This window comes from Trichoplax adhaerens, genomic scaffold (genome assembly GCF_000150275.1).
Source record: "Trichoplax adhaerens TRIADscaffold_2 genomic scaffold, whole genome shotgun sequence".
In the NCBI taxonomy this organism is placed as follows: Eukaryota; Metazoa; Placozoa; class Uniplacotomia; order Trichoplacea; family Trichoplacidae; genus Trichoplax; species Trichoplax adhaerens.
In genome coordinates, this window is record NW_002060944.1 from 8,048,368 (window position 1) to 8,116,104 (window position 67,737).

Below are 67,737 nucleotides of genomic sequence, written 5' to 3' on the forward strand. Positions count from 1 at the left end.
AGTACTATAATATCGTTTATCTCACCACTTCTAAAACTAGATTCGATGAGAAGGGACATATCAGAACGTATGAATTTGCTATAGTTGATTTATCTGAAGATAAATCATAAGGGAGATCAGCTCATATTAATATATGAAACTCAGAACATTCTTTACTACGATGATAACTGTATAGTCTTAGCGGCTATTAAAAAATTACATAGGCAGAACTAATTGCAGATATACTTGCAAATCTATCTTTATCCAAAAGTGTAAAAGAAGTCATATTTAAAAAATGGGATACAAAGTTTTCAAATCATCGCAGATCTTGCAATTCAATTCAATGTCAGCAGATTCCTCTAGGAAGATATAAACGTGAGAAAATACCAATTTGCTTTCAATGAATAATCTAGCGAGAACATTGCGTTTACAAGGGAATGTAAAAAGTGGATCAATCGCAAACGGATTGTATTTCAGGTAAATTCAGAAATTGGATTTCAAATTTATTACTATAAAGCACCTTATACATGGCAAGACAAATATAGAAATCGCTTCATTGATCTCAAGTTATCGCTTTTGTTAGCTCTAGAGAATTTTTTAAAATTTCAACTTTAAAAAATTCTGTCGCGATATATTACCACAATTTTTCATCTCTTTCTGTGGTGCCGGTGCATTATATTCAGAATGTGTAGGAGTGAGAAGGTTAAGTAAGTCAATTAATTTCTTTTGACTTTATTATTTTTAGCATGAAAAATAGAGTAATTATAATTATAGCACACCCTCCTCTTTTTTAGCAGCTGCATGCACATAGTGTTTTTGTTAAAAGAAGACTGAAAGACAGAGTTCAGGAATTTGCAAAGTCTTTGCCATAGCTATTCATAACCAGAAATATTAGAATTACTTCGCAAAGTTACAATTACTGAAGTTTTTATAGGTATACAACTCCATTGCATCAGAGCCAAAACAGCATGCGTAGGAGTGAGAGAAATAGAAACGAATTAAAGGTCTAAGGATAACAAATAAGTAAAACGGAAGAGTTGCTAGGACAAGAAAAATTGTTTGCATTTTGAATAATATTAACCAATATACTTGCTTATACAAGGTTAATTATCTAATTACTTCATTCACTATTACATACGCTATTAAACAATATCAAAGCCGCATAGTCTGTATTTAGTTATATTGTCAAAGCCTAACAAGAATCAATGAAATACTTTTTTCTTGAGTGCTGCCGCTTAGGGAATCGAGTAATTTATTAATTTAAGAGGCGAAATCAAATCAGCATTATTTCTTATCGTTAATTTTCTTGTGAAAGTTGTTGCTTAGATAAATTTACGCGTCATTTTAGTATTTACGAACTTACTACTGTAACGTATTATCAATACTCCTGAGCTCAGTAAGTAACAATTGATTGATTTAATTATTCGTTGATATTATATCGATAATGAAAAATTCAGTAGAATTAGCAACTAGACTGACGATTTATATCATTATTTCATTACAAAGAAATTTGCAAGATTACTATAAATGATGCAAAAATCTATGATCGAGCAGTGCAATTCCAGGAAATTAGCTCATTAAATCACTACCAATTTCATATTTAGAAATATGATGGTTACTAGATGAGTTCATTTATTTTCAGTTGCGGTTATTAATCTGTTTACTTAAAATGCAGGCGTATTCTCTGCTAATTATTCCTCGGAACGAACTTAATTTAACCTAAAGTAATGAGTCACCACCACTAAGCAAATTATAAGAATTGTGCGGCAGACCGATTTTAATGTATTCATAAAGTCAACAAACGTCAAGATGTAAGTTAAAGCTAGCAATCTGCTATGAATAAGTGACCTTTAAATAATCAATAGCGTGGTGAGGGAAAAACAATAGAAAAAATTTGTTTTACTCATTTTCATTTATATTACTTGCTTATCTGGAAATGGAATATGGTCGCAAATATTATTTTACCTTATGTTGATTACTTGTCAGATGCTAAAGATTGCATAGAGTAAATTAGGAATATTGCTCAGTGGATTGGCTCGAGCGTTAAAGAAAATAGTCAATAAAACACAAGGAAATTATAATTATACAATTAACTGCAGACAGATTCTACTAGAGCTTGCTTACAACAGTTATGCTATAATATGGCTGTTTTAACGCAATATTTATTAATGTACTAATATCTAAATTATATTGCTATGATCTCGTTACCGATACTTAGTAAAAAACTATAATATAGCTATTTTAATACTTCTAAAACTTTTATTCTACATCAACAAATAACGACATCGAAAATACGAAAATATCATGAAAGATAAATTTTGCAGAAAAATTAACTAGACTGATTTAATTATGTATAAGTACATCATGAAAAATTTTGATTTAAATTAAAACTATTCAAACAATAAACAAGGAATATCTAGATTAAATATTCTTCCATATTCAGCTGTGCTAACTGATTAAAGTGCTTATCCGAAAGAAATTACTGGGAGTTGCATTGCATTACCATACCTGCTAATAATTATCTTTCTAAATTAACTTGTTCTAATGAGCCATTATTACCTTAAACTGATAATTTAGCACTGTTATGCTATAAATATGAATAACTGTATATTTAATCCGTTAGTATTGTTCGCAAAAAATCTTGGTTTTAACAGAGGTATACCTAAATTTGACCTGAATTGTAATATAATGACAAACATATAGGCGAATATATTTCATCTCAACGATGCTTGAAAACTTTAATTACTTTTGAATAGTGGCAATATTAACATTAATTAACATAGTTTAAGTAGCTTGACTCTTTAAGGATATTTAGCCTAATTAATGTTTACAATGCAATAAATTAGTTAAAATACATCTCTATGGTTACTCATGTCAGCTCGAAAGTCAGCTGGAAAACAAACTCTTTGCCTTGCTAATTCATTTACTTTCTGAGATCTAGTTTACTTCTACTTATAATGAGACGGAATTCTAAGTTAATTTTTGAACTGTCAGATATTTTTCACTTTGCAGTCCTTGATTACCGGTATTGAACATTTTTGATTATTTATTAACCCATTAAACGAAGTAGTTTCGATAATGCTCGAAAATTTTATCACTTAAACTCTTCTGTTGCCGCAATAGAGTTATTTGCAGTGTGGTTTGCTGAGCGCTTGATCAGACCATAGTATTAATATTATATTTGATAAAATATTCCTTCATATTACAATCTTGCCCGATCCAAATAAGGACATTATTTATACTCCTATTATTTTTCTGTAAGAAATTATTTGCTTTTAAATAAGATCTTATGTCAATTGAAATTCAGTAATTTCTCTAATAGTAAAGTCGTTATTGTAAAATTCTTTTTTTCGTAATCCTTATCATCCATCCCAAATAACGGTAATTGTTATACATAAAAATATCTATGAATTCAACCAGGAAAATATTAAATTATTTCTGACAATAGTGCTATAATTTTATCTATTTCCGGTTTTTCTTATAAAAGCCTTATGTTTGCATTACCTTATTTTCTGTTTATGAATGGCTTATTGGTACGGTCTTGAAATTATGATTACACCACTGGCTACTAATAGGTTAGCTAAAGGGTAACAATCTCAATCAAAGGGCAGGAATACATGAGCAATTGAAAAAAGTTACCTGAAAAGATCAGATACTGAACAAGTTTTATTGGGTTCTGAAATATCCTTATTAGGCTAGCTATAATTTCGTAACTTAAGTTCTAACGTTACTTTAACTATTAAAGATCCATTGGAACAGAATCATACGAGTGCTATAGAAATCATATAAGTTCTAGATGTCTTTTTTAAATGATAGCCGCTACGAATTCTGTTTTATCTTTTTTTTATAATAGTTATTGGCAATCATAGAGAATAATGGAATATTAGAGGTACGGGAAATTAATTTATCATATCTGAAGTAACATAACATGTAACCTAATACTCGCCAATAACGTAGAAAGGTAATTAATATCAATAAGACATCTGGTTTAGCAGCTGCATACACACTCATTTATTTAATCATTTTGTCATTCAGTTATGAGAATGACTGCCAAAGTCTGCTATTGGATAAACATTCCTTGAAGACTAGCTGCTTAAATACGACATTTTGTTTTTAACTGCAAATTTATCAACTTGGAACATACACGTGGATGTAAGCAAAACGAAAACATGATACAGTTTATTGATCAAGCATGACAAATAATCCAGTTGAAAATCCCATCTTATTGACTGATAGAATATGGGGATTATTTTATGATTCACAATAGAGCGATACGCTCTATCGAGTAGATAGAATAGAGTTCTAATTTATTAATGTACATTATTTGTTAGCCTAGTAAAGTCAGCACCTCTCTAACAGAATGGTAAATATTGGAAATCTTCAGAGTTGTTAATCTTAGACACTATTATATTCTTCATTTTCTTTCCTTGAATAACGGATATGGAATTGAGTACAAAACTCTTTACATCAATTCTGTTTCCATTACGTGCGGTATGTTACTGTATTTTGCTATTTATGTCAGTCGTAACAATCATCAGCATATTTATATGCATGAATTAATCTTTACAGCCTGCGCAAAAGTAAACAATAATTAATAGAAAGGAATAAAATGTAATTCGGTTTTTGTTAATCTCCGGTAATGCTATTGAATTGAATTTTGTTTCATTTCATGTCATCATCTAATATATGCATCGTATTCTACAAAACAACAGTGGATAATTTTAAAAAATTTCTATAGTTACCCTAGAACATAGACATCTTTGTCTTATAGTATTTTATTTATTAATATTCTTTGAAGCCTGAAGTTTGATATTAAATTTTTCTCTTAAAGATATCCACTAGCCGTTACCAACGCGGATACTCTTGTAGAATTATACATTACTAAATTAATGATTCAATATGGTGATCTATTATCCACATAAAATTGTAGTTGCATATTTTTGAAATTATTTTGACGTAACAAAAGTAATTCAGCAACTGCTATACTGTACGTTACTGGAGAGCAGATTCATATTTCAATCAATGTGAATCATAGTGTTGCAACTAGTAACTATGGTAGTGGTATTACGAGTTCTTTTACCAATTTGAATCTTTAATTTTAATTTTGGTCCTTTCAATGTCTTTGATAGCTTAAAAGAGTACTCATATTATGCTCATTGATACCAGAGATTTAATCTTATGAAAACGTAATAAAATTAACTCAAAACTTTGAATATTATAACATTCAAAATAACTATTACTGGCTTTTGGTTTTACGTCCAACTTGTTTTAATATTTCTTAGCGCAAGGCATGCATTTAATTCAATTAAATATTAATTATTCGATAAAGGGTCTCTTACACTACCAGATGCATAATATTTGTTCCGTCTAATAAGAATAATTACTAGCGATAAGAATTTATTTTTTACTTTTTCATTAGCAAAGTATTATACCCTATAATTCTACAGAAGAAACTTGGGACAAAGCCTACATAGTTAATTAAATGTTATAGTTAAAAGTTTTAGAGTAAATCTCTCAAGATTGATGAATTACAGTATTTGAAAAGTCATACGAGGAGACGCTTTACAATCATCGCTTGACTACCGCACTCTTTAGTTTCTTTTGTTACCATTGATTACAACGAGCAACAAACGTAACAGAAACATTACTAATTATAAATAGATATGCTGATATGATTCATCCCACTATGACATGATTGTTTACTAATAAAATAAATCGTTAATAACATGTCATATCGATCTATCTACTATATCGAATTGTTCCGAAGACATTGAATTCAAGTTGTAAATTGCAGATATGAATTGATCATCAATCATTAACTTTGATGTGCTTGAGTGCAAGCAGACAATCGATGTAATGAGCGGAATTAACAATTTTCTAAATGCAAAATATTTAGTTAATTAAATAACCAAATCCAAACTATATATAATATAATTAGCCTTTAAAATAGAGATCAGACTTCGTATTTGAAATGTTACAATCAATTTCAAATATTTATAACCTCACAAAGTCTTTATGAAGCAGAATTTGATAATTCACTTCTTTTAAAATGGTGCATGCACGTAATATGCTAAATTAACTAGAAGATGATGTAGTATACCTAGATTTTTATAAATGTATTGCTGATATTTTTCATATTCATATCAAAATTCGAGCTAAATGCAGTATACTAATTTTAAGCTATCATAACTTTGGCAAAATCCTAGCACATATAACTTGACGGGCTATTTCATCTACACGCTACGACGCATTTATTTGAAGTAAATTTGGCAATATCGTACTGGAAGATTTCATAAGTCAAAATCAATATGAATTGTACCACGCTGCACACATATGAATAAAAATGACCCATTCTGTAGCTTATCAATTATATAATTATACATAGCATGTAGCATCGTATAACTTCTGGGTGTTGAAGAAATTCATATAAACATTACTTATTTTAGCCTAGTTTTTCAATTCACTATAAGTCATGTAGAAAACGAATATTCATCATACATATTCAAGATGTAATAACGTAACACTAGCAAACATTTTTCTCTCAAATTTCAAACTATAGCTTTGAAAGAATAAATTATTAATAGCTAGTTATTTAGTCATTAATAACATTTAATTCTTTTCATACGTATTGTTTTGAGTCACAGACAGAGTGTGACCACAGATACTTATTCCATCACTGTCGTCCTGTAATTCATGATAGAAGTTGATTCTCTTTCAAAATCTATCACATCGACGGCATTAAGCAGATATCCCGAGTATTGTATTACCAATTTTTTGTTTATTAGAGATAACATATCTCGAAAATGTTGTTGCAATGAATTACATTGTAGTTCAGATCACGTCAGTTATTTCTTTTTCTACTTTTATTTGCTTAGAGCAAAGGATAGCAATTATACGATCTCTATTCCCTAGATCCATTTTAGTACTCGGCAACTATACTATTATTAGCTTTTCTTCATTATTTCTTAATTAGAAAGTCGAAGCTGTTTTTACTTCCTCTGGTTGAAATATTTCTTTCTAAATCCGAATAATGATAATGCACCAATTGATGTGTTGATATGATGACGAATTTGATAGACTGCAAGAATCCAGGTGTTCATTATCTATTCAAGTCTAGATGATAATGTAGTTTTCAATCTTGCATATAATAACTGGATAGAATTGGCATAATTGCGGCTACATTTTGTTTTATGAAATAAGCTTTTCATTAGACTAAAAATGCCCTAGTCTTAATTATTTATGATGAGGTTACAAGTCTTGAAAATTTAAATTGAGAAAAAGCTTTATTTATTCAAACTACCATGCCGCTATGGAGACTGCAATAGAGAAGTAATGACTCATTCGATTCAAAATATTCTAATCTGTTAGAATATAGTCATCTGTACTCTAGCATAGAGTCTCTACCACTACAGTCTATAGTTACAGCTACCAAATATCTCTTAGGATAAATATCTACCGTACATTATACTACACATGGCTAACAGTCTACAATCACAATACTAAGTTACATTACAACAGTGGAAGTTCGTTAATCCATCAACATAACCATACTAGATCCAAGTTTTCAGGTTGATGAAACTTTTAGTAATCTAAGATTTGAAATATTTCTATCGAAATTAATTGCATCTCTTATATAGTTACTAACGATATTAAAGTCTGAGTAAATCGATTAGAATTTTAATCTAAACTTTCAAACTCTTAAATCTTTTCATGAAGAGTATTTAGTTCTATAATGATTCTATACCTTAGAAGGATATACAGTAAGCTGTTGAGTTACTAATATGGCTGTAGGTAAAAATAGAACTGTAAATCATATATTAGGATATGGTTAATTCATTGTACTTTGGCTGGTGTGAATAATGTCTACGTAAGTACTGTAGTCGTATCCATATTGGATTAATGATGGTCCGCAGTAGAATAGTCTTACTAAGAATAATTTAACTATGTGTAAAATAAGGTAAAAGGTTGCCATGCGGGTTGTAGCTGCGAATGCTACGAAAAGTATAAAAGCATGCAACTTTAGATTATTCTGTTAGTTCGTTCTAGAAGTCTTTAGAAGTAGTATTCGGCTAGAGTAGAGCTGTGTAGTTAATCTTTGTATAAGATTCAATAAAGCCCTTATTTTTCTAAAAATTGGAATTTCGTGATTGGTATATATCACAACTGTATATAATATCAGGATAAGAACTACAACAGAAACTCCATGAATAGATTAGTAAAGTTCCATTAGATCAAGAGAATTCCTATGAATTAAGAAATGCCTCATTGAAGCTTAGTTTCGATTCTAAGAACCGAATATTTGTCATGAATGTAAAATTAATCCAAAATAAAAGTGAAACTCAATCGCAAGACAATAAATTGATTACCCAGCATAAAATTATTCTACAAATCAAATGAAATAATTTCATGCATCATTGCATTAATTGAATTTCATATTTATTTCACGGTTCAATAAGCTTTCTCTTAAAAATAATTCTCTTGCAAATACAATTATGAATCAATAACGAAAGAAAATTGAAAATCTTTTTTTCTTATTTATATTCTTTAGTGAAGTAAGCCCAGCTAAGGATTCGATTTGTTTATTATTCTTTTTCATTCTCATAGATTTGCTTAGTTTACGCAATACCATTAGTAGACATGCTTAGCGTCAATAGAACGCACTGCAAAAACTCTTTGGGCAGCCATTTGTTAAATGGGAAAATATCTACAAGAAATCAAATTATTTCTTTCATGATTGATATTAATTAGTTGGTTAAGGGCCTAACAGCATTTTTCAAACATCTATTATTTCACCTATATAATTAATTACGCAATTAAATAATTTAATCAGCTTTATTGTTATTCCCTGCTATTACAGGATGATGTATGATGTTGAAACTAGTATTTCTATGCTTTTGGTCGATTCTAAGGACTAGTTATAGCAATTTCTTATCCAAATAATTTGACTTGACAACTAATATTTTATATTTGCGTTACTCAATATTAATCATTTATTAATTATCGTTATTTTTTCTCAGGGAATTTCGAGAATGCCACGTTACCTGCTAAACTTTATTTAATAATCAAGTCACTTTTAGTAGATCTATGTACTTATGAATTGTAACAACTCCATTAATTCTTATTTCAGTTACAATTTGGTAGTATCATACACTTAATTATGAAAATATTACTCAAGTAAGTTATGGAGAGTTGATCTTATTATCGCCTATTTTACGAACAATTTTAATCCGCCATGCGTTCTAGTATCCGCGTAATTTTCAAACTATGCATACGTGTATGTGCTACCATATCGTACAATGGATGTTAAATATCTCTAGTTATCCTCTGAAGCTAAATGTTAGAAGTAATTGTATAATTTTATTATTGTTCCAACAACTCCAATTTTATTTGTTCCCATTATTCTCTTTATTCCTTAATTTTATCCTATCAATCAGCTTAGGGACTACTAGTTAGATGGCCAAGCTCTACTTCATATCCCTTTTACCGTTTATCTAAAAATATTTCAGTGAGCTTAAAGTCAAATATCAAGTTGCGTATTTATTGTACAAGCAGTGATTGCGCGACGATAGAATTGGTGGAAAATTAAAATATCCTTTAATAATTACAGTTTGTTAATTAATGCTATCACTCAGCACCTTAACATAGTTGATACATAAATTGTTTCAACCGAGCTGAGCATCCTATTTCTTGAATGTTATCTAAAAAATTTTCAAGCTACCGCTATTACCGATAATAGCTAAATTTTTTCTTTATAGTTGCTGTTTTACCAATGAAATCAATACACATTATCGTGTAAGGGGGACAAATTTTATATTACTTTTAAACAATGAACTAATTATGAAAGTGCATCCTCAAAAAGAACCTAAGCTTGATCAGGCACAATAAATCCTAGTTCTATTATTATAGTTGAATATTCCTGATTTAAGGTAAGCTGGGTTTAATTTCCGCAACAGTACAGGCCGTAACTGTTCTCAGAATTGCAATATCGTTAGATGGTACTTCTCTAGTTAATTAATCACTGATGAGAATAGAAGAAATATCTTTAGTATTTAATATAATATTATTTCATAATATACTTTGCCGTAACCATATAAGTGGCTTCTTTGATCCAAATCACTAGAGCTACAGTTCTGTACTTATGAAGTAGTATGGCCGGAAAGGACTAAATGTAGTTTTTTTCTTTCTCTTTAACTAGTAACCTTTCTTATACTATGTGTACTCTTAATTTAGACTTTAGCGGCTATTATACATAATTATAATAGTCGAGATTCGGCTTTAGACTTAACATACGTATATAACGCTATAATATTCATTATCTGTACGTTTATCTATAGAAATCAGTAATTCTATGATCTTCTACGGAACTTCTGAGGTAATATTGAAGCAAAATGGTATAAGGAGAAATATTTTATACTCGTACACTCCTTTCTATATAAATTTATGATATTGATGTTGATGTATTTATTACTTTTGTATGTACGGAGACAGAACATACGGATTGCCGGATATCCAGACGATCGGTTACGTCGATCGCGTTTCGTTACTATGACAACCATCGAGCTCAAAGAGATGCTATCAGTCAAAATTGTATGAGAGTGCTGTATCAAATTAAGCTTACTAAATATCAATTTAGAGGAATGTATCGATTTTAAAAAAATTTCTTCCTTATCATGTAATATAATAAGATTACAACTTCTTTTTTTCCTGATATATGCCATTATTGATTAAAATCTATCTTAGATAGTTATTACATTTCATGAAGAATTTATCTATTAATTTGACGTCAACACAGTTTAATCATGGATTATACAGCAAATAGAATGCGAGAGCTGTACAAGGAAACAATTGCCGTGCCAGTTTTATCGCCAACTTATCAATCCAACCAGATATTCACACCGCTACAATCACCGCAAAGAGAAACTGTATCTGAATCACAGTATGAGATTGTCCAATCACACTCTTTCTGCTATTGAAACACTACTTTATTGATATTTATCTTCATGTGAAATTTTAACAAAATTGGCTATTAGCACTCATCAAGATATGCAAGTATTAAATTATAGAATATTCAAAAGTATTTATGTTTTTAATTAGATATCGAACTTACTACGAGAAATGGGGACGAGCGACTAAAACCCCGTGGGGAAGACATCACAGCTACGCTGGAATTGGACCGTTATTTCTACCACCAGGACATAGACCAAAGGAAGAGCCACCAACTAGAGTAGAAAAGGGTCATAAGCATTATGGTAGCGGAATTATACCTTTCCCAACGTAAAATCAAACTTTCATAACAATTCTATTTTACCATAGCCTTTACGAGGATTCAGAAAAATTTATGTTGTTTCTAATGATTTACGATAGCACACCTGTTCAGCAGAATTACTGTCGCACAGGATCTCAACTAAGTCGCTTAAGGAAAACAGATGAACTGTAAGAAATGATTGCTGATTCGAAAACTTTACAAAATATTGTTGATAATTCTGTCCTAATTTTGCTATTTTCTTTCTTTTCATATTGGCTTTTGTAGAGTTCCTAAACCGCTGACAGCAGACTTAGTGTAAGCAATCGACTGCCATAATTTTCTTCTAACATATATCCTCATAAGTGTATCCTTTACTCATCAGTTTTACCGACATTACTGTAATTGATACTTCCGAAATTAAAATTTTTTCCTAGTCTATAAATAATTAAACATTTTTATTAGTAATATTCAGGTTAAGCATCCCTTACCCCGAGAACATCCATATGCTTCGCATATTTCCAAACTATCAATATTTCCTTCTCCGGTTTCTCCTGATGAGGCCAATGGACGCTTAGCTGTAGCATCGACACCTTATGGTGGACCCCCTCCGGTACCCTCAACCATTGCTACCCAACCATCAGAGCAAATCATACGTGGTAAAACTAAAGGATCACCTTGGCGACACGAAATAGTACAAAATGGAGAGCATCCACTTCATAGAAAAGCATTAACTTGGCATGGAGAAAGTGTTTATCAAGTAAGATTAGACTGCTTAGCAAAGCTAAATTGCTAATTATTTAATAATATCTTCAATATTTCATCATTTACTTTTGCACTTGGTAGATTTATAGTGGCCCAAATACACCTGTCCGTCAGCAAATTTACCCTGCACCACCCAAGTCTATTGCACCTAATCCTCGACCTCGAGATGGTAATCTAGCAATCTCTCCTCGAACTGCTGATACTCTTATTGATGTTCGCAAATCGCTTATGACTACGACGTATCAAAGCAAATATAGTAGTCACGTACCAAATGTTTTAAAAATTCATCGGAAGGGTGATGTGACAACAGAGGTAATTAAAGAGTAGATGATCCATTTCTAAAGACTCTATTACAATCTTGTAATGTAACTAGTATTGTAGACTGTTAGCCATGTTTAATATAATGTACGGTAGATATTTATCCTAAGAGATATTTGGTAGCTACAACTATAGACTGTAGTGGTATAGACTCTATGCTAGAGTACAGATGACTATATACAGTAAGCTGTTGAGTTACTAATAAGCTTATAGGTAAAAATAGAACTGTAAATCATATATTAGGATATGGTTAATTCATTGTACTTTGGATGGTGTGAATAATGTCTACGTAAGTACTACAGTCGTATCCATATTGGATTAATGGTGGTCCGCAGTAGAATAGTGTTACTAAGAATAATTTAACTATGTGTAAAATAAGGTAAAAGGTTGCCATGCGGATTGTAGTTGCGAACGCTACGGAAAGTATAAAAGTATGCAACTTTAGATTATTCTGTTAGTTCGTTCTAGAAGTCTTTCGTAGTAGTATTCGGCTAGAGTAGAGCTATGTGTAGTTAATCTTTGTATAAGATTCAATAAAGCCCTTATTTTTCTAAAGTTTTGGAATTTCGTGATCGGTATATATCACTAACCTACCTGATATATTTATCGTAATATACTAGTAATATTAAAGGCTATCTCACTTATTAAGGCAAAATAGGAAATAAATCATACTTAAGAAAGTAATTTTATCATTTTAATACACTTATTATTGCGTATACGACTATATAGACTGCAAATCGAATGAAGAAGAACCGAGGCCAACTTTTCATAGGAAATTTCTATTCTGAAGTTTACGTGTCAGATAATGAAGATGAGGATGCTAATAAGACTGGTAATCTAGAATAGCTTATTCATTGTTATATAAATAGACAGGAATTAAATAAATTGAAGAAACCTTCTATACGATGTTTAATATTTTGTGGTATTGACAATAATGTTATAGATGATGATATGTCGCAAGCAGCGTCTCCAGTGTCGACCGGTAACAAGAACAGCTCCATTTGCAAAGATCAAGGTAATAGCAGAGAAGTCAAGTTGGAAAATGATGATGATAATGGTGATGAATATAAACGATCTCCAAAAGTAGTAAAAATCTCAGATAAGGTAACCATAGTCAATGAAGATAACTCCAGCAAAACAGCGATTATAAACAGTAGTAATACAGTACAAAAGTCCCCGGATATCTTATCTCATTTACGAGAAAGGCCAACCGCTGATGATTCAAGGCCTGGCTTCAGTAAGTCTGATATGCACAGAAGATTTAATCAGACTTATTCTGAAATATCGCCTGATTTGCGTGAAAATTCAAGATCTGGTAAACGGCAAATTATACATGGCTGTCCAACATACTATTTTCATTGATATTGACTAGTTTAAGTGATACAATAGTTGATCCTAATGCCTTCCAACAGTGTTGCTGTAAACATTATAATGGCACTGTTTACTGTTTCTTGACATGTATCAAATAATAGCAATATTACTAACTAATCTGAAAATAGTAATTCCTAGAACAATTTACTACAGCTAGATGCAGTTCTGATTATTTGTAGCACTTGGATTTGACGGAATATTTATGTTTCAATATTTATGTTTCAATATGGGTTTAAACGCATTTATCAGAACTACTTGTTGTTACTGATTACTCGTTCTATATAGCGTGATATCCGAAGTAATTGCATCTATTTTATTCATGTAGCAACAAAATTACAGTCAAGATAATTTTATCTAAATGATTTATCAACATGTACGTACATACAATTATTTATCATAGAAAATCTATATGCCCGATCAGTCAAATAAATTTATAACTAGGCCATAGTAGCAAATTTCGATAAGATATTGAGGAGTTCAACGAAAAATGTTATCGGCGGTCTAGGACCGTAGTTTCATAGCATAATAACTCATTTCTAACGGCTCAAAAATATTTTTATTACAGTCAATTTTATTACAAGATGGCTGATATCATTTTTATAATCGTGTCGATATCAGTCATTGACGAATTATCAGTAGTAAGTCGTATTTAATAAGGCTTCATTTTGAATGTATCAACGTATATCTTTTAAAGGTAAACTATTTTTGCTACACTTGCATTTTATGATGTTTAAAATAAATATAATCATACTTATTCTTATGCTTTAATTTTGCTTCTACAAAATTTTCAAGAAATTCAATTTGTAAGTTACTAAATTGTTAACGAAAATAATTTGATACAGAGACTTAGCAGATTATTAAAATTGTAAAGACATTAGATTCGGTGAAATGAACAAATTTGCCTTTAATTTTTACGAAAAAATTGCATTGAATAGCCATACTAGTTACAGTATCAGAGAGTGCAGAAAAAATATAGCCATTATCTCACAATATTTTTCTGTGCGATGAAATTATAATAAATACGTCAAAGCATCTCCTATACATAACATGTAAAATATCTATTGAAAGCAATACTTGATTGCTTTATTAACACCAATTCCTACAACTTCAACCGCTAGAGATACTTTCAAACAATCAACAGTTTATAATAGAACAAAATGAAACAAAGTCCAATACATTGAACATAGATGTTAAAATTTTAGAATTAGTTATTTTTACATATCACAAATTCTTACACACTTGATTCAAGGCGCTGATAATTTTCATGAAATCGCTATTTTCATACAATACCTGCATTAAAGATTTGCGAAATAACATCTAAACTGCTAAATATATTTTAAATTCTTTGTACTCCATAGAACTGTTAGAATAAATTCAGTGTTCAAGCTAAAGCACGAATGGAATTTCAAACTATCAATCATCTCACAATAATGATACAACTGAAATTTGCAAAAAATATATAAGCACTGTATTCTGACTAACAGCGTCGATACCAGTTGTTATTTTTACAATACGCAAGTACGGAAAATCAAAGACACACACGTATAAAAGTTAATTAATTACGTACATCTAAATCTATCTTCTTGATCGCCTAAATAAAATTCACAACGAATCACAAAATTTATTTCAGCTTAATTTAAAATTTTAATTTCTTTTTCTTTTTCGCTGCCACTTTCTCCGCATTTTTAGCCAGCTTCTGTTCTAGTTCTAGACGCCTTTTTAGTTCTGCATTTTCCTCCTATTTCGATAAAAGCAGAAAATATTTATAGTTGCGATTTCATTGCATTAGCGTACAATCATAAATAAAATAAATACTTCCTACCTTTTGAGGTGTAACTTGTGGAGATATAGTCGCTTTCTGCTTTTTTATAGGGGATTTCTTTTCGGGCGAGATACTTTCATTTGGCATTAAAGAGGGTGGTAACTTATTAAGCCATGAGCCAGCTCCGCCAGTGACTGCGGCAGACTCTCTTTGGGTGCCCGACATATCATACAAGCTATTTTCAAAAGCTTGATCTTTAAGAGAAAAACATTAACTTAATTGCTGCAACTTTATATAATAAGGACAAATATAAAATTACTTACCAAAATTGTAACTATCTCTGACTTGAAGCCATGTCTTTTTAATCATTAATTGTTTGTACAGCTCCGATACTTTGGTAGCTACAAATTTTGATGTACCAGTTCGAATTTGGTCTTCAAAATCCTGCAATAATAAATTTACAAGTTGAAATATTATCGCTGTGTAATAAGTGTAATAAGGCTACATCATGTTTTGGTCGAATGTAACATTTACTGTAAGCATTCTAGAGAATACTGTCAACGGAATAAAGACTTGTAAAGTCAATAAAAGCCAATGGGAATACCTTTGATGTTATCATTTCATTCGTAAAAGATTTCTCGTCGAATTTAGAAGTTTCTAATTGTTCTATACAGACGAAAGATGACAACTCAAGTTTACTTTACTTCGTCTAAATTTGTTTGTTTTTTTGGCCATGTTATAAGATATAGGCGTAACAGGAAAATAGATTAGTATTGGTTTATACATTATTACTTCTTGAGCATCTTGCCCCAGTACTTTTGTAATCGTCGATCTCTCTATCCTTATTTACGATGATTTTTTTCAGCTCTTCCTGTCTTCTCAGCAACTCACTAATCATCATCCATAATGGTTGTATCAAATGCAAATCTAACTATACATTAAGAGAATCAAAACAAGAGGATTATTTAATAATTACAATTGGATCTTTAGTCATACATGCACGATTCATAATACTAGGCAGTTGCAAAAGTTATACATTTAATTGTTGTTCAGTTTAATATTGATCAGATACCTCTTGGAGATGAGCAAGCTCGCAATGGAATGTCCAGTTAAATGGAAGCCCAGCTAGGAGAGTGCTAAAACTGAACATAACCATTTGATCGCCTTCCTGATATAAGGTGTGCGTCATATCCTCATTAATAGTTTACACTCTATACAATATTCACATATATATTCTTATTGCTTATTTCAGAATGTAGTGAATGCTAGTAAAAATATTAACCTGATTGTCTTGAAATTCCAAACTGTAATTTATGTCAGGCTTTTGAATTTCAATCGACTTGCTAATATGTTTCAGGATTTGATGTAATGGAGCTTCAACATTGGGATTAAGTACCTATAAGTCAAAAGTAGAAAATTACATCGAATTTTATTGCACTAAAAATAAACATAGCAAAGCAATGCGAGCTTTGTTATATGCAAAAGTAAATGCGTTATGTGAATTTAAATAAGAGTCAACTGTCTATGGGTTCGTTGGTACTAAGATCAACATCCAAGCAGTATTCGGATTCTTCAGCACCGAAGACTAATTACAAGTATTTCGATTTATACCATAACGGCCATTTGCATTAAAGGCAACGTTACGTGGTTAATAACCGCTATAACATTTCTATATTTACGTGATGCTACTTTCGTTTGTAACAACATTCAATGTAATCATGCAAGTTTAAACACTACTGCTATGATGAATATGTTGGTGATAGCAAAGGTACAATACATGTGGTTGCACATTTCAATTTTCTTCGAGCAAGTATATTATTATACAGTATGTCTGTTATAATTTACATTGCACCCAATGCAATCAACAGTCGTTGTAAGAGCGTTCAATTTAAGCTGTTTGGCATTTGCAAGGACAATTCGTCATGTAAACCACGAATATCAGACAAATCAAGATGACATGTATAGGAAATGGTGCATTGCTTATTTTAAGAAATGTCCATAGCTATAATGTAGTGGATGTTTTGCGTGCTAGTCTAATTAATAAATACCATTAGATACCTTGCACCGTTTCCTAATATCCATTTGATCTAATCTCTCTGACCACAATCCATAATTAGGATCGTATAAACAAACTTCGTAATCTTCTTCAGAAAAATACGACTTGATTAAGTAAACTTTAGAGTTAATCTCAAATGGATGCCAACTTTGAGAATTGAGATCCCCTTGTCGATTTCGTCTCCATTCCATTTCAGCAGCCATGATGCTATGATGATAAAGCACTTGATAGATAGCAAATGATTTGGGCTAAAGTCAAAATTGAATTCGAGAAAGTGTCGTAACGTTAGTGATCAATGTGGAACAAGAATTTGATCAAGATTGTGGCATGCAAGAAAGTAATGTAAACTGGGTCCAATTTGTACTACTGTACAGTGTACACTGTACACCGTCGGTATCTCCTTTAATTATTATTCTACGCGTACGTTTACAGTAATGTATTAGCTGGAGAGGGAATAAATATTACTTCTGATTCAAGATACGATGGGTGAATTCGTTAATCTGCAGTCATAAATCACCCCATCAGCTAATTCTACGTTGCAGAGAGTAGAAAGTCAAATCGTCGGCTGGGCAGGTCCACACCTGCCCAGCTCCAGTGGTTGGTTGCCTAGACTACAAAACTGCTGAGACGGAAAGCGAGTTGAGTCGTGGCCTTCTACAGTACAATATACTATACCCTACAAGTTGGTATTGGTTCGGTACGTACTGTAGACTGTAGAGGTTTAAATCTTCCTCTTAGTATTATCCCAGTGTACTGTTCGATACATGAGTCCAGCTATTGTGCATGTTATGCTGTATTGAATGAGCTTGCGCAGTTACGTTCATTAACCAAGATGGAGGAGCAGCTCCGGGCATAGACAATTCGTTACAGGTGCATCTAGTAGTCCATTGCTCGGAATGCAAGAGTACAGCAGTGATTGCATGACTATCATAGCAATCTATGTATTGACAGATTTCTGCTAAGGAATATCATCAATAATTAACTAATCACTGACGAACGTGCCGGGCAAATTCGTTCAGTATCATACAGTAGACTCATGGACTACTAGAAGAAGACTTTCTAGTAGACCGACCATGAATGGACTACAGTATACACCACCGTCAGGCTCAGTGAAGCATGCTGTTGTCTCTACTCAACGCCAAAGTTTCATACAACCAAACAATTTGTAGTCTTGACAGTCTGTATTCAATAAATGGACTACCAATAGCATGAAAGCGTTAGCAAAAGTATAGAATCTAAACAACTAGCGATGATATAATTACTAGTAATTAAACAATGCTTACGATGTCTTCATAGTAGAAGTGCTACCTAAAGCTACACTAATAAACTTCTACTAACTGACAGTACTGTTTGCGATAGGGGCAGTCGGGTACGACCAGGTATTCTATCCCATGGCGGTAAGGGTATCCATGCCTAATTGCCCATGCCTGGTAAACCGGCGGTACAGCTGTCATCTGCGCATACCCAATGTGCTCGAGACGAGATTATTGCTAGTTTTGTTCAAATTAACAAATTGGAGAAAGTTTACAAGAATGGACCCACTACTAGTATTTGTCTATGGAACTCTAAAAACAGATGAACCTAATCATTATTTACTAGAAGATCCAAAGACTGGTAAAGCAAAGTTGATCGCTAAAGGTCTGACTGCTGCTCCTTATCCATTAATTGTACACTCTTGCTACAGTATTCCCGTTATGTTGGATGAGCCTGGTCGCGGCCACGTAAGTCAAGCAAGCCGTACACTATTTGTACTGGATATTGATGCAAATGCTCTCTTTTCATGTACAATAATGCATCTTGATGTAGTAGTATACTGATGCATACGAGCATCTATGCATGAAATCATTAACATACTGTTCAATGTCTACTCGATGCAATCAATTTCGTCTTTAATACTGGTTGAACTACAATAAGTACTGTACTTTACATGGTATACAGTATACTGTACATACAATACACTGGACACTGAACAGTTCTGTCTCTGCAGGCGATATCAAAACTCGATGAAATGATTAAGAACTAGAATGCTGCTATCAAAGTTGTAGACTCATATATAGTTCGCTCATTAATATACGCGTATAGCTTAATATACAACAGAGCCTACAGTCTAGCTTATTCTCTAGAAATTCCAGGCCAAATTATGCTCGAATTGAGGGACTCCAGTTTAAGCAGTCGTTGCTATTCGTACCATTGTATGCATGACTAATTTACTATCCAAGTAGCAGTATCACAGTAAAATGCGTAATTAGGTGTAGTGCTACTTATTGATTTGTATTCCAAGTCCTTTGCTTGCTACTCGAATTATATTAAATTCATTCAACTAACTATAACTACGGATATCAGTATGCTAATTTAAAATATCCAGTTTTACACTCTACATCCCTAGGAAATAGCACTGAACGAGTCGTTTGTGCATGGCAGTGAAAGTGTAAATAACAACGTCGATTACCATTCTGTTATCCACCTACTAAGCCAACATACTCGTATATCTTGCTTAATACACAGTCCACTAATGTTATTGATTTAAACTTGTGCATGGACATATGAACAAACTCATCAATGTTTACAGTTCTAACACAGCGATGCATTAGTTTATACAGTTTGAAAATTATACCTAATTTCAATCAAGGATCATACTGTATTAAAGTGTAACTATAATACCGTATTAACATACGTATAGACTTTTATATGCTACGATTTGTCACTTAGACTTTATACTAAAATGCTTGATATTTTAATTTTTCACGAACTGTACTTAAGTATACTATAATCCCGTATTAATATACGTAAAGACTTTTACAAATATCATTGATATTCTAATTTTTCAATTTACTTATAGATGATAGAAGGCGAGGTATACAGAATCGATAATGATATGTTACGAGTTCTGGATCAATTGGAAGGTCATCCTGAATTTTATACGCGAACCATGATTGATATTACATTAACGGAATTAGCTTACTGCGATACAGAATTGCCATACAGCCTTAATGATAAAATCCAGTGTCAGGCCTACATTGTCAAGAACTATCGAAAAGATCTTATCAATAACGAACTCTTCACCAGCTATACAACTTACCATCCCAATATCAGTCCATACATCCTACACACTGAAAGGCAGGCAGAACTTTCTTATGATGAGCTTGTAAAGTCTGTTCATCAAGACGACTAAAATGATCACTCAAATTCATAGCTTAGCCCCCTGCTATCAATACTTTTCACTGATTAAAATAGTATTTGTAGCCATTTATTTTATTCAGTTTTTAATCTAATTTGATTTGTATACAATAATGATCTTAACATGACGGGCATCTTTAAATTACTGAAAAGTGAAATTTTAGGTATTGCCGATTGGCAAGCTTGTTTAATGTTAACCTAATGAGTATATATATATGCGATCGTAGAAATTCAAGCTATTTAACCTTCAAGTTTTCATCATGTGCTACTTAAGTGTCTTAAAAATTCTTTTAATTGACTGCCATGTGATGAACTGTAAACAGTTTCAGTATGATGTATTATAAGCGGCATCGTAAAATAACTCCCAATGAACAAGTTAAAAACCACGATGAATTTGGTAGCATAATTGTATCAATCTAGTAAATGTTTTACTGTGCGGTCCAACAATGATATAGTAATCTTTCTAGCGATCAAATACTTGCTACGCCCAAATATCTTGACGATAGCGCTTTTCTTTCATCATCGTTAATACTATCTTTGAAGCCTCCTCCTTAGATATACCTTTATTACCCAATTAAGTTGGTACATAAAAAAATATTTGTTATCATTGTTGTATAAGGCAGGGGCTTCTCGATTTATTTTTTACTTTGGGGTAAAAAAAAATTGAGAAGTCCTTGTATAAGGATGCTAATCGAAAATTGTTATTCCAAATTAGAATTTTTGTCATCGTAAATTGATCACACTCTACCTTTATTACGTTCGATTAAATCGATAATCGTATTCATAACATCCTTGGCCATTCCTTGGGCATCACTTCAATTTGTTCGTAGAATAAAAATTTATTGGTGTGAACACATGCGTAGATAATTATAGCAGTAGCCCATAGCAAAATCATAGATTATTTTTAAATGAATGTGTCATACCCGCAGACATATACTAATGCCGATTCTTCCAATAGAAGCTTCACGACTTTATCAGATTGTTGCCAAAGGCATTCTTGAACATATCTTGGAAACTTCTCGCTTAAATTTTCTTGCACTTCTCGCGAAAATGCTACATAGTGATGTGTTAGTATCTTTCTATGAAGATATGTATTTATGTCATTTCTGTATAACGAAATTAAAAGTAATGAGACAAGGCTTGAAATTATCTCTAATTTAATAAATCCAAAATGATTATATTGACGATTTACTTGTATAAATAATCTCGATCTTTATGTCTGCAACCGTAAAATAATAACCAAGAGCCATAATGAGCTGTTTGTGCCATGTCATTCTCTATTAACCACCTGCAAGTAGAAAGGCATACGATGGATATCCACATTTAAATTTAGCAAATGATACAATTCGGATTAAACGATGTTCGTTGGCAACACATTTAATCAGTAATCCTAGGTAAGTAATGCGTATACCTGTGCTCCAAAAATCCGACATATGGCGATATCCCAGTACCAGCACCAATCATAATTAAAGGAATGCTCTTATCATTGGGCAAGTTAAAATTTTGATTCCTTCGGCTACTGATTCCAATCTAACGAAATTATATATTTTTAAGCTAGTTTATTCTTTCAACATGACTTCTTGTTACTAAGTTAATTTTTGATACGAAGAAATTTGTTACAGTAATAACCTTTACTGTTCCAACATTATTGCCATGCGATAGCTGTGGTGAATGCAGATGTTTCGTTATAGACTGAAGCCATCCAGAACACAAACCTTCCCTACCAATCAATTGGATCAAGATTAGGTTAGTAAATTTACAACCAGCATGATGCTTAACTATTGCTTAGCCGAAATATTACCTTAGCCCCCTTGTAGCGATAGAAGGAGGTAACTGTACAATAGTAAACGCAACTTTCATGATTTTCTTACCCTCGATTGGGGAGCTATTATGATGATATCATTACAATTAGCTTAATAGTGTTTAATGCCATTAATAGTGATTTGACCTACTTGACGATAGAGTATGGGCGGGGCTGCAGCCGTGGTAGCAGTTCTACTCATGCAGATCGTAGACAAAGTTCGATTACAGAAGATAATATTTCGAGAATATAATTGTCGCATAGTAAAGCAATACCGTACCTATTACTTTAATAAATGGTGGCCTACAAGACGGAAACGTGGCCAAAATATCCAGAAAAGAGATAGAAGAATTGCATATTAAATTGGTGTAATCGTTTCCTCCTAATGCATAAAGACCATTTATTTATTAGCTTACTTTACTCGATACTACAACCGTATATGTGTACGTGCTATCATATGCAATATTAACTTTCCATGCAACAAATTCATGCTTAACCTTCGCGACTAGATAATTGGAGTAATCTTTTCCTCTCGTTTTGATTTTCCGTATACTCTGCTAACATACGTAAAGTAGCCTAGACAAATACAAAATATTGATATGTTATAGATGTTGCGATGCTCCTTCATCTGGATATCTGTGAAATGAACTAAGACCTTTTTAGGTATGCTTCGTATATCGCAGTGAAACATTAAAGCTTCTTTTATAGTACAATCTTTGGGAATATGATCAGGAATCTTTGGAACTAAGTATATAAAAGCAAATAGAATGAAAATTCTTTATTTCTCGTAGATCTGATCGTTACATATTAATAGAGCTATTATGCTATAGATGCTTACGTCGTTTCTTAGTTTCCGACATAACCCGTAAAGTAAATGTCCTATTACGTATGTCGATAAGACCCAACCTATATTGTTAAATATTTAAATTATACCATGACGAATTAATGAATCCATCATAAGAATTGAGAATATAGCTGGTATTATTCAATTTCAGATACTTCCAGGAAGATACCTTGAAATAATCCAGTTTACTTCTTCTTCATTATTAGGGCAGAATACATTAATGGAATCTCCCGGTAAAAAATCTATGCTTTCATCCTAATTGTTTGATATACGTATATTTAGGATAACTAATATCATCTACAGCACATTAAGAATATGCTATAAATAAAAAATTACAATTACGTTTTGACAGAGAACTAATTCTAAAACTTTCTTTATGGCATTTTCAGCAGTCAAATATTTCGCTTCCTGAACGTTGGCTAATATTATATCTGTACGAGCTCCTATACATCTATTTACATAATCGCAACTTGCGGTATTGTCGAGCTATCCGAAATTAAAGAAGGTAACGACAAATATTACAACAAAACTATGATGATTTGACAAGATATCATCTATATATGTGTCAGTAATACCATATCAGTATCGGCTTGATCCGTTTCCGATATTTCAATATTTAAATATGGCATTGGTAATGAAGGTAGCTTTAAATCTTAGTAATAAATGCGAAAAAATAAATGAATATCACTTAATATTTAGCATGCCGTTGTAATAAATATATAATTTAAAAAATTGCAAACCTTCAGGAAATGTCGCATCATACTCTTTCAGTTTTGATTCTAGCTGGATAACTTCATGCATACCAGCTAAAAGCTCTTTAGCGTTTTGTTCCAGAAGCTGTTCTGGTGCAATTTTCATTGATTCCGTATTTTCGGAAAGTCGGTCAATCGTGTTATTTAAGGAGTCCTTAGGACTACCTGTGGCATATGTCTCTTCAGTATTAGAAATATTACTACTGCCCGATAGGATTTCACTTGCTTTAACTTGATTATCCATACTTATTGGTGATATGGCATCATTAGAACCAGTCGTCGATATATTTACATTATCCTTCAATTAAAGAACATACCATTATATGATTTACACCCATTGCAGCTCATTCCTTTTATTACTTTCTATACATAAGATGAGAAACTTAATTTCCGTATTATTGGTACGTAATTGCAATACTTTCTGTAAAGCATCCCATAATCCGTCTTTCCACGGCTCTACAACAATCTCCAACCTATAAGTAGGGGCAAATATTATCATTATCAACTTGTAAATAACCCGGTATACACAATGTAATCCTACTAGTACTGTAATAATATAATACCTACCCAACTGCATCATCGGCGCATCCGATTGGATAAAAACTGCTTGCTCCTAACGTTTCCAGCAGGCCATTCAGCGTTTTACCGCAGTTACAAAAATTGTTGTAATTAGTATCTCCAAGGCCTAACAATTTGCAAATCATGTACCATAAAGATGAAAAGAATAATTCAACCATTAAAAATATTTTCACGTGTTTTAGGAACAATAAACGAAAGCAGAAGTGAGCCATTTTTATGAAAGATTGCTATAACACATACCCAATAGTGCATAAGATAGGTTGGATAAATGATCCTTAGGTACACTTTTACGCTTAAGTTTACGGATAAATTTGCCAGCATTATCCGGAGGATCTCCATCACCGGTTGTCGATATGACGAATACTGCTTTCTTGACTTGAGTGATATTAAACTACCCCAGAGCAACATAAGTCCACGTTAGACATTTAATCTATTAGTATGTCCTCTTGTGTTCAATTAGATATCATATACCTACGTATAACTTAACGAAATTATGCATCTAATAACAGGCATGGTTCAAATATCAATCGATGGTGACATTATAAGCTATCAGGAGGATCTTTTAACACCAGTAGTCGATACGACATACACTATACAATACTACTTTCTTGACTTAACTGGTATTAAATTGCACAAGAGTGAGATAATCCCATGTAGCTCGTAGAGAACTAATTTACGAGAATTTCTTTGCGCTGAATTATAATTAGATATCATGTACTGTACATATTTGCATGTATATATATATATATATATATTGTCGAATTATTTATCTAACAATAGGTATGGTTTAAATAACGGGTAGATTTTCGCAATTAGGCATTAGTGATAAAATTAAGCCGATTATTAACGTGATTATCGAAATAGATATGAATTATACTGTACCATTGATTGCTAGCTCGATACAGTAAAACTAAAGCTGGAAAAATAATTTATATCTCATGAAAATTCTCTAGAAAGAGTAACGTAATCTCTATTAGATAATAGCAACATCTATTAGATATGCAGTACAGTAAGTCAAAGTACAACTCATTGGAATCCTACAGAACAATGATTTGACCTCAATTAGGATTTCTTAATTCTATAGGATAGACCACGTATAAATTTGAAGTAAATTATGCCTCATTCATTAATATACTGTGCATATTATGGATCCCTTTTAGCAATATGACTACATTATACTGTACTATGTACTCGTGTTTTGGAAGGCATTGTACGAGTATATGAACGAGTATAGAACTTACTGTATTCAATTGCGAATGCAACATGTCGTTGTTGTGAGTCGGCTAACTACATTACCACTCTATGATTAAACATGACTAGTCAGGTACTACTAGGTACTACTAGTTCCATTAGGAACTAGCTGCACAGATAAATTCAATCCAAATAGTACTATTTCATCTAGCACTGACCTTTTTATCATGTTGATCTAAGCAAAGCAACTTGGAGTCGAAATGACGATCAAGGCATTGCTGATAGATATCTTCGGCTATCGTTTGAGCTTGGCCAGTTTGAGAGCCGTATAAAACATAAATAGTATCAGCACAACTAAAATTGGACATGGTGATACCTCAAGCATATCCTCTATACGACGCTTAATAAAAGGGTCTTGATTTGAAATGTTAAAGCAATTTAAGATTTATGCATGGAATTCAACCCGGCAACCATTGAAATCGTTTCTGTGCTGGAGAGTCGTCTAATTCTAATGTTATATAAGCTATACTACGGCTGTGCACTGAAGTATACTACATTAGCCTGTCATGGATCAACGCGTGCTACCCATGCAAGAACACAGGTGACGATTCTTTTTCTATGCAAACGACTGACATCCAACTACTACATGATACAGTATACAGTGCCAAAAATTTTGAACCGGCCGATCCTCTCTGTCCGGCTATCCGGTTACCCCCCATTCATTTTACCGACTTGATGTGCTTGGTGTGCGCATCCTCCTTAAGCACTCCCGCCAGATTTCAAGTCAAAAAACAGGATCCTCGACAACATTTTGCCTCAGAGTTAATCCATCCAAAACATTCAAAAAGAACTGCTGAAATTAGCTGCGACTAACCCTGGTAGAAATCGAACAAGATGACTTTGCTAGATGATTGCCAAGAGCACTTTGCTTCTCGCGATCTTTATCAAATAATTGGTGTGGATAAATCGGCAAGTTCATCGGAAGTTAAACGAGCTTACTACAAGTTATCATTGAAAGTCCATCCAGATCGTGTTGATGAGGTACGGTAAGAATTCGCCGTCCTTCATGTCGATAATAATTACGTAACTATCGTTAATTAGCTATGCCATCATTCTACAGTTCTACAAACAGGGTTATCTGCAGTATAAAATGAGTAGTATTGCGGTATTTGTCGCTCTATGCTGTATGAATACTTCTCGATAGGACATTGGTCAATCAACATGATCTACAGTACGCGTACGAGTATATAAATAATAATAATATACAGTATAATTAATCTAAAATAAGATTTAGATAAAGTTCGCGTGCAATGCTGCAACCTAGAGGACTCATTTAGCAGCCTTATTCACTGGTCCACTCAGTGCATTTTTACAGACCAGTTATTTAAATCAGTCTAACCGGAAAGCGTTTTGTTAAATAACAATAAATATGATAATGTTAGTGTCTTGATGATATGTACTACTTTCCCCTGAAGTAAATTAGAAAGCAGGGGCAAGAAATAAAATTGCCTCTTATAGTACGTTATTACGTGACTTATAAATACGTTAATTCAGTCACTATTAGGTATATTGTTAAAGGTAGCCTAGCGGTAGCTATAATTCAACCTAGCGTACTCATAGTAACAAATTCACATACAGTTTTTGCCGTACTGCAGGTTGGTTAGCCTTGAATGTCGATGCATTGCTTTGCATATTCTTGATATTGCAGTATAGGTAGTGTACATATTTTAACGGAATTCGCAGTCATCAAAATAAATAAAGACATTGAACTGGAAAGTGATAAACAGCAAGAATTAGGATGTTTTTATCTTCTACTATTCCAAGATGCTATATCCACTAAATCAAACTATTTATACTACTTTTACTTACAGTACAGTATACCATCAACAAGACCGGAAATAGCTCAATACTTGACTTCTGAATACATTAATATAATCATTTTTAGATTTCCTGACAAAAAGTAGACTAGTGCTGGAGTAGCCATTATTTAAGATTAGAATTACGAGATTCTTATGCTATATCAAGCTTAAGCCAAATTTCCTTAGAAGCACACTCATCGCGTACTAGTGGCATAACACGCGGTCGTATTTTATTATAGTAGCTGCAGTAGACGCAGGGAAATACTCTTTCAATTTATTGTACACAAGAAGATATAAAAAGGGGTTTGAATAGGGTACATTTACAATTGAATGTAGGGAGAGCGAGAAAGTAGCACCAAGAAATTTCAAGTATTAGGTCGGATACACAGTGTATTATCAAACTCTGACGCTAGAGCTCTTTATGATGAATCCGGTGAAATTCTCGATGAAGATCTACCTGAAGCGCAGCAAGATCGTGACTGGAGCCAGTACTGGCGATTACTATTTCCAAAAATTACTTTAAAAGATATTCAAGAATTCGAAACGAAGTATAGAAGTATGCTTGCTTGTTATAATTTTGTAGAAATTTCACCTCTAATGCTCATCTTCGTGTACACGTGCAAGGAGCTCTGCATCGATTGTCAGTAATTTGTTAAACTTAAACTAAATGATACATAATTATTCTGAATAACTTAAACTACAACACTGTAAATTGCAATGCTGTACTTAAGAATCAGCTACTGATGTCTATTAACGAATTGAAGATCTTACACAAACCTAACTTATATTTTAGCGTCCATAAATGACGCAAAGTTAAATCGTTTTCAGCGTAGAACGTACGTATACGAATATACTGTGCACGCAAGAATAATCTCAAAATTTTACACCTATTATTTATTACTGGAGGTTCAGCTTAATAATAAAATACATCTTCGTTGATATGTTTCCAGATTCTGCTGAAGAAAAGAATGATTTGATTGGATACTATGTACAGCTCGAAGGAGATATGGAGACGATCATGGAAAATATGATGTGTTCTCGAATCGAAGATGAGAATCGCTACTACAAAATTCTCAATCCACTTATTGAAAGTGGTGAACTTCCAGAGTTTAAATCCTTTCAACGTGATTCAAAAAAACGAAAGAAAAGGAAGAAAAATGTAATTCCCTCCTATTCTTCATTGTACCTTAACGGATTATAACATAGACTGGAGACATGGTGCACTAAATTAATTATTGTTTATAACATAGTCAGAACTTAATATGTTTGTATTATCAATTACACAGGCTGAGAAAGAAGCAAGAGAAGCGACAAAATTAAAGCAGGAATTAGGCATTAATGAAAGTAACGATTTAACCTCAATGATTCTAAAAAGACAGGAAAATAGGATGCGACAATCTGAGAACTTTCTTGCATCGTTAGAAGCAAAATATGCTAACAGCTCCAAAAAGGGTAAAAAGAGAAAATAGTTCTCTGAAATTTTGAATATTTGAAATTTTTTCGTTTCTGTAATGATTTAAAATAGTGTACGATGCCCATTTCAAATGAAATGTAAATCACCATCAAATATTCTGTTAGCTATTGGATAAGGTATACTACCTAACATATCAGGATACCCTTTAATATATACGTATGTACGAACTCGTATAGCAAATCATTGAGGAAAGTGTAGGTTTATTTTTAATTCTTGAAATTTGTAGTTAATATCTTGTTGCTGTTGACAATTTTCTGACTGTTATCGTAAAACCGAACAGACTTTGCGTGTATGAATTCAGGCTAACATAATTAGCTCTGTGAACTAGAGTCATGCATATGCTAATTACATCAGGTCTATATCTGTGAAATATGCATAGTATTTATTTAAAATCGTTGTAAATTTAAATTAAATTTAATAAATAAATTTGCATTGATTTCGAATAAGTTAAAATATGATAATCCGAAAGAAAACGGAGGCAGTTGTATTGCTATTCTTATTTATCAGTGAGATATACATAGAAATATTCTTATCAAGCTTAAAATAGAAAGATCACCTGATCAGGTATAGAAATGAAGATGCTATAACACACAAAAGATGCCATAACAACGTGCATATGTTGATAAATCATTCAAGCAAGTTACCTATATTTAAGAACTAAAAATAATACCATACAGTTTTAGACATCACCGGAGGATGTCAAGTTGTCATACACGGTTGCTACTACGAGCATATAAACTTAATTATATTATGTAGCTCACTTGTGACGTTAAAGAAGCAAATTTAAATTTAGTGTGTGCGACACTCTGCCGTGAATATTTGCAGATAAAATTGCCATCGTAGCTAATATATAAATTGTCAATAACAATTACATAATATAGTTCTATTCATAATTTCGTGCTATAAAATAGTCGTTCCATAATTTGCAAGAAATATCCAATAGGTCAGTCTTCCGTGCCTTCTATAAGTGTATCATGGTCATAATCACTGTTGGTGAAAATTCGAATTGTATTCGTCACGATGGGGGTAATCTTGATCAAACCTTTGAGCATGCCACCACCGCGGTACCTAACATTTCTATATAAAAAAGTTAAAGTCCATTGTTATACTATGTCATCAAAACATAGTATGCTACGCATAGCTATAATTCTTTATCACACGTCTAATCAAAAGACGGCTACAGGCAATATTGCCTATCTGGAACATATGTATCATTACTAACCCTGGTTGATTCGATATTGGACCGGCATCGTGAGCAGCTGGAAGAGTACGTCGTGGTTGCTTCGATTTTTTGTTGGAATTTTGAATTAAACTTAATATTAGTCGATATAACACGATAAATGGAGTTAACAGCCACCACAAAAAATCTCTTAAATCATCCTTCCATGACGCTTGCTCATACTCTTCCGAACTTCCCTACAACCCAAATCATTGCATATATTGAATGAATAAATGGTAATCACATAACAGTTTGTTCAAGGTTGCTTAAGACGCTTTAATCTCACTAGATGATCATTACCGGTAACACCATCAAGACAGCGCTAGGAACTAGATGCAACGATTCTAATGATTCCAAATAATAATCGTCAGTGAGTTGTTTTCGAGGATGTAGAGTAGCCAAAGTAAAGGGTCCAAAGTCTGGTCCAACATACTAAGTGAGTGAAACAAATACCACTATAATTTAACACAATACTTTGAAACAATTAACACACACACTCTATTATTCCTTTCTCTTATTGTAGTTACATTGTACCTGTGCAACATGTGCAACGACATCCTCAAGCAACTCGTGGGAGTGAAATTCTCGATTCATTGAAGATCCATCCGGAAATCTAAACTGTATTTTACAGGTCTCATTGGTGTGATCTTCAGTCGTAAAGCCACCGGTATCTACCATTGGCATATTAGCCGCTTCTTCTTCAGCTTTTTGTCTTTCCATCAACATTCTACGCTTTTCTTCAGCAGCTTCTCTTTCTCGCTTTATTTTTTGGTCAACCGGTTGCTTTATTTCCATATGCAATGTAAAAGTAAATTTAGTTATATCTTTGCCATATTGTGAATTTTAACTATAAGCACTATTAATTGCATTTCAATATAAGTCGTTGTTATTTAAAATATTGCAATACCTCTGGTTTACTGGCCGGCTTGCGTCTAAAATAAAAAGTTGATCAAGTTATATAAATTACTTACAATTTAAAAAAGCAATTAAAGATGCAACTCCCAAGTATTTTTTATTAAAAGAATGGATACGCGAGTATAATACACTTGGACTATATTTCGAAAACTGAGTAAGCGTATGGTATTATAAAATTTCATTAAAACATTTATAATATTGCCTTCATTTTGTATAGCTACATATTGTAAATGTATATTTTCTATAGGCATAATTATTGCAACTACATCCTAACTCACACATAATCTGTTCCAGCAAAGATTTAAAGATGGATATTATTATACTTTAGCTTTTTTCTGTATATGCGAACTTTAAATGTATTGAGGCCATACTAGGTCAAAGGTAAGTTTACTACGTATATTGTGATTTCCACTCAAATGTACGTTAAAGGAATAATATGTATTAAAATACACTCTAATTATGCACAAAAGAAACATTAATGATCCTACGACAAAGAAAAAAGTTACAGTAACCATCTTACCCTAAACCGAAGAAGCCGGCTTGTGCAGCTGGCGGAGGTTCTTCGTATTTAGTCTGATTATATCCTGCAGGCTGATTTACTGATCCACCAGCAGCCTCAATTGATGCTAAGTGTTGTTGATGAACCTAACGATATTAAAGTGGCACTTTTGCATGAAGCTTTCAATTTTCAAAAAAGCCTTATCATCAGTTGGCTTAAAAGTGTTGCTTACAATTATATTAATTCCATAATCAATAGCAATGATACTTACTTGGATGGCTTCATTAGCTCTAACTAAAAATTGGCTTGGCTGGATATTTCCAGCTAAAATTTCAATTGGCATTCCATTTTGACCTACGAAGTATGTAGATGGTACGTGCAAAACGGGATCTGATATATGCAAACAACTTAAATTAAGGATAAATAGCTCAGATAATCGCTTATATGTACAATTAATGGATTTAATACAAGGACTAAACAATTTTTATTGTCGTATAAAAGGGTTTGCACTAACGTTTAATCTAATATTAAGATGGATGATAAGAATGAAATCAGTCAGCCGCCTAGATAGTTAATTTAATTATGTGATATGCCAGGGTATTTCTAAAGGGAAGCTTTAAAGCGTAAAATATACAAATAAAAATTTCTTTTACCAAAATCTGAAGGTTTAATCAAAATAATAGGAGCTTTAATAAAGTTATAGAAAATTAAAATATTTTTACCCTTTCGTAAAATATCCTTCTCAAGTTACAATTACTGTTAATTTTAGAATGATTTTGGTGTGTTACTATACACGGTACAGTAATCACTTTAAATACGAACGCGGATTCAGTCGCGATATTGTTTAATTAGTCAGTTTGATAAAAGTATTGATTTGCTTACAAGATATAAAATCCTGACTAGTTATAAAAAATACATTTTTAAATCTCAGGGTCATGCCACGAAACAGACACTTCGAAGTTGAAAGTCTCGTGATTTTTAATAAACCGAATAGTATCAAAAATCCTACTGTACTTACTGTAGGATTATCGTTTTAATCTTGAAGACAAGAAAGAAAAGGATACATATTTGGCTGAATTGCTTTCCTTCTTTGCTGAAAGTTATAAAAAGAACGAATTTAACACGAATTATACGATTTAAAGGGTGGCAAATCCTGGCAATACTCATATTTCAAACGTTTTGATATACAGTAGAGTAATTAACCGCGAGTTTTATACTCAAGAATGAATTGATTACATTTCAATCAAGCTGATCAGCAATATTCATTACCTGTTGACATCAAATCGGCATGAAACGAAGTGCTCTTTCGACAACATTTGTACCTAATAGGTTAGAAAAGTCAGTATCAGAGCTAAATCTTTATGTTGAGTATTGCATAAACTCGTACTACATCATAACATACTATACTATACAATTTCTTATATACTGTATAAGAGTATGGTCATTATCTTAGTACAGTAGAATAAAAGTATTATGATAGTATTGTATTTACATCTTCTTCTTCCCATGTTTTCTCCATTTCCTTTGAAGCTTGGTTTGACCCTAAATGAATCAATAAAAGTAATGATGATCTATCGATGTAGGTCCATTTATGTACTATGCAAAGTTTCAATCTTTCATGCAAACGCCTATTTCTACTCATTCTAAAGTATTATAATGATGAGGAATGAAAATGTATAGCTGTATAAATAAGCTTCTTAACGATATTCTCTGTAGGTAGAATTTGAGATTCAACTTCATCTTGCTTATGGCTAATTATTGTAACCATAATGGAATACACTGCCGGCTTTGATGGCAAAAGTACGTACAGTACAAAAAGTACGATCATTTACTATGCGTAGTCAAGAGTATGATTCATCATCATTTACTTTTAAGTAGACGCAAAAATTGTATCTATATCAACATTGTTCAATTTACGGTATATTTACTGTGTAGTCTACTCCTCTGATACTGGTTCACAGCAAAGCATACGATATTATCCGCTTTTTAATAGCGTCTAAAATAGCAAAAATTAACAGCATAAAGTTACAAGCCACTAGGGTAGAAGTTTTACTGCAATATTGATCTATGCATGAATAATTTTCCTCCATCATTTGTATGTATATCCGTCACATTCAAGCTCTACGCCTTCCTCTACTCAACTTGTTTGATACGATTAGCAACTGATTTATAGTAAAGTGTAAATCAGGCGCGGCAATTGGCGTCTACAATAGTAGCCATTAGCGGCAGGCAAGCATAAGCATTAAAAAATTATTATTATCACATTAAACGATGCATGAACAATTTTTCTCCATCATTTGCATCTGTATCTACATGGTTCCATTTTTTTATGCCTCTGTTTACAGTATAGTCTATTTCTGTGATACAATTTGCAATTAATTTCCAGTAAAGTATGAATCATGAGCGTCATTAGTGTCTAACATAGTCGAAATTGAGTTAGCAAGACGAAGAGCATTTGTCAAATTTTAATTCAACATCGATCGATGGCAAGGGAAATTTTTCCCCTACTATCGCACTAAAATCATCTTACCATGCATGTAGATCATAAAGATATATCGCTTCATTTTAGCATAAGCGACTGCTTGAGAAATTGTTCCAGTATACCACATTTTAACCGCAATAATGATATGAAATAGATGGAAAAAAGACGAGCAAGATTGCAACCGTATGGTTCCTAAGCGATGCAAGATCGATTTGGCCAAGATAGAAACTGAAACGATCCCAACTAGGCATCGTCTACAGTATATATAGTACAGTACAAGACAGGAAAGATCCTGACGACAATGTACTGTACACTGTACATTATTACTATTATTGGATTTTCTTAATACCTGTCTGTATATTGTATTTGCTACTCTTGTTTGCTACACTATATAGTATACAGTATGGTCGTCGTTGAGTGCTATTTCGGCTGGTTACAATCATCATCGTCAAGCCCAACTTGCAGTATGATTCTACTCCACTGGACAAAAATTAATACGGTACATATATTACAAGGGTACTATCTGAGTATCAACCCAATAATGCATCTTGCAAGATTGACTGCAGCAGACTGTCGATGCATGACTCATACATCGCTCAATCACCCATACAGTCCATCATGAACAAGATGAGCACCATATCTAGATGGAGAGGGACGCCAATTTGCTAGCTCAATTCCTCTACCATCATCGAAGATCGTCAACGAGAATTGCTATCCATGAGATCAGTAAAGTCCTCATCAGTTCACGATAGCTCTATGGATAAACGATCGAGAGGATGCAATCTGTATGCAGTATGAAATGGAAATTAATTCATCATTTGACTATCGAATGATGGGTGGGGAGATGGTATTTGATTCCTCCTGCAAATGGCCGAATAATAATTATTAATTAGTAGAAGTGAATAACAAGAACGGCTAAGGATGAGATCGTTAAAAGGTCCATATCTATTAGGGCCGTGGGCATGATGGGGGATTGTATTCAATTCCTCCTGCAAATGGCCGAATAATAATTAATTAATAGAAGTGAACTACAAGAACAGCTAAGGATGAGATCGTTAAAAGGTCCCTACCTATTAGGGCCGTAGGCATAATGAGGGATTGTATTCAATTCCTCATGCAAATGGCCGAATAATAATTAATTAATAGAAGTGAACTACAAGAACAGCTAAGGATGAGATCGTTAAAAGGTCCCCTATCTATTAGGGCCGTGGGCATGATGGGGGATTGTATTGAATTCCTCCTGCAAATGGCCAAATAATAATTAATGAATAGAAGCGAACAACAAGAACAGCTACGGATGAGATCGTTAAAAGGTCCCCTATCTATTAGGGCCGTAGGCATGGCTTGATATGAAATTAGAGATGCAATCTCTTGCAAAATGTGCAATTTATTAGCAGCATGAAATAGGAATCGATCAATAGCTTTATCGCCTGGCGGTAATTGAATGCTTATAATATTGACAAAAAAAGTAGCCAACAACTACTAAAGCTGAGATTGCAAAAACCCACTGTCAGATACGCCTGCTATAAAATTAGATCAACACTACCTACAAAAGTATGCAATCGATTGACAGTAGGAATTAGCAATCGATCGATGATTCTATTTTCAAATGGCAATAGTTAGTCCAACCCCTCTCCTGCATAGGATGCTATCATGACAAAGCAGATGCTTGTCTTGGGCGTTGATCATTCCTACCTAAATAGGTAGCTGTGAGTCATTGCATACTCTCCCTACTCACTTAGAGAATGATGGCTAAGAGCACAGGAACTAGCTGGTAGAAAGGTGTGACGGAATCGTAGGCTGTTCAATCCATCAGCCCTGTAATGATTCAATGAAACACCATTCTATTGATTTCTACACTTTGTGATTTGCCTTAATTAAGAGACTGGACCATATGTTCACCATGACGTGTTGTCATGAATAATCATATTGCTACGGTCATGGTAAAACTAAATGATGACATGAGCTATTTTTAGTCCTGTAAATGATTCTAAAAACTCTGAGCTGAAATAAACACTGCAACTTCTCATTTGTTAACACTGTGACAATAAGTAGAGATAGCAAGAGACTACCGTGACACTAGGTGATATTTTCCATCAAAGCCTATCAATAGATCAATCTTTAAAATAATGCAAGTAAGCCAGTGATTCAGAATGCTGCACTAAATATTGAGATTTTAGCTTAACGAACGCGTTACTCAAGCAAAAAATAGCTTAATCCATCACAAAGTAAAGCGTCATGATTAATAGCTTAAAATGAATATGGCCAATTGGTCATGTATACTACTAATAATTATAATCTAATGGACAGCGTCCTTATTCATCAATTTCCATTACTTGCATTTCATTCGTGATTAGACAGATTGCACCATATGACTTCTTAGCGTTGCTATGGCTTATAATCATGTACTAGCCAGAATTATATGAATAGAAGTTGTAACTATCTTCGATATTCACCATATGACTTCTCAGCCCTACTGTAGCTTATAACCGTATAGTAGACGTTATTACATGAACAAAAGTTATAATTTCATTCGATATTGTCCGCTTACTGTACAATTACTGGGCAGCTACTTGACTAACTAATGATCTCAAAAAGTAGGTCAACACCAAAGACACTTAACTAGAACGAATCAGAAATACATATTTTTAAATTCCATATTTAAAATATAGATTAAGTAAATGAGAAATTTCTATAGCAAAGCTCCTCCGTTCGCAAGATTTCCTATATAGTTGTTATCAGTTTAAAAAATAATAATTATAATCTGTTACTGCGGAATTGCAGAAATATCAACATAAAGAGAATACGCGATCATATATTAAGCAATAGTACCCTCATGAAATAGTAAGTAAAATTGCATATTTCGCTACTGTAACAAAAAAAACGTAGCTTGCCATAAATAAATTTTATGAATAGGTTAAAATTTTTAAAGCTAACTAACTGTTGCTAATATCTATTCTAGAACAGAGACATATACAGGGGCATTCTATATGAAATCTTGCGCTATTGTAAATGTCTTATCCTGTTAAATTTTCGATTTGTTAGACTGATTCCTATCTGTAGAGCTTACCGCTTCGCTAATAATTATATTATTACATTTTAGAGTATACTCTAGCAAAATGTAGTATATAAATAGTTCAAGATATAAATAGATCATTCTAAACGGATTTTATGCTTTAATTATTTTACTATATTATTCAGGATTTAACTCGTAAACTATTGCTTCTGATCATAATATACTGATACTATCCTTACAAAACTGTTGCAATGAATATATGTTATATAGAAAATGTACTATAATAAAAGATTACTCCGGAATGATTCAGCATAATGTTACCATTGAGTAAATTAGTGTACAATAACTGTACTACTTTGTATCATCTTATGATTTATGCGATATAATTGATCTTAACATATTGAGCTGTAACACTTCAGTATGCTTAGTAGTACATCATCTACAATATTTTACTTTACTGGTTAATTCGATCATACTACCAGTAGCTATTAAATTTTGATTTTCACTATTCAAATCTTGCCATCCTAAAGAAGCAATGGTGTGTGATTACATAAGCATATATTTTACTATCAGATAGAAATAAGCTATTGTTATGATGATTCTAATTAGAACCCATGATTAAGTTGTTATTGTCATCAAGTGATAATAAAATGTTTGCTCTCATTCAGAATGTTTGATATAGACTATTGTTCAAGTTGACATCAGCAACAGGAAACATCTACGTCAGTTGAGATTGATTCAGGCCTAATTAATTTCTATAATAAAAAGGGTGTCTAATTTATCCTAACCTACTTGCTTTTCTAACTAGATTAGCCATAGTAAAGAGCGTGCGCTTTTCCAAAAATTACTATCATAGCTGTAGTAGGTTAGAAGTTGATCTTACTTAGCTAGACGATTGCTGGCATTTCCTACCATTATTTTCCTCATTGATGTATCAGATCGTATCTTATTGAAAAGAAGGAGTTATATTACAACGATTATTGAACCTGCCTACCGGACAGAATAACTCGATCTTAGATTAACTATCACTACTTTGTTCATTTTAGCTGACTGATATTTTCCTATCTATCATCATGGTCTTAGATGCTATAAGTGAAAATCAAACTGAATCAACATTTCAACGTCGTAATAGTTGGCCACTTATTGAAGAACAGCAACAAGATAATTACAATCAAGAAGGTAATCTATGTCAGCTAACAACAAATCAACGGCGTATCTTACGTGATTTCCGACGACTATCACAAGCAGTCGTTAGTATCCCCAAGAAGGATTCTCTTAAAAAATCCTATCAATCAATTCATTATGTTGCCGCTAGAGTAGGAGGAATAGCTAAAAAATGTATAGGGTTTTTATTTCAATATGTATGGGATATTGTTTCGGCAGATTATGCTTATATTTCAGAACGTGCCGATTTAGAAGGGAGTTCTGCTATGGATTCTTCTTTAGCCAATCTGTTGAAAAATGTTCGCTATGAAAATTATCAATTACGATTAGGCGATGATTTGTATGGAAACATTGTTCGTATGCCGTGGAGTTATATCTTTAGCCTGATTGCGGCGGCTTATTTAGCTGTTAGTATAATCTTCACCTTTGCTTATTTCGTAGCCGATATTCTCGATCTGGATCTGTCTTCTTCAATTTGGCAATGGTTTGTTTATAGCTTATCGACAACAACGTGTTTAGGTTCAGACAGTCTTGATTCCGATCGTGTCCATCTTTTCATCTTATTGATTGCTAACTCGCAAGCATTTGTATCCCAATTATTATTAGCATTTGTCACTGGAATCGTTTTTGCTCGTTTTTCTCGAGGACGTAGTCAAATTCGCTTTGCTGATAAGTTAACAATAAACCCAGTCAATGGTATCGACTGTTTGCAAGGCAGATTAACTCCATGTCGGCCACGATTTGGTGTTATTGATTGTAATTTAAGGTTATTCGTTTCCAGACCATATCAGAGTAAAGAAGGAGAGCACGGTGTAAGGACTAAGTAAGTATGTCTATACTCGATGATGGTCTTAGTGTTACAAAGATTAGTATCATTTTTCCCCTAAGCTATCGCATATTTGACACCGATCGTTATCAGGAATCCCACAATTTAATTAATAAAATAGCATGGCTTTATTAATGTTATCTAGTTGGCATAGGATCAAGAAAATTGCACTTTGTTCTTTAAATAAATGGAATAGAAGAGTTCATTTAATATGTACAATTCCAAATTGTAGACAAAAATGGCCAATTCTTAGCAATTTCATGCTAGAAAACATAATTATTAAAGCCTCTAGCAATTATAACCACAATTAACAAAATAAATTTAAAGCATAGGAAACTAATCCTTTCTTAATTGCTTATTATGAAGGCAAGTTCCTCTTTTAACTGAAACTCTACCAGCCATGTCAATAATGTTAAAGTTTACTCATCGATTAGACGAATCTAGTGAAATTCGCCAAGCAATGGAATTGGGTGAAGATTATTATTTGTCTATTACTATTACTGGGGTGGATGCTTGTACTTTAAATCCTATCTTTGATGTGAGAAGATACAAAGCCAATGATATCATAAAGTTAGTTTTACTACTACTATTAACCTAAATATACGAAAACAAATGTGTGTATATATAAGTATAGAGAACACAATATAATCTTTTCTAAATCGTTAAATAATGCATTCCACGACGAAAGAAAAAATTTTTCGAGTTAATGCGTCTTTTATATTATTTCTGACCTTGTTGAGATTCATATACTAATAGTAGGTAATATTAGATTCATAAGTAAATTACCTTAAGTATTTAGCAATTTAGCTATTATGTATGTCCGACTTATTTCCTACTGTTTCTTCGATAGAAATTATAGATTTATCGATATGATTGAAAAGGTGAAACCGGAGCCTGGATTATCTCTATGCCATTCTAAAACCGTAATCGATTTCAATAAATTAAATAAAGTAACTCCTATAAAAGAGCCCAGCGAAAGTGACGATAAAGATAAAATGGACTAACAATAATCATTATTGAACATGCGAACAAAATTTAACGAAATGAAAAATTATACCAATCTGCTTGGACAAAATAGTATTAGATATTAAATCAATTGCTTGGTTTTAATCAAAGGGAAGGATCTGATGAAGACCCGGATAAAAAGTGATGTCTATGCAATAAATGAATATCTTCAATCGTCTTTTGCTTTGTATCTACACACAAAGCCTGATTTATACTTCGAGAGTGGCCACATCGAATACGAAAGATAAAATAAAATTGAATTTTCTACCAAATCAATTGTATAGAAAATCAGAACAGTATTTGATTGCTGCTCTAATAATTTTATTTCTTATATGTATTTATCATACCGTATCGAAAAAAATTTGCCACATCAGTGAGTAATTTACTGCACGAAGATAATTAAGAATGTTGCATATATTCTCTTTCGAATTCTGATCAATGTAAAACGTTAACTGAATTTGGCATTTTTAGGCCCGCTATTAGCAATAAGACATTAAAGTTTACGTTAATCATGAATACGGGTAGCATTAAATCACATTCATCGTTGTAGCATATTTGATTAGAATCTATTTATTTGTGTCATTAGTAATGATGATTTACAACAGAAATGCTTATGACTAGTAGCCAGGACAAATGTTAACTTAGTGGCATTGGTTATTCAGTATCAGCTAAAAATACGTCAATTTTATTAATAAGGATAATATAAATCATATTTATCAATCTACTGTATTCAGGTATTAAATTATTTATTCGCGTTCTTGGCAACGATGATAAACAAAGAGATAACTATGCAAAAAAAGTATTTTTAAAAATTAAACTTCCAAAAGCTAGCTATGAAATCTAGGTCGGAATTAATATGAATAGATGAATCTTCTAACAATGTGATGCATAACTAATTATTTCTAGACGAGAGATATAAAAATTTAACTCTTACACGGTATTATATGACAATATTAGTAGCTACAGCAGACTACAAAGATTGTATATATATACCTATGTTATACATCTATAAAATAGATAAATCGTTACAGCAGCTATTGAGTAGAATTAATCATTTCTATACAGAGAAAGAGCTTTACCATGGTTATAAAAGAACTTATTATTCGCTCAAGAAATGATGATAACTAGCTTAATTAGCAACGTTACTATTGCTTAAGGTATTAATTAAGCACGATAAAAGTCGGAATCAAGCTATCATGAATGAATATGAATATCAATTGTAATAGTAATTAATTGCAATCTAATGCCATAGATGATAACTTGCTGATAGAACGGTCAAATTGTAGCTGTTTAGCTACTTTAACAGTCAAATGTCATGGGTCTAATTACCGAGAGAAACCAATAAAATACATAGAAAAGCAAATAGTTTCTTATCTCATATCACGCTAATTAAATTAAACTACCGTACATTGAATCGGTTATTGGTATAATCCCAATTGTGCAGTTATCAAGATCTCCAATTACGTGTACCCTATCAAACTGGAATTAGTTAATAGTTATCAACTAATTTCTATAAAATAAATTACAACTGGTGCCTGTAGCTGTCATCTATTTTAATAATACAATTCCCATGCTATAAATACCACATAGCGAGACATTCTACCGCTATCGGACTGTAATAAAGAAACCATGATATAGTTCGAATTTACTAGTGTACTAGATGAATGACCGCCAATATAATTTACGACAATGAATAAATTTATTGTTAAGAAATAGATAATTATCTAAAAATAATAGTTAAATGGTCTCCCATAATAATAATTTCTTGGTAACATCTTCTCGTAATGATAGGACTTGCTATTACATGACCCTCAATCGCGTTAGTTCAATAACATTTCGGTAAACGATTATTTGATTTCCTGTTTTCATAGCCACGTATCGATGCTACTATTTGACTACTTTATCTGTAACAATCCATTGTAAATTAAGTTCATGTTATTCTTTCTATAATTTGTCTGCCTAATATTGACATCGACTGAGATAATTCCATCTTGATAAAAGTATCATTTCCTGTTTAATAGGTCTTAGCATATGTAATTCATATCATTTGTTGTCAAATCGGTGGAAAGAAAACGAATCGTTTCTTCACTCACTTACAAAAATCACAATACTAGCCGAATACATTACAAATGGCCGTCAATTTATCTAGTTCTGATCACCATCTTACTCAATATGAACGAATAAGGCGTCGACTTAGTTTGCCTAATTTTCAACAAGATCCCATCGGTGATTCTATTCATCCTTCCGATCTAATTTCAAGTCAAAATCAACACCGATTTGGGCGTCATTATCGACGTGTATCCGTGGCTATGAGTAGAATATCGGAAAGAGATTCAATTCAGAACAGTTTACGAGCAATCAGAAACATGATTTCTGCCATATACCAATTTATCAAGAAATGGGTCATGGTGATTATTCAGCACGCTTGGGATATCATTTGTTTGAACTATGCGACTATGTCTGAACGTGCTGATCTTGAGGGACGATCGGCTATGGACTCCTTTTTAATTAAAATTCTAAAAAATGTCCGCTATCAAAATTATCAAATTCGGTTAGCTGATGATTTATATGGTAATATTATTCGCATGCCTTGGAGTTACATCTTTGGATTAATCGCTATGATGTATTTATTTATTAGCGTTCTATTTACATTTACTTATGTAGCCGTTGATAGTCTTGATCTTCATTTGGGTTATTCATTTTGGCACTGGTTTGTCTTTAGTTTATCAACTACAACATGCCTTGGCTTAAGTAATCTCGATGCTGATCAAGTTCATATCGGCATCTTGTTAATTGCTAACTTCCAAGCATTTATATCTCAACTATTACTAGCCTTCATAACTGGTATCGTATTTGCTCGTTTCTCACGAAGACGAAGTCAAATTCGATTTGCTGAAAAGTTGATTATAAATCAGATGGATGGTATTGATTGCATTCAAGGACGATTAACTCCACATCGGCCTCGATTTGGTATTTTTGATTGTAACATTCGATTGTATTTAAATCAGCCCTACGTTACTAAAGAAGGAGAATGTGGACTTAGGACAATGTAAGAATTAATTTTCGCTATATGTTAATGGAAGCCATGTTTAAAAGTTTCAAAGGGAGCGTTTACGATTTTACTTGATTTGTTGATGATAGGCAACTCTACAGTAATAATAGTAATTTCTTTTCATTAATTATACAAAGTATTAAATATTTTACATTCATTTTTCTACTATCATTAGCTAAAATTTACTTCGTTATGAACGAAATGATATCGTTGATCACAATAGTTGTTTGATTGGACTTATGAAAGGCAATGACTAAAAATAATGTCTAATCTTACTATTCTAGAGAGGTTCCATTATTGATAAATAATGTCCCAACCATGGCTATCATGATGAAGTTTACCCATCGATTAGATGAATCTAGTGCAATCAGAAAAATGATGATAGACCCTAACAGTGATTTTAGTTTAATGACAACTCTCTCAGGTGTTGATGCTTGTACTCTAAATCCAATTTTTGACGTTAAAAGATACCATCGAACTGATATCAAAAGGTGAGCTATACTTTATTATTCTTTTTAAACTTTAAATTATTAATATTTAGATATAAATTGAATTTGAAATTAGATAAATTGGCATTCTTTTAATATTATAATTATATAATAACGTTATTTTTACGGGATCATTTGTATTAGAGATCACAGGTTTGTTGACATGTTGGAAAGAATTTATACGAGTGAAACCGAAAGTGAAGTTCACATCGATCTCAATAAATTAGATCAAATCATACCAGATCAAAATGGAATTGAAAAAGCGAAGGATAAACAAACTAAAGCATAAAATAATAATCGACCTGAATTTCTACCTTGGATAAGCATACTATCGTAATAATCTCTTCTGCTAATTATAATTATTACTACACTCTTACTGCATAATCTTAATTTTTATCCTATATTACACAAAAACTACAATCTAGTAATTACGTCCAATAATATTGAAAATTTATTTCAACTGCTTATTATTGAAGACATTGAAGAAATTCCTATGGTTTAAATAAATAATTCGAAAAATTCCATCATTTTGTAATATGCAACTTTAGATACGCAGTTTGGTTTAGAGTTCATTTCTTTGAAACTAAAAACCAAATAAATACTATTATTAATAAATTATGTAACATTTAAATCACGCCAGAAATGAGATAATGAAGTAATTCAATTGTCATTTTTAATTGGCATGAAGAACCATTTCCAATATCAACCAATAGTTCAAGATTTTCCTATATTTTAAATACTTTGTGCAATGCTACCGTTTGGTAATAGCCCAGTAGAATAAGGTGCTTTATATCTAGAGCTTATGCCATCGAAATTGAAAGTAAAATTTCACCGATAGCAAACAAAAACTGAAGAAATTTCTAATATTAAAAGAAATATGAATTTAAAATATCTAATAGTTCTCTCAATGGTATTGAAGACTTATTTCTAAACATATTATTTCTGAAATCTTTTAAAAGAATTTCTCCATCTTTTAAACACTTTGAAGAGCTCTTTCATTTTGTAATTACCAAGTTGAATGCCTCACTTTATATCTAGAGCTTGCAACCATAAAACTGAAAACTATGTTTCTATTAGTTACAATCCATTGAAAAACTAGAGCAACTATTGGAATTAGGAAAAGCCAAGGCTAAAGTAAGCTAATGGATGGAAAAGCTATACCATGGTTGAGTAGCAATCTTGACTGATGTCGCTGCTATCCCTTGAAATATTTATTACTATTTAACACAGCATGAATCTCATATGTATCCTAATCTATACCAATTTTTTCAATTTTCTAGTTATACTGATGGCATTCAAAAATTTTCTGCCTATACTTTAAAGAGCTCTATTAGTCTATTACCGTCAAAGAAGGCCCGTGGCATCGAGTGATGTGGCCTGCTATTCTGTATCATCTACAATACCAAAAGATTATACTGTGATCGCTATCATTTTTGTAAGTGCCAAATTAGGGAAAGCATATTACATTTATCTTGCCTATTACTATATGACAGATACCGGCAAGGCTAAAAGATTTCGCTGAAGACGTTATCATTCTGTAATTATCGAATTAGGGTAGCATATCACACCTATTTATCTTGTCTACAGCTTTATATCCGTCATCATTGGCAAAGTTAAAGATTCGCTAAATTCAATCCAATTTCTTTATTTAATACTTTATAAATATAAAGTAACGTGTAAAGCTAATATACAAGGTAATCATCAATCCTTTTAAAAAATTGACGATAAAAGCAATGATATAACAACAATAGCGACAATATTATGAACAACCATCTGGTATCAAACAATTAATTACTATAGGAAAAATTAAAATTATCAATACTATCCTGATTTCTTCCAGGAATAACTAAGAGCATTTTGCAATACCATAACCAGTCTATTTAACGACATGGAAATGAAAGCTGACAAAAAATACAATTAGCCACTCGGTATAAAATTGACGAGCTCGAAATTCCCAACTTTTCCCTGTAAATTGATCATTAAAATTGCGTATGTTAATGGTCTGGTATCAGTCCAGATATAAGTATTGTAATTAATCATGAATAGAATATGTCAGTAACTGCTTATTTATGAAACTGTTTCGTATAGCAAATGGCGCAGAATCTGTATCTTGATGATTCTATGGAACATAATTTCATTTGATTGTTTGCAAGTTATTTCTGATTGGTACGAACACTAGACGGCTAATTGCCTAAGCTATTGTTACCTATAGGACTATAAAAAATCTATAGACTATATCAATAGCTTAATTTTAAAATTATTATAATAAATATAATGTGGTCTTTATCCAAATACATCTATACAATGTTAATTTCAATCGCTGGAAATATAAGAATAGTAACTGCAAATAATTCTATCGCTTCAGACATAGCAATTGATCGAATTTATCAGTAGCCGGTTACAGATCTGTTAAAATAGAAAATAATTATTCAGAATTATCGCTAAAAGTTTATTAAATTGAATTCTTAAAGCTTGCATATATTAAAAGAAGTTATTAATGAACGTGTTAGTGTAGCCATCGATAATTATGGCATTTGAATAGATTATTCAATAGCTACAAAGTTGTTAAAATTAAGAAAAACTTTCCTGTGTTTTAATAAAATCGATTCATAAATCATATAGTAAATTCAAATCTGACAGAATTTAATGCTGCGTTAAATTTAATTACAATAAAATTTTAAACTTAAGCGTATCCATAGCAATAAGACTATTTTAGCCAAAAATTTTTGTCAATCAAAGCCAGTAAAATATTTCGATCTGAAGACATATACAAGATTCCTTAATCTTTCAGAAGATGATAATGTAGTAAATGTGTCGATTACAATTTATTATTAAACACATCAGTAAGAAGTCTTAAGGTTGCCCTTTGAGAAGTAAACAGTATGTTTTTACATGAATTTAAGTAACTAATATTCATAATTGCAAGTAGTGGAGTGAAAATCATGTAGTAACTCATATCTGTAACTAGTTTTGAACTTGGTTACCTGAAGGTAGCCAATCGCCATCTATCCCGAAGAATTCCAGAAATTCAATTTTTAATGCTTACAAATACTAGGATGGGCTGTAACTAATAATATTTTTAATAAATGCGCTGGTAAGCACTATTTTTCAAGGCGAATTTGCGGAACTTAATATTTATCCCTCAGAAATTGAATTTGATTACCTTTAAATATTCATTCCAACGAAGACAGAACTAGTTTATTAACTAGATCATAGATTTGTGTAAATCTGCTAAAATAAATGGTAAGGATCTATCAAAATATCGTTATACAACTTAATATGTAGTCCTAAAAAAAATGGTACAATTGATAATCATAGATAATCAAGCATCCAAAGGGAGACATGGTTATTGAGCAAATGGATCATTAAGTACAGTAGTAAAAAGGCATATCTATCCTTTTATATCACAACAAACTTATACAGCTTGATTTCTAGTTTTCGCCAATAGTCGAATGAGCAATCAGTAATATTCTTTCTAACAAACATATCTCTCCTTGCCATTTTTTTCTTTATTATCCTATTTTAGCCTTAATAATGGAAAAATACCTATCAATTGAATAGACAATAAACTAACATACCATTGACTGTAACCAGCAACGAAGATCTTACAAAATTTGTAACTGTATCATCATACTTCAATGGAGCTAACCTATGGTGACAGTAAATTTAATTATCAAATATGAGCCTGAACTCAATAAGGTAAAAGCCCAAATACGATATCCTATACCGATATCATTTGCCTCAATACAGTAAAGCTTCACAAAATTGGTATTTCTAAATCAACTTTACCACGATTTCATGGTCTACTTATCTTGAGCATATCGTTCTCATAGTTCACTTAAAAATTCAAGTATGAGATTATTTTGTATTACCCATAACTTATAGTACAGCATATTAGTATACAGCAAATATTATTAAGAGCCATTTACTTCTATTTCATGCTATACTATTAACCAATTGTCACAAAACAGCTTTGCAACAAGATAACGCAATATACGATCAATAATTCAATTCCTTGAACCACGTATCAAGGAACGATATCTGCACTATCACAAACACTTTTGCTCTACTAGCAGACTACACAAAGACTTAAACGCCTCGTATTTTACGTTAAACACTAAGTTGGACAATTCTTCTTTATTTCACGATATACTGCATTTATATACTATTCCTCAATAGTTCATGAGTCATAGTTAATACAATTAACATTAGAATCACTTACTGAATTAGATATTAATTTTAGCTACTGCTCCCTTAATGCAGACAACAGTATTTACGAACATAGACATATAATGACTAATACAGAATAGTCAGATTACGATATGTCCTATCACGGAACATTTCCATGATAATTTACAGTCTACTATAAGTAAATTACAATCACAATGATTCGAACTGTAAGCAGATGATTTGCATTCCCTATTAGAACTATTAATTTCAGTATGTGTATAAGTGTCACTGTCATAAAAAGTCAGTGCTATATTAAAATACAGTATATCCAAATTAGAAGTTAACTAAATAAGGATAGTCTAACAGAATTATCCTAACATAGTTATTTCTACTGTAATACAGTATTTAACACTGTAACACCAATATATTCGATAATATAGTTATTCCATCTTTTTAATACCGATTTTACGGTATTAAATAACTCATCTATACAAATAATGGTATTTATTCACATTAACTATCTTACTTTCAAGTATATATCCTTTTATTTAAATATGTGATAAAGCATCAAATAGAATTCGTCAGCGATGACATTCATACCGTGTAAAATTCTACAATTAATATTATTCAGTTAATTTGACTAATAGTTAAGTAAAGCATGTCTTCTTTTTATTCAAATATGTGATAAACTGTCGAACAGAATCGGCTAATGATAACATCTATACCGCATAGAAAATTACGGTTAACATCGCAATCTATATCATAGTTCTATCTCCTAACTTTTATATTGTACATTACAATAAAGTAAAAAATTTTCGGACCTGTGATAAAGTGATCTTCAAAACAATAAATCAAGAACTACAGTTTCTTGCAAATTTCACTTTATTACAGAAGTTAGGTTCGTCTAACTACCAAGGACTATCTGACTATCTGATAATCTACTTATTACAGCAAAATTCAGGATTTATTTACGATTAGTTACAGAATGCTTTTACTGTAACAAATCTTATCTTGCCCATTAAGTCGCAAGATCAGATCTAAATTTACTATCGCGCAATCTATTCATAATTCGCGCGTCTATTTAAAGCATTACAATACAATACTTACGGTACTAACATACTTAGCGCAAATCTATTTATATCTCAGATCTTTATATAAACATCTTAATAGATTCGCTACAATACGTACTGTAAACATCTTCTACAAATAGACTCTTACACAATCTTACACTCTAGCTTACAAGTTAAGTTATTCTCGTACAGTCTTATAATAGTAATCTAAGCTATATTTGGGGCTGCACTACAGGACCTCACTGACTATTAACGACCTTTTAGCATATTTATTTATGTTAATACGCTAGAAAGCTATTGTAAATCTGCTACATTTCATAATATTCTATCTTATCATCAATGCATGCTTTATTCGATTTTTTCGTATCAATTTATTTAGCAATTAACTTTAAGAGTACTATGTCATTTTATGGATCCATACCCTTTATATATTTTACTTTCAATGCATAGGAATCCAACGGAACCTAATTTAAATATTTTCATGATACATTGATCAAATACTGTTACAGTGTTACACACTGTAACATCGAGGTTAGCGTAGAAGTATCTATGCTAGGATAATTTTGTTGGTTTACTCTTATTCAGTGAGTTTCTAATTTAGATATGTAGTGCTTAAATATAGCACTAGCTTGTATTGCAGTGATATATGTACATACGGCATACTGAAATTAGCAATTAAATTAGGGAATTGAAAATAATCTTCATACAATTCAAATCACTATGATTGTAACCTACTTATGGTAGAGTGTACTGTAGGCTATCGTGGAAATATTCCGTGATAGGATATATTGTAATCTGATTATTTTGTATTAGTCATTAGATGCCTATGCTCATAAATATTGTTGTCTTCATTAGGTAGCAGTAGGTAAAATTAGCTTTTGATTCATTAGAAGGTTTCAACGTTAATATTACTAACCAGGATGTCTAAACTGTTGTAAAAGAGTATATAAATACGGTATATCTTATAACAAAGTTAGTTCTTAAGATTCGTGTTTAGCGTAAAATATGAAGCGTCTAAGTCTTTATGAAGTCTATTAGTATAGGAAAAGTGTTCTGATAGAGTAGATATTACTCCCTGATACGTGGTTCAGGGAATCGACTTATTGATTGTACATTACGTTATCCTTTTGCAAAGCTGTTTTGTAACAAATAGTATCTGCATATGATACAAAGCGAAAATAATCTTAATTTAATCGCTTAAAATAGAATAAACTACTTCCTAACGGTAATGGTGGAGCTTATAATTAATTCTAGAATGCAACAATCGTGATTTCTTTGTTTAGATTTTAATTCTATCAAATAATTAAGACCCGCCGGTATTATTCAATCATTTATAAGAGCCCAAAGGCAAAATATTATATAGAGTAATTGAAGATGTTGTTTGCATGAAAAAGAAAAACACCATAATAAAATATTTTAGGGGATATTAGTAACTGATACTTATGCTTAGTCACTGTTAAGGCTACTATTGATTGAAAGTTAATTCAAGGTTAACTTCAGCACCATTAATACTTTTAATATATACTTTATGAATACTTATTGAAGAACGTCCATTTTCAGACTTATGCCGCGATTAATTAAAAATTAATTCGAAACTAGAGCGATAGTCGAAGGTTAATTATGGAAGCGTAATCATTTCTTGAATCATTTTAATTTAAGTTTATTGGCGAATCAATCAGGAATCACCTCAATTTTCAGAATTAAATATTCTTTTTACTTTTGATTTAACTTCTAAATACTTATTAAAAGTGAAGTGATTTTTAAATTATTTCAATTTAAGTTTGCTGGTGTATCAATTAAGAATCAGTTTAACTGCCAGAATTAAGATTCCTTTTACTTTGGATTTAACTTTTAAATACTTTTTGAAAATTAATTGATTTTTCAATTATTTCATATGGTTCTATCAACAGTCTGAAACTATTTTAAACTAACTAAAACTGTAGCCCTTTTCATCTTATATTCATATTACTTTTTAGACAAATATTTCAATCGGTAATTATTCGATTTCAACGTCATTTTATTGGATATTTCATTAGTTTGATATCGATTAAAAGTATAACCATTTCCCACGTTCTATCTACCTTTTAAAGACTCTTTTAATTAGCATCATTCTATGCCAAGATCACCTATGGAAGTACCCGATTTTCAAATTAACGATACCCCTAGAACGCCTAAGAGACGTCACAGTTGGCCAGCTATTTCCCATCGTTGTTGCAATTTAGCTTGTCAAGGCCATCATCATTCCATTTCGATGCATCCACGGCGATTAATTCGTCATCTATCTCATATTGTATCGAATACCAGTATTTCACACTCGCCTTTGCTTCGAGCAACATTACAATCCTTTTTATTAGCTATGCTTGCCACGAGCCAATTCATCAAAAAGTGGTCCATCATCATTATTCAGTACGCTTGGAAACAAATTTGTTTAAACTACGCCGCAGTCTCGGAAAGAGCTGATCTTGAAGGAAGTTCAGCCATTGATGATAAATTTGCCGAACAACTTAAAAATGTACATTTTCGAAATTATCAGATTCGATTAGACAACGATTTATTTGGCAATCTTGTACGAATGCCATGGAGTTATATCTTTGGCCTGTTTGCTGTGGCCTACTTGACCATCAGTATCGTATTTACCATTACATATACAGTAGCGGACATCATCGATTTTGATCTTTCTTATACATTTTGGTATTGGCTAGTCTTTAGTTTATCAATCACAACATGCTTAGGCTCGGAAAACTTAGATCCTAATCGTGCTCATCTATTATTAATCTTGATTTCTAATTTGCAAGCATTTATCTCGCAAATATTGCTGGCTTTTGTTACTGGAATTGTTTTTGCTCGTTTCTCTCGACGACGATGTCAGATTCAATTTGCTGATAAATTAATTATTAATTCGGTTGACGGAGTTGACTGTCTCCAAGGAAGACTAACACCCATTCGAGCACGATATGGTATCTTTGATTGCCATATAAAGCTATACCTAACCAGAGGATATCGTACGAAAGAAGGAGAACATGGTATTCGAATTACGTAAGTCTTAGCTAGAAGGATAATTCTACTATTTATTACAATTTTTCGTCCATTTCCATCCCAGTAGAACTAATCTTTGACATATTATGAAATGTAATTAATCTTTTATATCTATCTGGTCCTGAATGACAAGATTAATTGTAATAAATTCTAGTACGCTAATATGAAAGCTACTACTTGGAGGAAAGATCTTCTATACATGCGATCAATTTGCTCTACTCTTCATCGACTAACGTCATGAAAATAATCTCTTGCTTAATTAACATTACGACGATTTGTAGTGCACTATCGTACAAGTCAGAACGAGTTCAGCAATCCATAGAGGATTCTTAAGGAATAAACTAGGTAGATAAAAACAAATTAATAGTTGACCATGATGGCAACGGCAATATTACGTCAATCTTTCATTATTTTCAATATCAACTAATAAAATTCATAACTAACATAAATATTTGATGGGCATCATTTTTAAAGTAGGTTATGACTTATCGTGTGACAGTAAAAATTTCTTTGCAAGAGCTGATTAGAAATAAAGCTACACAGAAAATAGTTAAAGTGATTTACGGAGCTACAGTAAAGGGCAAAGCCTTATCAATGGGATTAGTTGAATAGTTATAATAAATGATAATAATGTTAGAAAACAGTATTTTGGCAATATAAACGAACAAAATATCGCCCCTAAATTAGATAACAAAGCAAGAATATGTAATCAAAGATCTGAACGTATTGTTCTGGGTAATTTTATCTATCTTATCTAGATATCAGTAGTTTTTAATATGAAGTAATCGACTGTATACAGTAATTAATATCGAGTAAAAATTAAAAATTCTTCTTTACACTTTATCATCTCTTTTATTGAATAATTATGATGTATCCAGATATGAATTGGCATACTTTTATCTTTATGCTAATCAATCGATACTGTCATAGATAGATGCCGGTAGCTGAGAGTTCTTAGGTATAAATGTATCTCTGGACGAGTAAAAATTGAACATTCTTCTCTATCATTCTATCATCACTTTTATTAAATAACTGAATGCATCCTGATATGAATTGGCCACGCTTTTATCTTTATAATAATCAACTGACTCTTCCATAGAGAGATACAGATAGTTGAGGGTTCCTATATACCAGTGGATCCCTAGACCAGTAAAAATTGAAAATTCCTCTCTACGACTCCATCATCACTTCTATTATTGAATGGCGTATTCTTCAGATATCCATTGGCGCACTTTTAATTTTTATTCTAATCAACTGATACTGTCATAGAAGGGTGTGGGTATTCGAGCGTTCTTAAGTATAAATGGACCCTAGTTCTTTACAAGAGAATCTTAATAGACTATAGATAATCTTAATAATACAGTTCTACGACTTAAAATTGAGTACAGTAAATCAATGACGGTTATTGCTTGCCTACTGCTGTTATAGTCAAGGTGTTGTATTCAAAACACTATCATTATAGTTCTCTAGTTTGGAGTAAATGTAGTATCTGCCTTCTATGTAAAAGATACATTAATAAACAGCGATCAAAGGAAAATTTTAACTAATATTACAGACTTTAGCCTATATTGATCCATATTGATCCGTTAGCACTTTTCTGCTAGGTAGATATAAATAGAGACTACTTTTCACATCTTTATGCTAATCAACGTCTATCGCAAGTTTGTAAGAAAATCAGTTCTTTAGTAAGAGGCCGATAATAAAAAGTAAGATGGTAGCATCCGTCCTTAGGGGACTAGTAGTGTCAAAGATACTACATTTAGGCGTAGAATAGTCGAGTGCTATTAGTGAGTAATTTAGGGACGATAGCTGCTGTAGGCGATAATGTATGGCGCCTGGGTAGGCGGTGTCATGTATTATGAGAAATGGAGCAACTAGCATATAATCAACTACAGTGCACTATAGGCGGTATCAACATATCTCAGCAGTTATAATGGAGGATATAAAAGACTGATCCTTTAGGAGTACATTCAACCTGAGATCTAGCTGTGTGCCGATTACATGTCTAGGTTTTAATGCTATAATACTCAACAATAATTAAGTAATAAACTGCTTCTATCTGCTAATAATGGAAGATAATTTATTGAGAAACTTCTCTATGATAGAGATAGAAAATAGTACCGTACTAACTACAAAATTATAATTCATGAAAGTAAAGAGTGCATAAGCGTAAATGAAGCACTAATTTAGTGCAGGAGGACTTACTATACTGGAAAATTTTTATAACCACCGATACGCTTGAGTTCTAGCCTATAAACGTTGATATCTTGACTAGCGTTCTCGTCTGTACCACTAATTTATATATTGCAGTTGAATATAAAATTAATACTATTAAATATAGGGTCGCGGATCCCTTATATTAGATATATAAATATAGAATGGCTAAATTCCCATTTAGTTTGAGGAGACTAAAAGGAGTAAAATTAACCAGCTATTTTACTAATATCCATCTGTAGTAAAACTGAAATCAAGAAAATGCCAGTGGATAGGAACAACTAGTTATAGCAATATTTTAGGAGTCCAATGTCCAAGAAAGATAAACTAACAATTAACGAAAAGGCTTTACTTTTATATTGTATATTGATTCGTTGAAGGCTAGGATAGATGAAGTAATTCATGTAGTACTTGGTTAATTAAAGAGCAAAATCCGTACACTTGTTGTATAAACTACAAGTCTTTAATTAAATATCCATCATTTTACGTTATTTAATTGAAAAAATAGGTTAGTAAACATCGATTAATCACTAGAGGATATCTAATTCTTAGTTTAAGTGATAGAATACGTATATCAAAAACACATTATCTAAAAAGCTACTGAATTTTACTATACATTTATAAAAATACCAATATCTAATTCTAATTTTAATTCGTTCAATATTAAAGTAAAATTGCAATATCTTACCGTATAAGATTGTGTTTGTTTAAACTTCTACAGCATTCTTTTCAATCTTCTGTCATATTATAGTAGAGTATTTTCAGTACCAAAATTAGTTGATTAATAGTGAGCCATTCCAGTAGAATCTCAAGAAAATAACACTGATCCTATCCTGTCATGGTTTGATATGAAATCGTGCCCCATATTTTCGATGAGAGATTACAGTAATTATTTATTGAAATGCAATTCTTTGTACACCCATACTATTGTCTATCAGATGAATAATAGTCAAAGCAATATCTAATTAGTCATCTAAAATTTATCTAAATACTCCAAGTACTACAATCTCACCATCTTATGAAATTACAAAAATTGGGCCGTCACTGTATTGCATAAACTATAGCCTCTATGGGCTAAAAAGATTGATATTAGCACGAAGATGCTAACTTTTTGAACAATAAGAATATTAGAATACTTTAGATTGCTCTACTTGATAGTTACAATGAAGTCTTCTATGCAAAATTTCCAATTAAAAATTAGTCTACGTGACCTATAACAACTTTTCCAAGGTGATACGTGACCATTAAAATCAATTTTACATTGCTCTGTCATTTAACCGTAAAGATGAGGAAATCAATTTGGAATTGCCAGCTAGAATGATCCTAGACAGGTTGTCATGTTCGAAATTGATCTGTTAATAAATGCACTTGAATTATCACAAATGAAGCCATATGGTTATTTTTATACTAACTGCGATAATGTAGTTAAATACTAGTAATAAGATTTTTAGATTGCAGCAAAAGTTCATATCCTTAAAGTAATCTCAGTCTGATAATGATTTCTTTCTACTCCTTTTCAATACAATCTAAACCCTCGTAAGCTATGCATTCACTACTATGTAGAACGAGTATATTTCCACTATTGAAGGTCATAGGCAGACTAGATGGTGCCCAGAAGGGGATCCCTTCGACGTGATAGGAAATCTTGATTACTCCTTTTTCCTAGAAGCAGGGTTTATAGGTCATCATATTATTATTAATTTACCAAATACGTGACCAATAAAATCATTTTGACCGCTTCCTGTTTGATCGCTTTGAGGATAGAAAATGTCAACGTGTGAAAGTAGAATAAGATTAGTTACTGTATAATTAATTACTCTAGTGCAGCTTGGAGTTTAACCTTAAATGAATTCAATTATGCTAAATGGAAAATTAGTAGTAACTATTCATATTAGTTCCAGGGGTACCAGTGAATCTGCAATCACGATTACCATATGCGAGAAAGAAAGATACAATAAGATTAAACAGTGTATAATTAATTACTTTAGTGCGGCTTGAAAGCTTAGCTCTAAATGAATTCAATTATGCTCAGCGAAAAACTTACAGTAACTTTTATTTCAGCTTCGGTGATAGTAGTGAACAAAAAATTACGGAAATCATACATGAGAAGGAAAGGCAAAACTTTACTTTCAATTAAATCTTAAAATCGTAATCACATTCTTCGAACTCTTTCCGTTGTTTCTCTAAGTTGTATTCTTAGTTTTAAAAATCTTGCATTAAGAAAGGTAGTATACGTTGATGCTATCATTAGATTATCCTAACCAGATTAGAGTATCGATATAGCTATTGCATATCAAATTACCACAATTGGATATCTTAAATTATTTCCAGAAACGAGTCCAAAGTCTATTCTATTAATATTAATTCGAGTAGTACGTGACTAGCGAATTAATTTTGGTATAATGTCTGAACTTTAATACATAGAGGGAATTAGTGGGAATCATGAATAGATTATGTTATACGAGTTTTAGGAAAAATTGCCACAAAAGAGTGCACAAGCATTTCGCTCTCTAAAATGATCTAATGACTTTAAAATAATGACATCTGATGAAATAGCATTTAACAGCTATAACCTGCCTATTTGGTCAATGATGAAAATTCAATATGAAAACGAAAGAAATATACCAATCCACTACCTGTTCAAAATAAAAATGATCTATATATTTCATTATAACATTTGCTGGCAGGTATCGCTTTGAATGTTATTTCAATATATATCTACTGCGAACAAAAGAAAATCAATGCCATTAATAAATAATGCTTGATTACGATATAGAGATGAAACATTCCTGTATAAAATGGATATCATTAAGCACTCTAAGTGCTCCACCTATCCTGTATGTGGGTCCATGGTCAATTTATATCAATTTGGCAGACTACATGACTGTTAACTTATAAAGCCATTTCGCCATATTGTCTCTACATAATGATAGGCGATTCCAAAAGAATCATTCTATATTATTTGGCATGACTGTAATATTAAGGAGGGCTATCCAAATTACTTGCAAAATAACTTGATATCATGTAACCCAATTTAGTGGCTGGTTTATGTCAGTTTCAGAAATACTAACATTTGCAAACAAGAACAATACAATATGAAATTGAAAGGAGAATAACAGGAGCATATTTAAAATATCATAAAATTCCCAATATCATGTCTATTTCTGACAATAGCGTGTTGTTAATATAAATTAATTACGGTTCAACTATATTGTGGATATAAATATGCAAGGTATAAAATCGATGAAATTAGGTATTTAATATAGTTTATTAGTATATTTGAACCCTTTATAGTAGTATTTCGTCTCAAAATCGCCTATTCTAAACTAAAGTAATCAATCTACTAATGTTATATGGTATGACAAGCTTCTGCGTTGCTTTTTGAACCCTATTGAATGCGTGAACTCTTTTTCAGGTAGATGTAATTTATCTTCCCTTAATTTGCTTCATCAAAAAGAAATACTCTTAAATTTTGAGGATCTCAAATAATCAGAGCTCACTCTACTCCATTTTAAAATCACTAGTTGATTGGATGGACAAGTTTTATGCCGCAATTTAAAATAGTATTAATTAATAAAAACATTCCACGGATCCAATCGTACAAAGATCTATTCAATTCACTCAATACAATTACTTTTTGCTCTTTACATGGTATCCCTAATGATCGATAGCCCCTTGGAGTATAAATTCTTCTTTAATTATCTTTATGAAAGCCTTCTAAATCGTTTTACATTCAAAATTGTTAGTTGCAAATGGAGTCACGTAGTAGAAGGAAAGGAGATTTTAGGTCACGTACCATGTGACACCTAGTGGGATAGAATTCATCGTTTTGTCACCTCAAGGCTTAAATGGCGTGAATTCTTTTCCATGAATAGACAGTAATTGTAATAGTAGCCTTACTTGTACACTATTACTTCACTGAATCACTACGAAAATGATTAGGGACAATGAAGATTGATCATGATGTATATCCACATCTCTTTCCATAGTTATTCTTGTTTTATTTCGGGTATCTTAAGTTAGTAAGAATATTACTTGCATGTATAGTACAGTAACAGTATAACTGGAATAAACTATCAGTATACTTACAGGAAGTGAAAGCTAAAACTGACTACAATATTCTATCATCCCTAGTCGATTTCGTTCCTTCATTTAGTCATTCTACTGTTTATTACTGGTATAGATTAAACTACTAATATTCTAATAGAGTAACGGAACTTAACCAATCGGACTATTCCATCGTTATATATTTATTTTCTCTTTTAAGCTTCTTGATTTAATATTGTTAGACTAACTAATTTTTCAACTCAGTTGCAATGCCGATTGTAAGTTAATTCAGGTATAGCTAGAATGGATTATCAATTTCTATTAAAGTATCAAAGATTATAGGCTGCTAGTTCCAATGCCACTGATAAATTTGAGCGATGATAAATAGTTACCTTCAGTCATTGCAATTGCTTATATCAAACTGAGATCTAGACTGAATTAATTTATGAAACAATTTATCTAGCTTATATTTATAACTAATCGACGGGGAATATGAAAACATAAAGTAATGAAATATTATTTTAATTGATATCAACCTAGGCAGCTACCTTTAGTTAGTGATAACTTCCCTATTCTTGCATTGATGGTCAAGTTTACCCATCGACTAGATGAAATGAGCGAGCTTAAGAAAGCAATGATGGATCCTAATGAAGATTTTGGGTTAATGGACACTATCACCGGTGCTGATGCTTGCACCTTAAATCCAGTTTTGGACGTTGGCCGATATCGTCATGAAGATATCATAAGGTGCAATCTTTTTTACTATTTACTTCGTCAATTTGAAGCATGATGATAGTATTACCTAAACTAGGTGAATTATATACGGTTGCATTACTCTAAATAGTTCGTTATATAATTATCCATGTCTAGGAATTATCATTTTATTGATATGATAGAAAGAATACGCATTGAAGCCGACAGCAATGATCATGAACTTTACGTGGATTTTAATAAATTAAACCAAGTTATTTCGCTAGATAAGGCGGAGGAAGAATTAGCTACTGATTAAATAGAATCACACTTTTTATCATTCACAAGTTAATTATTCCAGTTTTGTCTTTATGAAATGCTAAAATAACTTAATCACATCGACATGTAGCTTAAAATCATAGCTTAATCTAATAATTCAAACAACGGACAGAAAAACTTTTCTGCTCTTAGTTACTTTAATACTCTTTGTTTTATCCTAGATGAATAATTTTTAGTAAATCATTACTCTATGAAATTCTTAACATTAATGATGTTATTGCTCTCAATGCTCTTATATGCTCGTATAACCAACATGCGAAATCATCGAAACTAGTGGCAATGGAGACTAACCATATATTAAACATGGCATAAAAGACAAAATTCACTTAATCTTGATGAAAATTGCTGCTACGGAGATACAATGCTACATGCTCATCTTACACAATCATCGCGTGTAATACTTATAGATTAAACCTATCTTTGATTAGAGTATAGATAGTAGTAACAATATTTATAGCGATTTGAGTAATTAAATTAGCAAGATTAGTAAATTGAGCTAATCAGTAGATAATTAAGACGATGGAATATTACAAAGTTATGGCCTATTTAATCATTTCATCTCCTACAAGCATTATTAATCAAATTCGGTTTAGTTACGTCCTTAAAAAAGAAATATAAGACTTTTAATACAACAGAATGTTTAGTCGTATGGTAGTCAGACCACCATAAATTAGCCAGGCAAATTGAGATAATCAGTATGCAATTAAGACGATGAAATATTACAAAGCTATGGCCTATTCAATCATTTTATCCCCTACCAATATTATCAATCAATTTCGGTTTGGTTACATCTAACAAACAGAAGTATATGACTTTTAATGCAGTAGAATATTTAGTTCTTATGGTATTATATGGTACTCGGACCATTATACAATCCAAATATGCTGTTACGTCGCTCTATGCAGTTTTAATGCAATAGTATAAATATATCCTACAAGTAGACGCTTATATTAACGGTATGCAAAGGTATTACCAAGGTTCAAATAATATCCACCAAACTTTATTCAATAATCGTGCATTTAACCTATAGTCAGAAGTATAGATTGTTCTTTTAGCTGTCGCACTATAAAATACTTTTAGTTACTGTAGTATTCCTGTCTCATCATTCTGTAGACCGCTAATATTAACGTAGATCAAGGATTGATATCTAGATAGGACTAGTGGAAGATAATTTTAGGTGATTGTCCGATTCTCTCGTACTGAATAGGCTGTTATTAACAAACAAGTTGATTACTAATCGATTTATACTGTGTTACCATTGAGTTGTTCCTCGTAGTACTAACATAGAAGTAGATTACCGATTGATCTTACTCACCAATTATACGTGGTGTAACGTACTAACGATAGCAATCTTGTCTGATAATGATCATATTCCATTGCTCTATACTGTATGCTAATAATATTAATATGAATTGTACTATTAATAGGCAATAGTATGGAATTATAGCAACAATGATAATGTTCATGATTAGTTCTAAATTCTTGTTATGCTATAACACTATTTCATCTCTCTACCGATGACTGATATTCGTGCAAGTTTTATAAATTATTGATAAAAGAATTTTGATAGTAGCTATATTTACAATTTGACTGTTTTCCTATCCTATTGTTTTAATTCTAACTAGATTGAACAATAATAATATCTAGTTAGATCATATTTCAATGCAAAAGATTCTATAGCTAATTAAATCAAATTTCCTTGCCATGGAAACTAACTTAACAATTAGCCCAATATTATATGCTATCAATCAAATTAATCGATTCACTGCCTAATATAAATAAATTTAATCCAATGTATCTTTATAGTGTTAATAATATGCAGGCTGTCCTAAAGTGACAATTGATGTTAACATTATTTCCAATTCTTTCATTTGTTACAGTATCTGTACATATATAGAATTTAATCTGTAACTTACACAATTGTTGGCTTTGCAAGAGTGATAGAGGTCTAGCTACCAACGGAAATGAAAATGTAATATAATACTTTGCGATATGAATTTATAGACTTTACCCTAAAAGATATACCGACAATATCGATGATCTTAACGGTCAGAAATTTGAATAGTAAATTGGTTATAACGATAGGATATCACACTTTTACAGTTAATTTTTGAAATTCTTTTAGCAGGAGCAGTTTATCAATAAACCATCATCAATATAAGCCTCTATTATAATATAAGGTGATTGTATATAATCAAAAACTAGGGCCTTGATTAATACTGAATCTTTAAATAATCATTCTATTTATAGTTAATGTCTTTAGAAAATAATACACATGTGCATCGGACGACATTTCGCATCTAAGTTTGATTTAATTTCATAACTTAACGTTCATTATGCAATAATTTAGTGATGACAGAATGTTAATTTCGAAGCTAGCCATAAAAACTCAATATGTCATGCTTATAAGAAATTAAATTTGAATTTAAAAGTGGATTAATGATAACTTATACCGTAGTAGAGAGCTTGAATCATGAAACGGAGATGTAGTTCAAAATAAAAAGATTTACCAATGTTACTACACGATCACTAAACTCCATAGATAGACGAGAAAATCGAAACTAATATAGTAAAAGCCAGACGATAAGATAGTATAAGTACAGGATTATAAATCAGACACTAATATCAAAATTTTAATTCTACAAATCTGTAGGAAGGAAAAGTAAAAGACTTCCTCTTCCTTCGACATCATCAATCCTGATTGTCCTATATGAAATGGATATAAAAATCTCATAATTTCATCTGATTATGCAAATAAGGTAGATAATTCTGACTACTATTTATATGAGTCCAATTATATTTTCATTAATATATCCCGAGACGAAGCCTTGATCATTAATTACGTCCATAGTTATTATTGTATCTAATTTCTTATGAAAGGTTCTGATTAATTAGCCCAATTATTCCATGCAGACAATCAATTATTTTCTTGACTATAACTAAGTTTGATTCAATATATAGGAGTCCAAGCTAAAAGTATTGCTGATAAGTACTTTTGAACTACATTACCATTTAGTACGGTACCAGTTACATCGAGCTATTAGTAAGTAAACGGGTTGTTGATTTATCTAGTATCTTACTATGTGCCCATCATAAAAATAGCGTAGACAATAACCAAACATCCCTTACTGACCATTGCTAACTATAGAACACCTGGACATCCATTTTCTTTCAAATTCTGTCTCCATGGCTTTTCAAAATGCTCAAGATATCAAGAATGCCGCAATACAAGAACGTCGACATAGCTGGCCACATCAGCCAAGGATGATGTATCCTAACTTTAGCTCAAAAAATAGCTCAAGGTTTAATTCACTATCGTATCTACGACGATTATTTCGCCGGATATCTCGAGTTATTGCCGATACTCTAATGCAACCTAATCTTCTTTGTATGACCGTCAATGCAATTCCGTGGATGATACAATCACTCTATCGATGGATCAAGAAATGCATCATCTTCTTATCTTTATATCTATGGGATTGTGTATGCTTAAACTATATCAGGGCTTCAGAACGTGCTGATTTAGATGGAACTTCGGCGATGGATGATTCATTAGCGAATAGATTAAAAAATGTCCATTTTCAAAATTACCAAATCCGCTTAGATTATGATCTATACGGCAATATTGTACGAATGCCATGGAGTTATATTTTCAGCCTCTTTGCTATGATCTATTTAGTTACTAGTATCATCTTTACCTTTGCTTATGTTTGTGCCGATTTAATTGATTTTGAACTTGGTTATTCATGCTGGCATTGGTTAGTTTTTAGCCTATCGACCACTACATGCTTAGGTTCCGATAGTCTGGATCCTGATCAAGCTCATCTTTTATTAGTTTTGTTAGCTAATTTACAAGCTTTCATATCTCAGTTATTACTAGCATCGGTGACTGGTATAGTCTTTGCTCGTTTCTCACGACGACGAAGACAAATTCAATTTGCCGATAAATTAATCATCAATCGTATTAATGGTGTTTCCTACTTGCAAGGAAGATTCACACCCATTCGACCAAGATATGGCGTATTTAATTGCATTATTCAGTTGTACTTAACTCGATCCTATCATACTGAGGAAGGAGAGAACGGCTTTAGTGTTCAGTAAGTGAATGCGGGTATTAGTTAGAACAATTCATTAAGGCCTATCCTTTCGATGTTGTTTTCCTTATACCCATTATCGATTAATATAACCTTGACGGATTCGATTATTGTTTTAACTCTATTCTCGATCATTACAGTGCATTACCGCTTGCTTGTGATACATTCCCAATTGTGGCTATGGCGGTTAAATTTTCTCATCAATTAGATGATTCAAGTCTTCTTAGGCAAACCTTGACGAATTCATCGAAAGATTTTGGTCTAATCGTTTGTGTCATGGGTGCTGATGCTTGTAATATGAATCCAGTGTTTGATCTTATTCGATATCGTCGAGAACATATCGTCAAGTAAGACAAGAGCAATTTCAGTTGAATTTTACTTTGCAGTTTTGTGTTTTTAACATACATTCTAACATACTTAGATTCTGAAATAAATTCGTGCATTCATTTTCTTGCTGTTTATTCATTCTGTTGTCTATGCTTGCAGAAATGCTCGCTTTGCCAATATGGTAGAAAATATCTATTCCAAAGACAACAAAAAAGATGTTTATATCTTTTGTGATAAATTAAGTCAAGTCATACTGTTGAAAGATTATGAAACGGAAGAGAGTTCTGAAGGCAAAGAAATATGAATAACTGAAATTGACGACTCTAATCTATCCAGTTTATTTGCTCTTACTTTATTTACTCGATGTAATTTAAATTAACAATATGATTAAATCAAGTTATTCCACTCAACAAAGTTTCAAAGGTTTAAGAGTATCATTAGAGAATTCGTGGTATTCTTATTCCGATGATTTATTTAGTTTATTCATTTTGTTCTCTAGTGGATATAATTTTATATACATAATTTTTTTCGACAATATTTGATCCTAAAAATACTATGTAGACTATTTCTTTAAGTAGTTTACAGCCCATCAAGTTAGGATAATGCTAGCAATAAGTCTGAATAAGTTTATTCTAACGCTCAGTGTTTATGTCCTGATATCATTAAAATTGATCACAACTGAGCTAAAGTAGATTACAGCTGTTTGACAAGCGGTTGAATTCTAGTCTTTTTTGCTACTCCTACATGTGAGGAATGGCAAACTTTTGATAAGGCTATGTTAAATACTATAATTTGTAAACAATATTGTTAATAACAATTAATCATCTCCAATATTCATATCTTGATGATCTAGAAGAATATAATTAAAATCGATTTGCAGAATAATGATGTTTACTTAGCTTTTGAAATTTACTTTATTTCTATCTTAACCTACTGTAATGTAACTTAGTATTATGATTGTAGACTGTTAGCCATGTGTAGTATAATGTACGGTAGATATTTATCCTAAGAGATATTTGGTAGCTGTAACTATAGACTGTAGTGATAGAGACTCTATGCTAGAGTACAGATGACTATATACAGTAAGCTGTTGAGTTACTAATATGGCTATAGATAAAAATAGAACTGTAAATCATATATTAGGATATGGTTAATTCATTGTACTTTGGCTGGTGTGAATAATGTCTACGTAAGTACTGTAGTCGTATCCATATTGGATTAATAATGGTCCGCAGTAGAATAGTCTTACTAAGAATAATTTAACTATGTGTAAAATAAGGTAAAAGGTTGCCATGCGGATTGTAGCTGCGAATGCTACGGAAAGTATAAAAGCATGCAACTTTAGATTATTCTGTTAGTTCGTTCTAGAAGTCTTTAGTAGTAGTATTCGGCTAGAGTAGAGCTGTGTAGTTAATCTTTGTATAAGATTGAATAAAGCCCTTATTTTTCTAAAATTTGGAATTTCGTGATTGGTATATATCACACCTACCTTAGAGTAAATTAGATACTACATTTTAAAAGACATCCATCTGCAAGTATTGATATATCAGACGGCATAGAATAATGATGCTTTTAAAAACTGATCTACCATGAAACATCTACCATGAAACATTATGTTTATATATCTTCTATTATACAATCTAATCCATGTTCGAGAAAGTATATTGTTAATAAAATCATTAGCTTCATTTATATCTTAATAATCTAGAATGGTAGACTAGATACAATAATTTAGAAGCCAATCATCTCCAATATTCATATCTCAATAGCATAGAATGAGACTATATTATAAAACCGATCTACCATTAGTAACTGTGTTTATATAATTTCTATCGTAAAAGTGATCATTGTCCCCATTCATATCTCAATAATTTAGAATAATCATTACTGTAACTGATCTGCAGCAAAAAATTAAACTAGATTGACTCCTACAGTTAGATATATGTAAACTGTATCTGTCTTGATCTATTTTAACGCAGCCTAGACAGCAAATCTTCTCTATGATACTCAATTAATTTAGTATGCTAATTATTACGATAAACTACCCTAGTTGGTAATGGGTAAATTTAGCCTCATATCTCTATAGTTAGACTCCATAATAAAATAAGCAGATCTTCAAAATCATCCTTAACTAATCTAGTATGCTAATTATTGGAATAAACTATTCGGTAATGGGTAAATTTATACTCATATCTCAATAATCTAGCTTGGTCATGACTATGGTTGATAGACACTATGGCAAAACATGTAAACCTTTTCTATCATCCTTAATTAATCTAGTGTGCCAATTATATAGTATTTTCCAGTATCGTTACGCTAATCATCTTCTATGATATCATTTTACTATTCTACAATTAACCATACTCTAGAGTAGGTTACCATAATATTATTTGAGCAGCTTCTGCCACATTAGTAGATATGCCTTGTCATAGATTACTATAAGTCCGTGGCCTAGTCTACAAATCTTTCTCTGATGTTCTTACCTATCTTACGTGGTATTTTCTTACAATGATTGAATTAATCACACTATACAGCCTATACCCGCTATAATAATGTATCATAATAACGTTTAAGCAGCTTTAGTCATTTTTAATTTGTCTACATGACTCGTCTGCATAAACATCATTCTGCGATGCCCCTATCCGATTCATCTTCATGATTCTTATTGCAAATATTGAATAAGTGACGAATTCTCTCATATATTATAACAGAATTGAAACAGCCTCTCTCATTATCTTTATCATCACCTTGAGCAATATCTTGTTGATAATATCATATTTATTAAATTGTTTCTAACTTATTATCTAGCTTTATTTTATTCTTCATATACTCGCATAGAGATCAAATAGATCAAAAAGATCAAAATCAAAAATAAGACGTTTTGATCCGTCTCTGCTGCCTTCTATCTTGACTTGATCTATTTTAAACTACCAATACTTTCATTTTATACGAGTGTCTTAAAGCAGCTTCTCTCATTATCTCAATCATCTTTAGTAATGTCTTTAAATATCATATTTATTAAATTGCTATTAACTTACTATCTAGTTTATTTTATTCGTTTCGTATACAGATCAAAAACATCAGAATCAAAGGTAATGACACACTTCAGTCTATCGCAGCCACCTTATAACCTGGCTCGATCTATTTTAAGCTATTCATATTCTCAATTGACACTAGCATGCTATTAAGCATAAATGTGTGCACCAATAGCTGCGACGTTAAGAAAGCGCCGACAAGATGTTAGAACAAACTATCCATTCTTGTCTTCATTCTTTCATTAGAATCTATTTTATCTAAGCCTGCAGTCTTTTCATCTAGACCTGATCCCTTTCTAATCGTTTCTATTTTTAATTTACTTTAGTTTACTATTAGCTAAACATCTATACAGTGAATAAACTGTTGCGATGTACATCACGATGCTGACAAACTATGAAAATATTCTATCTCTTTTTTCGGATCGATACTAGTACCATGGAAGATCAAAGTCGACGATAGCGATATGCTTTCCAAAGATGTAACGGGCATATTGTTTCCATCGTAATTATAAATATCAGTCTTTGTTGTCAAATAAATCATAGAAACTGTTTACTATTATAAAGTAAATTCTATACTATAGTTTGGAAACACAATGAATCAGTATTTCAACTGTTTGATCCTTTTCTAGCTCCAGACACCCCAGTTAGAATTTAATCAATGAAAGCTACTATTAATTATTAATCTTATAAGGCAGTACTAATAGAGTTTTAAAGGTAATAATAATAATTATTATCATGGCTGAGTTTGATGCACAGTAGTGTACCTTGAGATGGACTCATAAGAGCTTGAATATACTAAGTTGCTACATAGAATATGGTTATCCATCCTGGATGCTCAACAAAATATAGTTATAAATTCATCCTAAGTTGATTTTTGAT

The 67,737-nt window shown here is 31.9% G+C and overlaps 11 protein-coding genes across 11 annotated transcripts; 8 read left to right on the forward strand and 3 right to left on the reverse strand.

The window, feature by feature from the left end:
- Positions 1–10,778: 10,778 nt before the first annotated feature.
- Positions 10,779–13,666, forward strand: TRIADDRAFT_53807 (uncharacterized protein; the record flags this gene model as incomplete). The annotated part of the gene is made up of 8 exons (XM_002109574.1): positions 10,779–10,915; positions 11,074–11,253; positions 11,293–11,412; positions 11,510–11,539; positions 11,687–11,981; positions 12,068–12,298; positions 13,034–13,136; positions 13,248–13,666. 8 exons carry the CDS (start codon positions 10,779–10,781, stop codon positions 13,664–13,666), a joined length of 1,515 nt encoding a protein of 504 aa, XP_002109610.1.
- Positions 13,667–15,311: 1,645 nt separating this feature from the next.
- TRIADDRAFT_53808 (uncharacterized protein) lies at positions 15,312–17,696 on the reverse strand (the record flags this gene model as incomplete). The annotated part of the gene is made up of 8 exons (XM_002110104.1): positions 15,312–15,413; positions 15,498–15,691; positions 15,761–15,881; positions 16,042–16,103; positions 16,230–16,368; positions 16,510–16,605; positions 16,720–16,833; positions 17,496–17,696. The coding sequence occupies 8 exons, from the start codon at positions 17,694–17,696 to the stop codon at positions 15,312–15,314; spliced, it is 1,029 nt and encodes a 342-aa protein (XP_002110140.1).
- A 1,344-nt stretch (positions 17,697–19,040) lies between these two features.
- On the forward strand, positions 19,041–20,563 carry TRIADDRAFT_17273 (uncharacterized protein; the record flags this gene model as incomplete). The annotated part of the gene is made up of 2 exons (XM_002109575.1): positions 19,041–19,214; positions 20,333–20,563. Coding segments are annotated over 2 exons (405 nt in total), but the record flags the coding sequence as incomplete, so codon positions are not given.
- Positions 20,564–21,151: 588 nt separating this feature from the next.
- On the reverse strand, positions 21,152–26,205 carry TRIADDRAFT_21300 (uncharacterized protein; the record flags this gene model as incomplete). The annotated part of the gene is made up of 19 exons (XM_002110105.1): positions 21,152–21,231; positions 21,419–21,483; positions 21,594–21,776; positions 21,863–21,958; positions 22,082–22,200; positions 22,300–22,390; positions 22,472–22,555; positions 22,623–22,668; positions 22,752–22,853; positions 22,969–23,047; positions 23,127–23,215; positions 23,310–23,377; positions 23,485–23,570; positions 23,658–23,719; positions 24,056–24,365; positions 24,402–24,540; positions 24,635–24,752; positions 24,887–25,037; positions 26,056–26,205. The coding sequence occupies 19 exons, from the start codon at positions 26,203–26,205 to the stop codon at positions 21,152–21,154; spliced, it is 2,118 nt and encodes a 705-aa protein (XP_002110141.1).
- A 526-nt stretch (positions 26,206–26,731) lies between these two features.
- Positions 26,732–29,165, forward strand: TRIADDRAFT_21399 (uncharacterized protein; the record flags this gene model as incomplete). The annotated part of the gene is made up of 4 exons (XM_002109576.1): positions 26,732–26,878; positions 28,033–28,252; positions 28,647–28,855; positions 28,983–29,165. The coding sequence occupies 4 exons, from the start codon at positions 26,732–26,734 to the stop codon at positions 29,163–29,165; spliced, it is 759 nt and encodes a 252-aa protein (XP_002109612.1).
- Positions 29,166–30,114: 949 nt separating this feature from the next.
- TRIADDRAFT_53813 (uncharacterized protein) lies at positions 30,115–34,412 on the reverse strand (the record flags this gene model as incomplete). The annotated part of the gene is made up of 11 exons (XM_002110106.1): positions 30,115–30,247; positions 30,393–30,586; positions 30,690–30,821; positions 30,924–31,172; positions 31,297–31,321; positions 31,825–31,949; positions 32,075–32,210; positions 32,822–32,896; positions 33,073–33,125; positions 33,296–33,345; positions 34,334–34,412. The coding sequence occupies 11 exons, from the start codon at positions 34,410–34,412 to the stop codon at positions 30,115–30,117; spliced, it is 1,251 nt and encodes a 416-aa protein (XP_002110142.1).
- Positions 34,413–38,374: 3,962 nt separating this feature from the next.
- TRIADDRAFT_53814 (uncharacterized protein) lies at positions 38,375–40,295 on the forward strand (the record flags this gene model as incomplete). Its single annotated transcript, XM_002109577.1, has 3 exons — positions 38,375–39,288; positions 39,658–39,861; positions 40,142–40,295. The coding sequence occupies 3 exons, from the start codon at positions 38,375–38,377 to the stop codon at positions 40,293–40,295; spliced, it is 1,272 nt and encodes a 423-aa protein (XP_002109613.1).
- Positions 40,296–42,425: 2,130 nt separating this feature from the next.
- TRIADDRAFT_53815 (uncharacterized protein) lies at positions 42,426–44,125 on the forward strand (the record flags this gene model as incomplete). The annotated part of the gene is made up of 3 exons (XM_002109578.1): positions 42,426–43,345; positions 43,633–43,839; positions 43,981–44,125. The coding sequence occupies 3 exons, from the start codon at positions 42,426–42,428 to the stop codon at positions 44,123–44,125; spliced, it is 1,272 nt and encodes a 423-aa protein (XP_002109614.1).
- A 7,079-nt stretch (positions 44,126–51,204) lies between these two features.
- TRIADDRAFT_53816 (uncharacterized protein) lies at positions 51,205–52,116 on the forward strand (the record flags this gene model as incomplete). Its single annotated transcript, XM_002109579.1, has 1 exon — positions 51,205–52,116. The coding sequence occupies one exon, from the start codon at positions 51,205–51,207 to the stop codon at positions 52,114–52,116; it is 912 nt and encodes a 303-aa protein (XP_002109615.1).
- Positions 52,117–58,956: 6,840 nt separating this feature from the next.
- TRIADDRAFT_53817 (uncharacterized protein) lies at positions 58,957–59,382 on the forward strand (the record flags this gene model as incomplete). The annotated part of the gene is made up of 2 exons (XM_002109580.1): positions 58,957–59,120; positions 59,244–59,382. The coding sequence occupies 2 exons, from the start codon at positions 58,957–58,959 to the stop codon at positions 59,380–59,382; spliced, it is 303 nt and encodes a 100-aa protein (XP_002109616.1).
- Positions 59,383–62,588: 3,206 nt separating this feature from the next.
- TRIADDRAFT_53818 (uncharacterized protein) lies at positions 62,589–64,127 on the forward strand (the record flags this gene model as incomplete). The annotated part of the gene is made up of 3 exons (XM_002109581.1): positions 62,589–63,499; positions 63,637–63,843; positions 63,983–64,127. The coding sequence occupies 3 exons, from the start codon at positions 62,589–62,591 to the stop codon at positions 64,125–64,127; spliced, it is 1,263 nt and encodes a 420-aa protein (XP_002109617.1).
- Positions 64,128–67,737: the final 3,610 nt, after the last annotated feature.